This window comes from Ursus arctos, unplaced genomic scaffold (genome assembly GCF_023065955.2).
Source record: "Ursus arctos isolate Adak ecotype North America unplaced genomic scaffold, UrsArc2.0 scaffold_18, whole genome shotgun sequence".
NCBI classification, from domain to species: Eukaryota; Metazoa; Chordata; class Mammalia; order Carnivora; family Ursidae; genus Ursus; species Ursus arctos.
Window position 1 is genome coordinate 48,899,531 of NW_026622852.1, and position 65,741 is coordinate 48,965,271.

Sequence of the window (65,741 nt, forward strand, 5' to 3'; positions counted from 1 at the left end):
CTATATATAGTGTCACTAGCATAGACTTTGGAGCCCAATAAGCATGACTTTAAGTTCAGATTTTGCCCTCCATGGGCCAAAAAAAAAAAAAGGTTAAACTTTCCATGCCTTAGTTTTCTAATTTGTAAAACTGGTGAATCTGAACAATTTTTAATAGTGATGATGCTGATGATAATGAAAAATCCATACCTCACTATTTTGGAAAATAATCAAGTACTTGATTCCTTTATCAACACTGTGAAGTTTATATTGGAGTACAAAAGTGATAGTAACAAAACAGCCTGCTCAGATGTCCAAGCCTATGAAAATAATCATTTTTTGGAAAACAGTATGGAATTACCTCAAAAAAGTAAAACTACAACTACCATATAATCCAGCAATTCCACTTCTGGGTATTCATTCACAGACAGCAAAAACACTAATTCAGAAAGATATATGTACACTAATGTTCACTGCAGCATTATTTGCAATAGCCACAACATGGAAACAACCTAACAGTCCAACTATGAATGAATGGATAAAGAAGATGTAATATATATATATAATGAATACCATCCAGCCATTTTTAAAAAATGGAATCCTGCCATCTACAACAACATGAATGGACCTTGAGGGCATTATGCTAAGTAAAATGAATCAGAGAAAAACAAATACCATATGATCTCACTTATACGAGGAATTTAAAGGGGAAAAAAAGCTCTGGGGTGCCTGGGGGGCTCAGTCAGTTAAGCATCCGACTCTTGATTTTAGCTCAGGTTATGATTTCAGGGTCGTGGGATCAAGCCCCACGTGCCAGGTGTGAAGCCTGCTTAAGATTCTTTCTCTCTCTCCTTCTCCCTTTGCCCCTTCCCCGCTGCTCATGCTCTGTCTCTCTTTTAAAACAAAAACAAAAACAAACAAACTCATAGATGCAGAAAACAGATTGGTGGTTGCCAGAGGCAGAGGGCAAGGAGCGGTGAAATGGGTTAAGGGGTTTCAAAGGTACAAATTCCAGTTATAAAATAAGTCATGAGAATGTAATGTACAGCATGGTGAATATAGTTAATAATACTGCATCACATATTTAAAAGTTGCTAAGAGAGTATATCTTAAAAGTCCTTGTCACAAGAAAAAAATTGTAATTATGTATGGGGATGGATGTTAACTAGAGTTATTGTGGTAATCATTTTGCAATATATACAAGCATCGAATCATTATGGTGTACACCTGTAACTAATATAATGTTCTACAGCAATTATATACCTCAATAAAAAGTAATAATCCTGTTTGTTCTTACAGATGATCAATACCAGCTGGACCAGCGTATCCCATTTTGTTCTCTTGGGCATTTCTACCCACCCGGAAGAGCAGATTCCACTCTTCCTTCTTTTTCTACTGATGTATTTAATCAACATTTCTGGGAACTTTGCCATCATCACACTGATTATCTCTACTCCACGCCTCCATACCCCCATGTACATCTTTCTCAGTAACTTGGCTTTGGCAGACATCTGCTTCACCTCTACCACAGTTCCCAAGATGCTACAGAACATTTTCTCTCCTACGAAGGCTATTTCCTACATGGGATGCTTAGCCCAGACTTATTTCTTCATTTGCTTTGCAGCCATGGAAAACTTCCTTCAGGCTATGATGGCCTATGACAGATACATCGCCATCTGCTACCCTTTCTGCTACCCTATGATCCTGACCAGAACTCTGTGTTCACAGATGGTGGCTCTGTGCCATGCCCTCTCCCATCTTCATGCCCTGCTGCACACCTTTCTCATGGGCCGATTGATCTTCTGTTCAGATAACAAGATCCCCCATTTCTTCTGTGACCTCTACCCTCTGATGAAGATTTCCTGCTCCAGTCCCTACCTCAACACCCTGATGATTCACACAGAGGGGGTTATTGTCATCAATGGAGCTCTGGCCTTCATCATTGCCTCCTATGCCCACATCATCTCAGTGGTCCTCCGGAGCCCCTCAGCCAAGAGCAAGTGGAGAGCCTTTTCTACCTGTGGCTCCCACCTCACTGTGGTAGCTATCTTCTATGGTACACTCACATGGGCCTACTTCCGGCCCCTTACCAGCTATTCAGTGACTGAGGGTCGCATCCTCACAGTTATGTACACAGTGGTGACCCCCATGCTGAACCCCTTCATTTATAGCCTGAGAAATGGGGATGTCAAGGGAGCCTTCAGAAAATGGGTGAGCAGAATACTGACTTCTTTCTTTAGCTAAAACCCCAAAACGCAGTTCCTAGTCTTATCTATGATTCTGGGAAAATAGTTCTGTCCCTCACATATCTGTTTCCTTTAGAACGTCCCAGAAATATCTAAATTAAGTACATATTATGGATTTTCCCATTGAATATTGTCCTGAGCTATCCCTTAAATCAAAGCACATGAAGCTATGTATTTAGTGTAAGCCACTAGCATGAGTTTAATTATAATTGAGAGTGTTCTCTGGGGCTGCCATTGAACAACAGGGTTGTAACATACTTACATGTAAGTAACAGAAAATAATTCTGGTTGATTCACAGAGGAAGTAAGTTTATTGAAAGTGTATGTGGAACTCATGAATTTCCACGAAGGCTAAGGAACCAGGTTCAATAAAATGGACAAGACCAGGAAAGGTCATATAGTCAGAACCACAGTCAAAATCATATGCCCGAATTGTCTGATGAGGTCACTGCTGTAGACACTAAACTCTTTTCACTGCCATCTATTCTGTCACCAATACTACCAGTATTGGGCATAGCCCCCAGAGGCCTGAAAACCAGATGTGATCACCTCTAGGAAAAAAATGCCCACTTCTTGTTCTTTACATCAATACATTCAGATTCAAAATAAGGTGATCGATGCGGCTGGTCAAGACTTGGTGATATGCCCATGCTCTCGTTCCCAGGAAAACTGGGCAAACAATAATGCTGCTTTTATTTTCTGTAAGTGGGAGAGAGGTTCTGCCTCCCACCAAGACAAATGAAATGGCAGAACAACTCCAGTATAGGAAGAGGGACATAATGACAAGTGTCTACTGTATCGGGTCAGAAGTTACAGATGTTCCAGAATTAAGCACTGTCATTCTTGTGCATCTATTGTGCTTGTATGAGTTAATTTAGTAGTCAAGCTCAGTGAAATAATGTAAAGGGCTCTCCAACTTGCATTTTCTTAACCTTCATTAGCTGCACCATTCAGGGATAACTGAAACTCCTCTTGTCTCAGCATGCTTCTGATCTTCTCTGTAGCTGACATGTGGAACCTGCCTATTTTACTGGGTATTTGTCTGCTGACCAGTCAGTGCTGGAAATGAGAAATAGGTCCAAGAGCCAAATGTCTACTAAAATGTCAATTCTTTAGTTTCATGGGTGTTTCCAGTTTCCTTTTCAAAAGGAAAAGGTGAGAAGAACCTCCCAGGACATGGGGCAGAAGCTGCAAGTGCAGGTAGATTTATAGGCCATTTGACAGTAGAAAGTTTCTATTGTAGGATATGAGCAGTGATGGCACTGAATTGAGAAGAAGCTAAAATTTTGGTATATTTGTGTAATGAGCTAGAAGGGTTTCTTGGGACTTATATACAAGTCTTGGTCACCATCAAAACTGGTTTGAGGAGGTACACTCCTTAAGTCTTTGGCTTCATCAGGATAATAAATTCTTCCAAGATAAAGGGGGCCTGACTTTAATGAAATGATAATTACAAGGAAATGAAACCAACTTTTGGTTACTTAACTTTGGTTCTTCACATTTTCCAGAAAGCACCTTATATACCCAATATTTTTCTTCTGGATTCCACTGTTTCCTCATATTTTCTTTCTTGCCTCCTTGGCCCACCTTTCTCCTTTCTGTCTCTTTAGGTGGCAGTTCCATGGCTGAACCTACTTTACCAAATTATTTGCCTCAGCTGTTAACACTGCAGCCTCTTCTAAGTAGCCCCAAATGCCCCCATTGAAAGAACTTTCTTAAGGTAAAGGAATTGACAGGAGAATAAATAATATATAAATAATTGAAGAGCAATTAGGAAATCCTATCAATTTTGTATTTAGATGATATACTTCCTCTTCTAGAAGTTTAAATCTCACAGAATGAATATATATAATGAATGAAAATATTATATATATGTGAATACACTCATATATTTTATGTTCAATACACTTTTGTTTATGATAGTGATAAATTAGAAATCAACTTCATGTATGCTAATGGAATTCCGGTTCATTTTGTCTGGTAGTTAGACAGATAGTGTTATCTGTTCACAGTTCTTCCTTCCTTTCCTGTCTTTGCCATGGCTTTGCTGGGGCAGAATACACATCTCCATCCCATTGACTTTGGGCTGGCCTTAGCTAGCGGTTTTTGAACAGGCATAATAAATGCTGTTTCTAATAAAAAGTTTTGAATGGGTTCAGATCATTTGGTTTGCCCTCTTGAGCTCTTGCCTTCACCATGAGAAGAAAAGTTCATCTTATGTAGCTAAAGCCCCTTAGCTTGAATCTCAGAATGAAAAACACACAGACCAGACCTGAACTTGACCTAGGGTCTGAAGCACAGTTCCCTCTTTCAGCCTGCACACTTTTTTTAAAAATATTTTTTTATTATGTTATGTCAGTCACCATCCAGTACATCCCTAGTTTTTGATGTAAAGTTCCATGATTCATTACTTGCGTATAACACCCAGTGCACCATGCAATACGTGCCCTCCTTAATACCCATCACCAGCCTGCACACTTTTGACTGAGAAATAAATGTCTGTTTTCATAAGCCACTGAGGTTTGGGACTGTCTCTTTTTTTTTTTAAAGATTTTATTTATTTATTTATTTGACACAGAGAGAGAGACAACACAAGCAGGGGGAGTGGGAGAGGAAGAAGCAGGCTCCTAGCAGAGGAGCCTGATGTGGGGCTCGATTCCAGAACGCCAGGATCACGCCCTGAGCCGAAGGCAGACGCTTAATGACTGCGCCACCCAGGCACCCCTGGGATTGTCTCTTATTCAGTACTCTGAAGGAAATCTCAACCAATACAATACACATATATTATGAACTGTTGTGGAGTCAATAAAAAAATGAGACAGATTAATTACTGGACTTACTCTCATTTCATCGATAGCCTTTAGGTACATACAGATATCCAAACCTTTAACTACCAACTCTTTGCTCTTTTCTCCCATTATTTCTTCATCTGTATGCTATTGATAGCAATAATAATAATAATAATAATAATAATAATAATAATAATAGGACACACACATATGGTACTCATAAGCTGGTCACTATTATGAGTGCTTTACATATATTTTACTCATAAAATGCTTTTGACAATCCTAAATTATAGATACTGTTTCTCTCTTCTTTACAGATGGATAACTGAGGCAGAGTTGTTGAATCATTGTCAAAGATCACTATAGTGTAAACCCTACAGTTGGTTTTACTTTTTGTAGACCAAGTGCTTGACTTAGCTTTCATTTTAGAGGGTTCCACTTCAAAAAGGTTATCTCAATAAATACATTGCCAGCCACACTGACTGGTAAAGAGCCAGAACCCTCCAACCTCCTATACCACCGCTCCCCTGCTCATCTGTTTCAGAAATCTTGGTTGATTTAGATTAACTGACCATTTGGGCCACTTGTTTTTTTCTCTTTCCACACTTTAAATTCCTGCTCTTATGTTTTAAATCCACCCATAGAATCAATCTGTGAAACCCAAGGCCCCTTCCCTCAACCCCAATAAAAGCAGAAAAGCCCATGCTCTCCCATGCTTTCTCTCTACCTGTGACCTCACTGTGTGGCCCCAGGTGTGCAATATGCTTTCCAGGACCTGAAAATAACAAACCTTTTTTTCAAAGTTTCCTGATTATTACTGAGGGCATCTTGCAATCACAATAACTACAAAGGAAGGTCCAGCTACAACACTGGTTATCAACAGCCTGAGAAAAAAATCACATGGCAAGTAATGATAACAGTGGGATTCTAATTTGTGGTATGTGGCTCCAGAGTCCATCCTGTGAACATGACCCTACACCACCTTCGACAAAGCCCTTTAGCATTTTCCCTTGGGTTTCTGCCCTCTGTTTCATTCTGACCTCTTCAAGGAGAATAATTTTTGGAAAATCATGTTTGCACAAAAGAGCTACTTACTTCTATTGTTTCAGTGTAATTATAAATACTGCCCCCTTTATCTCTCAAAGGTATATGCTCTTTACACCAACAATACAGAAACTGTTGCATATAAATAAATGGCACAATGATTCCACCCATTTCCATAGTCCATCCTTGATTCTTCTTTTCTCCTTTCATATTACATCAAGTCTATCAGTGTGTTTAAACAGCTCTACTTGCCATATGTCCCAAATGGGACCACTGACTTCTAGTGTTAGAGCCACTGTGAAGACTCTCTCTCCCAGCCTCTATTACCAGTGGCCTATACTGTCTTTTATGGAGTGACGTGAAAGTTCAGATGGAATAATTCAGTCACTGTAAGCACTGAACTGCTTATTATTACTGTGAGTTGAAAAAAATGGGAGACTGTAAAATTATTACAATTTTAAAAGAGGTTTAGGCTATTCTATGGTCTACTCAAAAATCACTCCCCTGGGTGAAACACCTATACTCTGAAAACTATAAAACGCTGATGAAAGAAACTGGAGATCACACAAATAAATGCAAAGATATTCCATACTTATGGAATGGGAGAACCAATATTGTTAAAATGTTCATACTACCAAAAGCAATCTACAGATTTAATGCAATCTGTCTCAAAATAACAACAGTATTTTTCACACGGGAACAAATAATCCTAAAATTTGTATGAAAGCACTAAAGACCCTGAATAGCCAAAGAAATCCTGGAAAATAAGAACAAAAGTGGAGGCATCACAATCCCAGATTTCAAGATATACTACAAGGCTGTAATGATCAAAACAGTACAGTACTGGCACAAAAATAGACACATAGATCAATGGAACAGAATAAAGAGCCCAGAAATAAACTGACAATTATATGGTCAATTAATCTTTGACAAAGGAGGCAAGAATATGCAATGGGAAAAAGACAGTCTCTTCAACAAATGGTGTTGGGAAAAGCTGGGCAGCTTCATGCAAAACAATGAAACTGGACCATTTTCTTGTACCATACACAGAAATAAACTCAAAATGGATTAAAGACATAAATGTGAGCCAGGAAACTATAAAAATCCTAGAAGAGACCACTGGCAGTAATTTCTCTGACATTGGCCATAGCAACATTTTTCTAGATATGTCCTCTGAGACAAGGGAAAGAAAAGCAAAAATAAACTATTGAAACTACATCATGGTGCACTGGGTGTTATATGCAAGTAATGAATCATGGAACTTTACATCAAAAACTAGGGATGTACTGTATGGTACATACAGTATAAACATAATATAATAAATATAATGTATAATTATATAATATAATATATATAACATAATATATATAATATTTTAACATATAACATAATATAATAAATATATAATATAATATTATAATATATATGCCAATATATATGGGACATATGGCAATATATATAATATTATGTAATATAATATATAATATACATAATATTATATATAATACATATATAACATAATATAATATAATTATATTATATAACATAATATAACATAATATATATAAATATATAATAAAATACAGTAATATAATGTAATAAAAATATATACATAACATAATATAATAAAAAATATTATTAAAAAAAAGAAATGGGATCTCAAACCACAGAATCATAAAGAAAAAAAAAAGAAATTACATCAAAATAAAAAGCGTCTGCGCAGCAAAGGAAACAAGCAACAAAACAAAAAGACCAACTTACTGAATGGGAGAAGATACTTGCCAATGATATATCTGATAAGGGGTTAGTATCCCAAATATATAAATAACTTGCAACTCAATGCCAAAAAAACCACAAATAATCCGATCAAAAATGGCCGAAGACATGAATAGACATTTTTCCAAAGAAGACCTACAGATGGCCAACAGACACATGAAAAGATACTCATCAGCACTTATCACCAGAGAAATGCAAATCAAAACTACAATGAGGTATCACCTTACACCTATCAGAATGGCTAGCACATGCCACAATATCACTAAAATGATCAAAGTTCTGCAGGCCTTATTGATGTATAATAATTTAGCTATGCCCCATATTAGTTTTGAAAGATGAGAGGTTCAGGTTTGGTGATCTAAAAACATCTGTTCAGGGGGTGCCTAGGTGGCTCAGGTGGTTAAGCATCTGACTTTCAATTTCAGCTCAGGTCATGATCTCAGGGTCATGAGATGGAGCCCCATGTCAGGCTCTGTGCTCAGCATGGAGTCTGCTTGAGATTCTCTCTCTCCCCCTCCTTCTGTCCCTATTCTCATTCTCTCTCTCAAATAAATAAATAAATAAATAAATAAATAAATAAATAAAAGCTTTTTAAAAAATAAACTAAATCAATAAAAACATCTGTTCAGTTCCAAAACATCTGAGATTCTAGATCAGTCAATGGGGACCAGAACTATTTATTCATGAACTCACTTCTTCCCAAATCCAAACAGGAGGAAGCCAACAAGGAAAATTATTCCACAGGAATGTGAACCATACCAGTTATTAGGAATGTAACCAACTATTTGAGGCATTTTCAAGATAGATCTTAACTCCTTAGGCTCAGGAGATGTGGTGCCATCCCCACTTTCCCTGGGAACCAGGCTGGAAGTTTCCTGAGTTGCAAAGTTTCCTGAAAAGCCTTCGCAGAGCTCCCTTAACCTCCTGGTTCCGCAGGCTGTAGATCAGTGGGTTTAGCGTAGGGGTAACTACTGCGTAAAAGATGGCAACTTGGCGATCCCGGTCCAAGTCATAGCTGGAAGATGGCCGGAGGTACATGCGGATCACAGAGCCATACAGGAGCAGCACAACGAGAATGTGGGAGCTACATGTGGACAGGGCTTTGCGCAGGGCAGCAACTGAGTGCATGCGGGCTATGGCAATGCCAATGCGGGCATAGGAACCTAAAATGAAGAAGAAGGGGCTGACCACCACAACTACACCCTCAGTAAATATTAGCATTTCACTGACCACTGGTTGGGTGCAGGAGAGCTTCAGCAAGGGTGTGATGTCACAGAAGAAGTGGGTGACCTGGTTGTTGCAAAAGGTTAAGCGGGTGACCAACACACTATAAAGGAGGCTGTTGAGGCTGACGACCACCCATGAGGTCAAGGTTATGCGTAGACAGAGGTGACGGCTGATGATGGCAGAGTACCTTAAGGGGTCACAGATGGCAACATAGCGGTCATAGGCCATGGCAGCCAGCAAGTGGCCTTCCATGCTGCCCACAGCCATAAAGAAGAACAGCTGGATTATGCAACAATTAAAGGAGATGGTTCTATTCACAGACAGTGTGTGCACCAGCATCTGGGGAACAGTGATGGTTGTCAGAAACATGTCAATAAAGGAAAGCTGACTGAGCAGGAAATACATTGGGGTCTGAAGCTTGGGGTCTGAGAGGGCAACAATCAGTAATAGGGCATTGCCCATAAGTGCAACCAGGTACATGGCAAAGACAATCCCAAAAATAACTGGCTGCATCTCTGGCCAGCTGGACAGACCCAATAAGACAAATTCAGTTACTTCTGTCCTGTTTCTAGTGGCCATAATACATGATCAATATCACCCGCAAACGGCAAGTGTTAGGATCAAATGCTGAAGTTTACTCTGGGATAGCTTTTAGGAAACATCTTTTCTTGCATGGATGCCCTTAGTTTCCAAAACAGCTTTGTCTTTCATCTCTTTCCCTTGTCATTATCTTTCTGTCCATCCACTCAAGTACTCACCCACACTCTTTAGTTTATTCCAGGCTCATTTATCGACCACTTACAATCTCTCGATGTGATATATATTAAGTAGGATAAATCACACATGGTCCCTGTATAATAAAGAAGGCGTCACTAAACATAGAATTTCTTTGGTGTTTGCTTTGCACTGAGGAGCATACTAAATATCATACATTTAATTGTCACAACAATCCCATATGGTACAAACTACTGTTATATTACAGATGAGAGAGCTAAAGCAAAGAGACTACTTTGTTGAAGGTCTTATAGGCTCTGAGAGATAAAACCTGGACTCAACCCTGTATAGTTTTATTAGACATTAAGCACCACACTTTGCTGACTGTCAGAGTTGGAAAGAAAAGGGAACTATGTCAAGGCTCCAGACAGATGTCCAATTCTCTACATCTTTGATGGAGCACTAGAGTGAAGATCTGGTCCTAACTTCGTATGTCCAGAAGCTATTGTTCCTTTGGTAGGGGAATTCTTGTTCCATTAAGTCAACTGAACTTACCTGGGATGAGAGTAGAAATTAACATCATCATTGATTTTATTAATGATTAACTTTCAATTAATAATGTAATTTGCCAGTGGATGGGAGTCTCATTTCCTCTCAGCTCAGGTTTTCCCTATAGGCAGATGTACATGGTAAACTAAAGAGGTAACATTTTGAGGCTACTATATGGATAAGGGTATTTTGGTGAAATACTATATTTTTTCATGAATGAGAGAAAAATTGTTAAAAAAGTAAAGTAAAAAGAACACAATAGTTGCAAATGACACTACAAATAAAAGACTGGTATCCAAGATCTACAAAGAACTTCTCAAACTCAATACACGAGAAACAAACAAATCATAAAATGGGCAGAAGATACGAACAGACACTTTTCCAATGAAGACGTACAAATGGCTAACAGACACATGAAAAAATGTTCAAAATCATTAGCCATCAGGGAAATTCAAATCAAAACCACATTGAGATACCACCTTACGCCAGTTAGAATGGCAAAAATTGACAAGGCAAGAGACAACAATTGCTGGACAGGATGTGGAGAAAGAGGATCCCTCCTACATTGTTGGTGGGAATGCAAGTTGGTACAGCCACTTTGGAAAACAGTGTGGAGGTCCCTTAAAAAGTTAAAAATTGAGCTACCCTATGATCCAGCCATTGCACTACTGGGTGTTTACCCCAAAGATACAGACGTAGTGAAGAGAAGGGCCATATGCACCCCAATGTTCAAGGCAGCATTGTCCACAACAGCTAAATCGTGGAAGGAACTGAGATGCCCTTCAACAGATGACTGGATTAAGAAGTTGTGGTCCATATATACAATGAAATATTACTCAGCTATCAAAAAGAAAGATTTTCAACATTTGCTGCAACATGGACAGCACTGGAGAAGATAATGCTAAGTGAAATAAGTCAAGCAGAGAAAGACAATTGTCATATGGTTTCACTCATTTATGGAACATAAGAAGTAGGAAGATCGGTAGGAGAAGAAAGGGATAAAGAAAGGAGGGGGTAATCAGAAGGGGGAATGAAGAAAAGAAAAAAGAACATACCATAAAAAGCAGAGTCTCTGACCCTGACTTTGCTTCATGTTTAGTTTTATCTCTTCCAGTGGTTCACATATGTATGCCTCTAAATCATATACCACTTGCTTATGCATCTATGTACCAGTTTTATCAATTTATCTTCTGGCTCTCTATTATGAAAGATGAAGTTTTATCTTGTTTACATTATCCCCATTCTTCCCTCCTCCTTTCTCTAATTTTTGATGATTATTTTAGTTCTTAAATTAGTTGCTTTTCTGCTTTTAAATGGTATACTTAAATCTATATTTCTTATTCCATCAACTTCAACTCTTCCTCATCCCTGCACCCTCCTAACCTTTGGAAAGCTGTATCTTGATTTGTACATTGTCAAAACCGAAGACATATAAATTGAGTTGTAACTATAGTTATCTTTCAAAGTAAAAGCTAAAAATTAGTAGACCACATTTACTTTAGTTTAACTACACAAATATTTTTCACACAGAGCCAAATGATGTGCTACAGTTGCATTTAATCTTTGATGAGTCCAAAGTTCCACCCCACTAAAGGAGAGTATTCCTAATATTCAGATAAAAAATCAAAACTATTTTAAGGACATTTCTCTTGATGATTTTCTTTAAAGATCATGGAACAGGAGCTTACAAGATAACAAAAACATATTGTCCAGTGTCTGTTAGTCTTTATTTCTTCCTGCCCTCTTGCAATCCTATTACTCATTCAAGGCAGTGGCCATACAAAGACTTCCACATGGAGATACAGATGAATGTGAACTTGAGAAAGGATGGGAAGGAAGAGAGATGGGATAAGTCACTTCACGGGGAAAGGGTGAAATAAAAAGATCTCCAAGAAGGAAAAAGTGGCAAAGGGTATAGATTTATCCATTATGGGAAGAATGTAATAACACAGAGTCCATTTTCTTCCAAGAAAAGCAAGACTGCATTATATGAAAAAAGAGTAATAAGCAGTGGTAGTGCTCTTGTTGGCTGATGTCTTCAAGACTCATTTCAATAATTAACAAATAAATTAATAAATAATTAATACAGACAGACAGACAGACAGACATATCTTTGTAAAAAACGGGGAAAAAGACTCATTTCTGTATACTTTCTATTTCCCAATATTTCTACATTAGTCTCATCAGAGTCTAAGCTCTGGAGGTCCTGTTTAGACAACTTTGAGGGATCAAGGATACTAAATGCTAGAGGGAGATAGAGAAAGGAGTAGTCCATTTAGGAAAGGTATGAAGATATACACATATACAGATTTGAACACCTTAAGACAGTAAACTAAATTGAAATTGGAGAGAAAAAAAAAAAAGGAAGAATCCCTGAAATGAAACAGAAAAGGATCTCAGGTTTCCCCATTTCCCCCTGGTGCTTCGGGGACATCTAAAATCATGGAGAAGGAACAGAGAGGGTGACAAGCCTTAATCCTGCTTATTCTCATCTTTCTTTTTGATGGAAGAACCAAAACACATGAGATCATTCACTGTTTCATCAATATCTAAATATTAGGAATATGCTCTCTTAAATGCCTTCTTGGTCTAAATTTCTATTTCTAGTCTGTTCCCCTGTGTTGATGAATCATAAAGTTTGAATCTGAGATGCATAAATCAGAACCTCCTTTTCTCTGTCTCAAAAATGTATCTTCCAAATTATCACAAAACAAACTCGGTCCTCTGTCACACATTTCTTTCACCTGGGAACTGTGAAATGTCTTTCTATTCCATTTCTGATTGCATGACTATATTCTCCATCTAAACCTTCATATTTTCACTCAAAATCCTATTTTTTTCAGTGTTATAACTGACAATTCTTCCATTCCATTGCTTCTCTTGACTATAATATTTGTACCTCATTCTATTCTTTGATCCTCTTGGCACCCATATCACACCATTTTCTAAAAGAGGATTATGATTATTTTCTGTGCCCTTTCTGTTTACTATTAGGGCAGAGTATAACTTTATTCTCACCTTTTGTCTGTATCTAACACCATACACTCAAGACAGAAAGTATGGATAGAGCTGTGCTCCCTCTTCACCACATTCTCACAAAATTAAGGATTCCCTTTTCATCATTTTCCATAAATGCCTTTCTGTATGGTCGCTCATCCCAATGAAGCAGAGTCACTTACACGGACTCATTCTACCAACCCCAGAGCCTCCAACAGTGTTCAGATGAAATAGTAATTACCATGGGCTGAGACCATCTACCTTCTTCATCAGCTGGGACTGTAGCTCCAGAGTCTGCTCCTTCTCCCTCCTTATACCTAGACCTCACCATAGAGCTTCTTTTTTTTTATTAATAATATTTTTTATTATATTGTTAGTCACCATACAGTACACCATAGAGCTTCTGAAAACAACTGTGTCTATAGGGAAGCTCTACCCTTTGGGGGACACCACAGCCTTCCTTGCATAATGTCAACAGTTGAGCAAGAAAAAAACCCCAAGAGGAAACTGATTCCCATTTCATCATTTCAAGAAGCCAGCTTTCCTAACCTATCCTTCCTGTTACTGAGTGTTTGTTACTAATCCAAACATTTTAACCCAGCTGAAATTAGCTGCAAGGCATGGAGGCTTTATGAGATACCAGTGGGACAACTCTGACCACTGCTATGTTTCTACTCTGCCCTCCAATGACCTCCACATTTCCTGCCCTCACCCAACTGCATCCTTTGCTGAATTTCATCTACTCATTTTGCTTAGCTATTTTAGAACTATCATCCACAGAATACCCGATTTGAACAAGGGTTTGAGTATAAAAGTAGCAGCAGGAAGTAGAGCACCACCCTGAAAAATCTGAGATTATATGCAAATTGTATATTCTTTGTCTACTATAAAGTAATAATCACATGTGGCTTATTGATATAGATTATATATTGTGGAAGCGACTATAAATTGGATACATACCAGTACTGTCCACCATTAACCTGAATAGAAGAAGCTTAGTCACAAACCAGAAAACCAAATTATTAACTGATGAATATGATCAGAATTCAGTGGAAACAAAGAGATTTTAATCAATCAAAATAATATCAATTTCTTCAAAAAATGTAATACATTTATTTTTGTTTGCAAAGGATCTATTTGACTTTCTAACAGCCCTCCTTACTTTGGGCAAGTGACTTATTTCTCCAACAGATACAGGCTGATGGCATTGTCAAATGGATCTGATTCATTTCTATTAGTCTTGCGCTGGATTTTTTGTGTATGTTCAGTTAGCCACAGCATAGTACATGTACACGTACATGTAGCCATTTGTGACCACATGGATGGATCTTGAGGTTGTTATGTTAAGTGAGATAAGTCAAAGACAATGACAATCTCACTTATATGTGAAACTTAAAACAGATGAACTCATAAAAACAGAGTATAATGGTAGTCCAGAGACTGAGGAATAAGGGAGTTGGGGAGAAGTTATTTACGGGAACAAACCTGAAACTAGTAGATAAAGAAGTCCTGGAATTCTAATGCACAGTGTAATGATAATAGGCAACAATACTGTATTATAAACTTCAAAATTGCTGAGAGACTAGATCTTCATTTTTCCCACCACAAAAAAAAAAAAAGATGAAAATTACATGCTAGCTCACACTTTGGGGGTTTCCTTTTCTGTGGTTTCAGCTACCTGCAGTCCAGAAGCAGATGATCCTCCTCCTGATGTTATCATCAGAAGGTCAGTAGCAGCCCAATCCTGTATCACAATGCCTACGTCACTGACCTCACTTCATCTCATCACATAAGCATTTCCTCATCTCACATCATCACAGGAACGGTGAGTACCATAAAATAAGATATTTTCAGAGAGACAGACTACATTCACATAATTTTATTACAGCATATTGTTATAATTGTTCTCTGTTTTGTTATTGTTTACTGTTGTTAATCTCTTACTCTGCCTAATTTATAAATTAAACTTTATCATAGTTATGTATGCATGGGAAAAAACATAATATATATAGGGTTTAGTACTATCTGTTATGTACTATGCAGCCACTGGGGGTTTTGGAATATAACCTCCATGGTGTACAGCCACTGGGGGTTTTGGAACATAACCTCCAAGTAAGGGGGACTACTATAATATTGCAACACATAAATGTATCAAATCAACATACTGTACATCTTAAACCCGCAATGTTATATTTCAGTTATATCTTAGTAAAAAGTTAAGTTAATGGTATTGTAATAGTGTTGTATGGTGACAGGTGGTAGCTACACTTGCGTGAACACAACATAACATACAGAGTTATCAAACCACTATGTTGTACACCCGAAACTAATGTAACATTGTGTGTCAACTATACTTCGATAAAAAAAAGCTCAAAAAATATTTTTAATTATCATTGTAAATCTCATAAGAGCTAGCAAAATGGAAGCCAATGTCCAGCTCCCAAGAAGCTAAGCACAGCCAATTTGTTTTCTTTCTTGTTGAAATAGTTCACTGTTCCTTGTTTTATGCAGCAGAGTATTTTCTTTGTGTATCTTACTTGAAAATATAAATAAAATTAATTTAAAATATATGAAATAGAATTTTACACACATCAGAATAAGATGTTCACACAAGCCCATGGAAACTGAGGCAAAGATATGGAATAGCAGAATCATGGCTGCTTTCACACTCACTTTTGGGCCAATATTCGCTCACTGAATGAACAGGTGTAAAACTGCCATCCCTATCTACCCAAACTGTTCCCTTCCCCTAACTTTCTGATATATACCAGCACACTTCCCACAGGCAAGCACACCAAGTTAGACGTGACCATAATTAACTTCACTGTCTCTGCTTCAGTTCAGATTTCACAGTAATATTCTCATATTTCTTCAGAATTGTGTGATTAAACATCCCAGGCCTAGTGACTCATTTATATCCACTTTGATAAGTGAAGATAAACGGTTAGGGGAAGGGGTTCCTGAAGCAGACTGATGAGGAGCCCTGAGCACGCGTGGTACGTGTTTGCAGCTCTGTCAGAGCACCACATCAACAAGAGCCGAATCTGGAGTTTCCTAAGTTCACCAGATCATCTTCCCTCATCTCTCCAAAACCAGCCATGCTCAAAACTTCCCACTTCTTTCCTTAACTAACCAAAGAGCTCTTTGGCAGGCTACTCAGGAGTCCGCCCTCCCCCGTCCAAGCAGCCTGTGAAGTGCACTCTTGACATCCTTGTTGCGGAGGCTGTACACGAAAGGGTTGGCCAAAGGTGTAATGGCAGTGTACATCACAGCGGCCACCATGTCCTGTTCCTGAGAGTTCTGGGAAGGAGGCTGGAAGTAGACCCAAATGATAGTGCCATAGAGGAAGCCAACCATGGTGAGGTGGGATCCACAGGTGGAGACTGCACGGTGGCGACCAGCAGCTGAAGGCAAACGCAGGATGGTGGCCCCAATACGAGCATAGGAGAGTACAATGAGGGCACAGGGACCTAGCATGAGGAAGCCACCCTCCAAGAATATGGCCAGCTCATTGGAATGTATGTCAGAGCAAGAGGCTCGCAGAAGTGGTCGGTGGTCACAAAAGAAGTGGGGAAGTTTAACATTGCCCTCAGCATCCCCAGCCCAGTAAAGAGGCAAGAGAAGTCCCACATGCAGCATGGTGTGCACTACGGACACCACCCAGCTCAAGGTCAGTAAGCAGGCACAGAGTTGGCGATTCATCACTGAATGGTAGTGCAGGGGATTACAGATGGCCACATAACGATCCAGAGCCATGACAGAAATAACAAGTGTATCCGTAACTCCAAATGCATAGAAGAAAAAGAACTGGGCCAAACAGCGGGCAGCAGAAATGGCTGGGTAATTAGAGACCAGATGGGCCAACAACTGGGGCAGGGTGACTGTGGACAGCCCCATGTCTATCACGGAGAGACCACGGAGCAGATAATACATAGGTGAGTGGAGCCTGGAGTCCCGGGAGATAAGCAGCACTAGAGTCACGTTCCCTATTATGGTGACCAGGTAAATAGCCAGGAACAGGAAGAAAAGGAGACCTGGGGAGACTCTAGCTCTTGAGAACCCAAGGAGCAAGAAAACTGGAGAATGTGAAGCATTAGGGGCACAGCCCATGATGAGTGACAATAAGCCTGCCTGAAAGATTTTCAATCAAAAAGCAAGTCACAGGTAGTAGTGGGGATCATAATAGTTCTAGTTGATTTATTTATGTTATTCAAGCTCCTTAAAGACTTAAATTCAGCTGACCACCTAGGCCCTTCTGCTAGGTCTATGACTTCATTCCTGTAATTTACTAGAGCATTTTCTTCCCACTTCTTCCTTTTCATCCACTCTAGTGGCTCATTTTCTATAATCTATAAACCTTGACAAAGTCCCTCATCCGGTTATAAACCCTTCATTCAATAGTGTCTTTTCATCCTACTGCTGCTTATCTCCTTCCAATGGCAAATTTCATGAAAAAATTCTTATACTCACTGGCTCTAACTCCTCATCTTCAATTCACACTTCATCCCACTGCAGTCCTCATGATTTCTTCTCTCCCAACCTGTAAGGAACATAGGGTATCATTTAATATGTAACATATAAAGAAATGGTTCATTATAAATAGGTGGGTTTTATAATGAAATTGCTTCAGGTTGTCATAAAATAACTTGTTTTTACTCTTTATTCCATTTTGCTGGCTAATGATATCACCATTATCATTCACCTGGTTGCCCAAAGCAAAAGCTGGGGGAACCTCTCCCTCATCTCCTCATATTCAATCACTCTTTCACTTCCACATTTACCCTTACATTCATCCTTTGCCCTTAATCCACTCATACTGTTTAGGCTTCAGCATCTCCGACCAGTGTTAACTTCGTAGCCTCATGACTAGTAGATCTTCCATACTGATACCAAGAAAACTTCCAACATGTGATTCCCTATTTAAAGAGTCAGAGCTTTCATAATAGAATCCAAATAGCTTCATCTGACTTGTAAAAACCTTGTGTTGTCAATAACTAACCTATCTTACCAAGCTCATGCTGAGACACCTACCCAGTATGTTTAAAACTAGACAGTTCTTTTTTTTTAGTTTTCTGAACATGGTAACCTCTCACATTCCTGTAGATCTTCATGTTATTTTGAAAGCTTCGGTTTGCTGAAATATGAGGTACTAATCACCTTCCCACTCAACAGAGGTAGAAATTTTGAGAAAATATAATAATCACCCTTTTAAATTCATAACTGAGTATTTAAGAATGTAAATGAAATATAAAGGTTGATAATCAAGGAGGAATATGAAAAACTAATACCTAAACTGTCCACAAGGAGGGCATGTGTTGCGATGAGCACTGGTGTTATATGCAACTAATGAATCATTGAACACTACATCAAAAACTAATGATGCTGGCTAACTGAACATAATAAAAAAAATAAAATAAACTGTCCACAATGGTGTATGTGGTAGTGGTAACAGGTAGATGGGAGAGGTATACCATCAGTCTTCATTGTCCAGAGGCTTGAGTAATAACCCCCATGTGGAACAGGAGGTGAGAGTGTAGGCCTGTGTGAGGCAAAAGGTAGACACCACCACATTAATTCAGGACATTCAAAAGGGTAAGCTTTCAGTGAGAGAATAATGTATATACACTAGTGTCTACAGGGCACCCAAAGAAAACCCGTATGTTTCATCCTATACTTCAGGGAGGGGAAATGTCTCCCATGGGAATGCAATTATGGGTCTGTACAGCACATGGAATGGATAAGCTTATTTACAAGACACATATGATCCTAGACCCCTCAAACTGACAAACTAACATAAAAATCATTCCCAGACTGGTAAACATCTTGGGGTACCTTTTAGAAGCAAACATAAAGTTGCAGACTCCAGACTGTACAGGAATCCCACAAGTAAAAACCAACCAAAAAGATGAGCTCACAGTTCAAAATTACTAAACAGACAAAAATCCTATTTATTATGAAGATAATCAGTAATCAACAAGTGACAGAATTATCTTCCCCAAACATCATAAAATTAACTAATCTGTTAGGAATTATAAACTATGTTTAAAATACTTTGTATCTAAAAGAAAGAATAAAGACTGTAAGAAATAAGATATTATAAAAGTAAAATACAACAGATTTGGAAAAGATCCAAAATGAATTACTAGAAAACACAAATATTCACACTCAAAGTAAAAACTCAGTGGATGGCTTGGACAATGACTGAAGAGAGAGGCTAGTTCTGAAAAAAACACCCAGAAGACAGTACAAAGTGACCAAGATGTGGGGAGAGGAGTCAAGACTTTTGGGGAAAAAAATAAGGAGATCCACTATACACCAAATAAGTCCAAGAAAAAAAATTAATGAAAAACAGAAGAATGGAAATATTGAAGAAACAGACTGCGAATTTTCCAGACTTAATTAAAGAAATGAGGCCTGAGATTGAAGAATCACAATGACTCCCAAACAAGATAAATTTTAAAAATCCTTGCATAGAAACTGCTATACAGCAAATACAAAGATAAAAATTTTTTTAACTTACTGCATATTTTATTTTCTTTTTTCCAAGTTTTATTTAAATTCCAGTTAGTTAACCTACGGTGTAATATCAAAGTGCAGGATTTAGTGATTCATCATTTACATACAAAGATAAAATATTAAAACCAATCAGAGAGAAAGGAAAGATTACCTACAAAGGAAAGAGCATTAGACTTTCTGACAGAAGACTTCTCAGCAACAACAGACTCTAGAAAGCCTCATACATCCTTATCCCAACAGGTCTGTAGAGGCAGCCTTCTTCAACTGTCCTCACGTACATGCTCCCTTGCTCAAATTTTCTTGAAGGCCTTCGGCAATACTTAAAGTTGCGCTTTTGTTTCCAAACATGTTTTCTTAAACTATCTTTTCATTATTGAGTTCCGATTTAATAATGCCGTGATCTGACAATGAAATCTGTATGAGATTAGTTCTCAAGCTGTTTAAGGCTCACTTTGTGGCTAATATGCGGCTAAGTGAGCCTGTGGAATACAGAAAATGGCAGCCCCAAAGCAAACTCACAATGTCTATAAACTGCGATATATAATAGAAATGACATTCTCAGTGTTTGAAGGAGAGGTTATTCAGTTAAATGTAGAACCACAACTGTATACACCTACTGTAACTTGTGATTTACTCATAGTATACATCAGGAGAAAGCAGAGCCACATGCATCAATAAATGCAAGTCTCCAAAACATAATATTAACTTTAAAAATGCCAGTTCAGAATGACAGGAAAATATGATATATATGAAGATTTAAAACATGTAAAAATATTGTGTAGTATATATACATATATATGTATAGTATATGTATAGTGTGTGTGTATATATATAGAGTATATGTATAGTATATACATATAACCCCATATGTAGTATATGTATAGTATAGTGTATGTATAGTGTGCGTGTGTGTGTGTATACTAAAACCATGCATAGGATAATGAATACTTTATTTGGGATAGTGGTTACCTTTGGGAAAGGAGGAAAGGATAGAGGATAGGATAGAAAAGTAATTTGGTGGGTTTTTTAAAAGATTTTATTTATTTATTTGAGAGAGAGAGTGGAGCGAGAAAGAGGGAGAGCATGAGTGGGGGAGGGAGTAGCAGATTCCCCGCTGAGCAGGGAGCCCTATGTGGGCTTGATCCCAGGACCTAAGCTGAAGGCAGATGCTTAACCAACTGAACCAACCAGGCACCCAGTAGTTTGGGTTTTAACTGTATCTGTACCATCTATTTTTTTCAAAATAAGAATTGAAAAAAAAAGAACTGAAACAAAAAAAGGTGAATCTTAAGTATTTTTTTAAGTTGGATGTTGAATATATGTATTGTCTTGGTTTCCACACATTTTTCTATATTATGAAACTTCTCTTACTAATATATATAAACAGTAAAGGCAAGAATAGAAACTGAAACATAAAACCTTTAATTTTCTTATATTTTCATTATTTACTCCTTCATACGATTAAGCTCAAAATAACATCCACCTCAGTTAATTCAAACCCACACACACAACAACTCAAGCCAGTATATCATGGAGAATCCAGAATTAGGTTTTATCTATCTTAGAACTGGGAAACCAGAGGTTTATTTCCAAAACAATTTTCCAAAATTTTGTGGAAGAAAGGAAGATGTCAAAATACATGTGAAATGTTAACTATCAGAACCATAATGAGCCAATGAGCCTAGAGGTTTCTCTAAATTGTCTTTCCCTAACCCCAGGCATGTTTCATGTTTCCAATTACCATTCCTATTTCTCTGTCTTGCTGTAGTAAATTCTACAGTAAGTTTCTGATGGAAGCTCTTTCATTTGGGGCTGACTCTAGAAATCTATAGCCAGGGACCAAGTTTAGACAGGACTCTGGAATAGAAGGGAGTAATCATCAGCAAGACTATAATAGACAGAGGTGGAAGGCTCATAACTGCCTATATTTCTCCAGCCCCAGAAGCCCAGGACTGGATTAATCATAATCCCTGATTCATGCTGCACCCTCTTCATTGTCCAAGCATCATCTGCTTGCTTGCGCCCTTAGTTTTGGATATTATTATAAACACCCATTAACTTGATTTTAACACAGAAACTAGAACATTGATTATAATTCATATCTATGTATACATCAGCTCACCCTGTCATTTCCTGCGTAAGGTAACCAGCCTCCTGAATCTTGGGTTAATCATTCCCTTTCTTTCATCAATACATGTTTATATTTGATATATATCTACTATAGGTTTTCCAAGAAGAATATTGTTAAGTTTGAAATGATCTGAAATTTATAAAAGGGTAACAAAATTTAAGTAATAAGGGGTTATTTGATTTTATGTCTGAATATTATACTACTTAGATTCACTGATATTATTAGATATAGCTGTGGCTTATTTAGTTTTCATTGCTACATAATAGTCCCTTGTATGAATATACCACAATGTATTTATCCATTCTCTCTGATTCCTGCTACAGAGTATGGGTCAAAGCAGACATAGTTCATATTTCTGTGCTCCAAGTTACTAATGCTCTTACATGGGCAAGTTTCCTAACTTGCCTGAGTCACGGATTTCTAAAGTGGACATAGAAGCTGTTTTCATGAAGTTGTTAGAAGAATTAAAGTGCCTATTAGGGTTTATAAAATTTTTTAAAATGTGATTACCTCAAAAGATGCAGAAAGTACATTTGATAGAATTTGATACCCATTCATAACCAAAATCTCTAAGAGTACTGGAAATAAAAAGAATAACCCAATAAAGTTCATCTAGTGTTAATCTACAGTGAAAGTCATACTTGGTGCATCTCTAAAATAATTTCACTGAAATTCAGGAACAAGGCAAGAATGACTACTATCAAAAGCCCTTATTCAACGTTGCTTTGTAAGTCTTAGCCGGTGAAGTAATGATAGGAAAAAGAAATAAAATGAATATTCAAAATTAAAAATATATATAATTCATATTCCATAATCTATCAACCATTTGCTCCATCTGGTATATTTAGTATACTTAAATATAGTTATAAAGTAATTTATTCAAATGTTTGCTTCCAAGGTTATCAATAGACAGTCCTCACCATATACAATGACGTATAACAATGATAGTGATAGTAGTAGTAGTAATAAAATAGATAACATTTTGCAGAACTCTTGCTACATGACAAACAGTACAAAGCACTCTACATGCATGATTTTATTAAACCTGTACTCTATGAGGTAAATACTATTTTATTCTCATTCTACACATGGGGAAACTGAGGCATAGAGAAATTAACCAACTTACTTAATATTGTACAGCAAGTCAGTGGTAGAACTGGAATTTTAACACAGACAGTGGTCAATATCTCAGCCAGTGCTTCTCTCAACCCTTCATTTTCCTCCTCTATCAATGGCATTATTAACCACTATCCCCCACATTCCTGACATTTGGTTTTTTCCAATCTCCTGAATATTATAAAATTGTGAATTTCATCCTCCTTCTTTCAGTGGTTAGCTCTTTTCTATACTTTTTTCTCCCTTCTTCCCCCATTCCCTTAACTGTGGAGGCTCTCCAAGAGCAAACCTGAAGAACACATCCAGTCCTAGAGCCTCACTGACCAACTTAACGCTGATTATTCATAAATCAACATCTTCAAACCTGGCCGTTGTTACAGTAAAGGGCTGAAGGATTCATCCTACAGTTCTGGTAAAAAAAAATGAAGCACATAATGAACCCGAGTATATCAGGGAGGGTTAATAATATAGGTGAAGGATATAGAGAAAATATGAGGACTGAAAGAGAAAATGAGATGGAAGGACACTCAAAAGAAAAGCAGGAAAGGAGGTGGAGGAGTATGGAGTGGGGAACAAAACACAGATATAATCACTATGAATCATTCACACTGGGGATTTTTAATAATTTTTAAGAATAACTGCCAAAGAATATTTTTCTCTCAAAGTACATTTGTTACTCTAGGCAGGGATTAACAACTGGAATCTGTGCCTCTGGAAATATCTGACAGGAGAGAGAACAGAAGGGATGAAGTTTCTAAAAATTAATCTAAATACCTGAGTTTGCCCCAAAATAATCTTGGCTAGATCAAGTACAGAAGGTAATCACACAATCCAGGAGATCATTCATTTATTTATCCATCCATTTGTTGATTAATTCATCTGTTCTACAAAATATTGATTTCTTACCTGTGATGGCACATTAAGACAAACCACACAATGGTTCTGCCATGAGAAAGCCACAGTGTGGAAAGAAGGGAAGATAAACACTGGATGAAAAACAGTGTGATAAGTGATATGATAATATATGCAAAGGAGTTTGTGCAGCTTACTTGGAGAATGTCCCATCTCAGCCTTAGATAAGATCAGGGATGGGCTGAGGTCATGAAAAGTTTTCTAGGAAACAGCAAAATCACAGGAGGGTTAACACATAAAAATTCTACTGGCTGACACCAAAAATGCCCTCCATTTTACTCAGAGAACAGTTGGCATTCTGAATGAATAATGTGAATGTGATATAACTGTGTATGTGTATGTGCATGTGTGTGTGTGTGTGTGTGTGTGTGTGTATGCATGTGTTGTGTATAAGCTGTAAGTGTCTGACAAAAATTCAGAAAATAATTCTTGAAAAGCAGAATTTTCTCTCAGTTGAGAGTTTCTCCTAAACTTTACTTCCTAGAGTTTCAGGCTTCTAAAAATAATTATGTGCTGTCACAGAGAGATGACTGGGAAGAATAGTGACGGTCAGAAACGTGAAAATGGAGATAGTGGAGGAAAGGACAAATGGGAGAGAAAATGAAGAAAGAATGCAAAGTGGTGGGGAGAGAGAGAAGAGAAATGCACGATGGGAAAAGGAAAAGAGTGAATAGATGAATGAAAGAAACATAAGGAAAAAATAGGAAGAATTTTGATGTGAGAAGAGCAGGATTAAGGGTGGGAATGATTGGAGCATAGATAATGAGCAGAAATAAGATTTTTTCTTTTTAGAAGAAAGAGAAAGGCATGTGGATGATGAGTGAGAGGAGGGTGATAATGTGGACAGGGTAAAAGGAGAGAAGAATAGAGAGTGTCATGAAACGGTGGATATAAAAGAAAAGTGAAGGCAAGTATGAGAAATGGAATGTCAGGAATAGAAACAGAAAGGCGAGCTGGTAAAAGAGATTTTCAGGATGGAGAGAGAGGGAATGGCTGTGAAGACATAAAGCACAAAGGATGATGTTAAACAAAATGGGTTCAGAGTAAGAGACATCTAAAGACAGAGAAATACAGGAATGAGTCAAGGTGAGAGAAGATGGAGAATGAAGGCTAGTTCTACCTGCATGCTCGCCTGTCAAGAAAGAGCTGCTCTGATTCTGGACTTCGTGGCTCCAGCCTACTGTCAGACTCAGGGATCTGGCCATGGTGCTGAAAGACAGATCAGTGCATGGGACCTGAAATCTGGGCTGGTGAGGTTGGGTGAGATTTAGAGGCTGTGGGGCCCCAGAGACCTTTCCCCTAGAGTCTCCTGGAAGGAGGTCAAGTACAACATCTGCCTCTCATGAAGGAAGAAAGTGTGGACATGATATGAAGGGAAAGTTAAAAGCACTGTAAGTTCCTCCCAACGACTCCACTCCACTCTTCCAAATGGAATAGGTCATTCTGTCTTTGCCCAGGCAACCCCAAATGGCAGACACTGTGTATCATTATCCCAGTCATTTACACCATCATCATATTATTATTTCTCTATAATAATTAAATTATTATGCAATACCAGAACATTGGAGCCAAAGAACAACTGAATATAATCCTGGGACATACCACTTGCAAGTTCTGTGGATTTGGCAAATTATTTAGCCTCTCTGAGGTTTTACCTCCTTATCTATAAAATTATAATAATATCTAATTCTTTTTTCAAATGATTGATTTAAGATTTAGAATATTATATATAAAGTGCTGAGTATGTGTCTGGCATGTAGTAAAAGATTCAAATGATATTTGCTATTGTAGCTGCTTCTACTGCTATGATCATTGTAGGTATTACAACCAAAGTAAGTTCTGGTTTTTCAGATGTTGTTAAGATTCACTGTTTATAGTTCATTTCTCCCATTTGATTATGTGCTCCTGAGGGAAGGGGTTGTGATGAATTCACTTTTGTATCCAGTACCTTAGCACAATTCCTGGCAGAAAGCAAGCACTCAATAAAGACTGGCTGGATGAATGACCAGTGAGTAACTATCCTCTCATTTACCCTAATTTCCTGACCCCATTGATATACCCTACCTTATCTATCATTCTCCAACACAGAACTCTTATACCGAGACTAAATATTGAGAGGAAAAATGCATTATTTTCTCCTTATTTCCTTTGCTTTTGCAATCAATTAGCTAATCCACTCTTCCATCTCTTTATTAGGCTGATTAAACATCCTAATCTGGGGATCCATTTATTATTAATGTTTTTTATAATAATAAAATGTACTCTTCCAAATTTAAATGGTGCTTTATCCTAGTAATACACATGAGGCAGAATAGACACAGTGTTCAATCAGTGAATTTAGGGGGTGGCAAGGACTCAGCCCCATGCTGTGATCTCTAACAACAAGGATTGCATCACATTACAGAGACTGATTTACTTTTACAAACTTAATCAATGAAATTCCATACCCTGGCTTAAATGTTAAGTTTTCATAATTAGCAAGGGGAATCTCAGAAAAAGATGATGTAAATGGCCCTTAACCTGATGACCAGTGGGAGAAATATCATTCTTTATTATAAAACTCATTCAAAGAATCTGATTTCGTAAAGTGTTAGATTGAAAACTTTCACAAGAACATCAAAGTTAAAGACTTGCCTGAGTGTTTATCACTGTTACCAACCTGTTCTATTTTGTTGTAATTAATTTATCTTGTTATAATTCATTTATCCTTGGAAGTAGAATTTGAACAAAATGATTTTTTAAATTCCAAAGACTTCAGAAATTGTTTCATATTCTGAGAAAGTAAGATTTTTTTAAAAGGTTTTATTTATTTATTTGACAGAGACAGAGGCAGTGAGAGAGGGAACACAAGCAGGGAGAGTGGGAGAGGGAGGCTTCCCGCTGAGCAGGGAGCCCAACACAGGGCTCGATCCCAGAACTCTGGGATCACGACCTGAGCCAAAGGCAGACGCTCAATGACTGAGCCACCCAGGCACCCCTCTGAGAAAGTACGCTTTAAAGAGAAAGCCATAACTCTGTTTGGTTTCCCAATAATTTCTTGCCTTAGTAATAATATTAAAATTGAAAGATTGCTGTTTCTAAACAATATAAACACATTAAAAATTGCTCTGTTAAGACAGAGGAGGACCATCAGCACTTTCTTCTTTTTCCTCACGTATATTGCAAAAATAAAATCCTTCAATACTGCTTGATTTCTCATTCTTTAATACTTTTTTAAATGCTATTTACTACCTGTCTTCTTTTTTATTGAAGTATAATTAACATACAGTGTCTTATTGATTTCAGGTCTACAATGTAATGATTCAACAATTCTATACATTATTCAGTGCTCATCATCACAACTGTACTCTTAATTCTCTTCATTTCACCCAACTCCCCACTCACCTCCCTTCTGGCAACCACCAGTTTGTTCTCTGCATTTAGGAGTCTATTTTTTTGACTGTTCATTTGTTTTGTTTCTTAAATTCCATATATGAGTGAAATCATATGGTATTTGTCTTTCTCTGTCTAAGTTATTTCACTTAGCATTTTATCCTCTAGGTCTATCCACGTTGCTGCAAATAGCCAACAGAAAAGACACATGAAAAGGTACTCAACAACACTCATCATCAGGGAAATGCAAGTAAAAACCACAAAACAAGAGACTCTTAACTACAGGAAGAAAACTGAGGGTTGCTGGAGAGGAGGTGGGTGGGGGGAACTGGGTGATGGGCATGGAAGAGGGCACATGATATAATGAGCACTGGGTGTTGTATGCAACTGATGAATTACTGAACTCTACATCTGAAATGAATGATATGTTAACTAATAGAATTTAAATAAAATAAGTTTAAAAAAAACCACAATGATGTATCACCTTACTGCCTATCAGAATTGCTGAAATCCAAAAGACAAGAAGTTGTCAACAAGTGTTGGCAAGGATGTGGAGAAAAAGGAACCCGCATACACTGTTAGTGGGAATGCAAATTGGTGCAGCCACTATGGAAAACAGAATGGAGGTTCCTCAAAAAATTAAAAATAAAATTAACATACGACTCAGGAATTTCACTATTGGATATTTACCACAGGAAAACAAAAACACTAATTCGAGAAGTTATATGCACCCTTATTATTGCAGCATTATTTACAATAGCTAAGATATGAAGCAACCCAACTATCCACTGATAGATGAATGGATAAAGAAGATGTGGCATATATATACATAATGGAATATTACTCACTTATTTTGACAGACTTTGAGAGTTTTCTCACTTAGTTAACATGTGTTTGTGGTGTTATTTGGTTGGACTTAATGCACTTACTATTTCTTGGTTTGATTAGGTTTGCTAATAATAATAAGAAGAAGACTATGAGTCTACATTCCTTAATCATGTTAGTTAATAGCATTGCTTAGAAAAAAAGAAAGTTGAATAGCTATGTTGTATACCTGAAACTAACGCAACATTGTGTGTCAACTATACTTCAAAAACAGAGGAGGAGGAGGAGAAAGGGAGGAGGGAGGGGATGAGAGAGAGAGAGAAAGAGAAGGAAGGAAGGAAGGAAGGAAGGAAGGAAGGAAGGAAGGAAGGAAGGAAGGAAGGAAGGAAGGAAGGAAACCAAAGTTTTAAAAAGGGAAACTAGTTTGAAAACTTCGCTATTAAGAAGTATTTTACAAACTGAGATACATACATCTCTGGGGAACTGTGAACCCTCAGGGGTTCAGAATCATCTCTACTAGAATTTAAAAATGCAATTTCATTCCAGTAATAATCTAAAATGATTCGTGTAAAGTATATTTAGAATTACCTAAGTGAGCACATTATATTCGAGAACTGCCCCTCAAATTCAATCCTGGCATTTGTGTGTTTTATTTACCATGTTAATTATAACAAAAAAACAACATAAAAATGATAGCATCTGATTTTTAATGTGTAGTTAAGGAAACCTAATTACTCTTAAAATGTCTTGTTTTAAAGTAAACATGAAAACAACTCAACATCCTTCATTGTACGTCTGTTGAATTACTTAAGTTTAAAAATAAAACTCTAAGAATTGAAGCATATTTTAAAAAGTAGTCTTTAGTTTCTTGAATTCCTTAAGACACTGAAACAACACTAAGCCAATAATTGGTGTAACAGAGACATTAACTCACTACTATCACTTTTCTGAACTGATTAGCTTATTCTCAAAGAAAGGTGTTTCCTAAGTCATATTCTCCAATTTGAAGGAAAATGAAAATAACTGCAAGAAATTTGATTTATTAATGAATCATTGAACATTATATCAAAAACTAATGATGTGGGGTGCCTGGGTGGCACAGCGGTTAAGCGTCTGCCTTCGGCTCAGGGCGTGATCCCGGTGTTCTGGGATCAAGCCCCACATCAGGCTCCTCCGCTATGAGCCTGCTTCTTCCTCTCCCACTCCTCCTGCTTGTGTTCCCTCTCTCACTGGCTGTCTCTATCTCTGTCGAATAAATAAATAAAATCTTAAAAAAAAAACTAATGATGTAATACACGTTGGCTAATTGAATTTAAATTTTAAAAAAAGAAATTTGATTTGTTATGAATTCATTTTTGAAATTATTACTTCCGTTATCTACTTATTCAAGAGTCACTAAAGGGGAGGAGTTAAGATGGCGGAGGAGTAGGAGACACCGTTTTCAGCCGGTCCTCCGAGTCGAGCTGGATAGGTACCAGACCAGCCTAAACAACCACAGAACCAGCCTGAGACGCAGGAAGACGCATCTGGATCTCTACAAATGAATATCTCCAGCGCTGAGTATTGAGGTACGAAGCGGGGAGCCATGAAACTGTGCACAGATATCGGAAGATAAACGGAAGGGGGAGGGAGCCGCCGCGTTCGGGTGTCGGGAAGCGGTAGCCACTTGCATGGGAGAGCGGGCGGGGCTCGCGGACGGCACCCGCAAAACAGCAGACTGAGACCGTGAGCCGGGTGCGCGCGCCACCAGGCATCTCACGGAACACCGGAATCCCGGTGCGCTCACTGGATCCAGACTGAGACCGGGAGATCCGGGAGCGCGCGCGGGGCGGCTGGCAGCGTTAGAAACACAAAGGACAGAGACGCGCCGGCCCTGGAAGTGAGGGCTGGGACGCAGGGTGTGGGGCGCACATCCCGGGACGCTGCAGGGTTGAGCAGCACCAACAGAAACAGAGTTAAAGTGGCCAGAACATTAGTAGAGAACGGGCCGCAATCCTTCTCTTCCGTGACAGAGGCTGAAATTTGGCCGCTGCTGCTCTGACTCTCAGAAGAGGCACAGCAAACCGCCAGGGAAAGCCGCCAGAGAACAAAAGCCTGGAAATACCGGCTCAGGGAGTGCCCATCCCCATCCCCCCTCGCAGGGGACACGGAGACTCTATCCAAACAGGGCTGCCTGAGTATCGGCGCGGCAGGCCCCTCCCCCAGAAGGCAGGCTGAAAAATCAAGAAGCCCACAACCCGGGCGCCTGGGTGGCGCAGTCATTGAGCGCCTGCCTTCGGCTTAGGGCGTGATCCCGGCGTTCCGGAAAGGAGTCCCTCATCGGGCTCCTCCGCTGGGAGCCTGCTTCTTCCTCTCCCACTCCCCTGCTTCTGTTCCCTCTCTCGCTGGTTGGCTGCCACATAAATAAATAAATAAAATCTTTAAAGAAGAAGCCCACATCCCTAAGATCCCTATAAAACAAGGGGCACGGCCTGGGACCCAGTCAATAATTTGGGCTCTGGAAACACCGCAACCTCTCTTCATCAGAATGACAAGAAGGAGAAGCCCCCCCCAGCAAAGAAAAGACAGTGAGTCTGTGGCCTCTGCCACAGAAATAATGGATATGGATGTAACCAAATTATCAGAAATGGAATTCAGAGTAACGATGGTCAAAATGATGAGTAGACTTGAAAAAACTATTAACGAAAAGGTTACTGAGAATATAGAATCCCTAAGGACAGAAATGAGAGCGAATCTGACAGAAATTAAAAATTCTATGAGCCAAATGCAGGCAAAACTAGAGGCTCTGACGGCCAGGGTCGCAGAAGCAGAGGAACGGGTTAGTGAATTGGAGGATGGGTTAATAGAGGAAAAAATGAAAATAGAAGATGGTCTTAAAAAAATCCACGCCCACGAATGTAGGTTACGGGAGATTACTGACTCAATGAAACGATCCAATGTTAGAATCATCGGCATCCCCGAGGGGGTGGAGAAAAACAGAGGTCTAGAAGAGATATTTGAACAAATTGTAGCTGAAAACTTCCCTAATCTAGCAAGGGAAACAAACATTCGTGTCCAAGAGGCAGAGAGGACCCCTCCCAAGCTCAACCATGACAAACCTACGCCACGTCACGTCATAGTGCATTTCGCAAATATTAGATGCAAGGAAACAGTATTGAAAGCGGCCAGGGCAAAGAAATTTCTCACGTACCAAGGCAAAAGCATCAGAATTACGTCAGACCTGTCTACACAGACCTGGAATGAGAGAAAGGGTTGGGGGAGCATATTTAAAGCTCTGTCAGAGAAAAACATGCAGCCAAGGATCCTTTATCCAGCAAGGCTGTCATTCAGAATTGATGGAGAAATAAAGACATTTCAGAATCGCCAGTCACTAACCAATTTTGTAACCACGAAACCAGCCCTACAGGAGATATTACGGGGGGTTCTATAAAAGTAAAAAGGCCCCAAGAGTGATACAGAACAGAAAGTCACAGCTAATACAAACAAAGACTTTACTGGCAACATGGCAACATTAAAATCATATCTCTCAGTAATCAGTCTTAATGTAAATGGTTTAAACCATCCCATAAAACGCCACAGGGTTGCAGATTGGATAAAAAGAAATGACCCATCCATTTGCTGTCTACAAGAGACTCATTTCAAACCCAAAGATGCATTCAGACTGAGAGTAAGGGGATGGAGTACCATCTTTCACGCAAATGGACCTCAAAAGAAAGCTGGGGTAGCAATTCTCATATCAGATAAACTGGATTTTAAACTACAGACTATAGTTAGAGACGCAGAAGGGCACTATATTATTCTTAAGGGAAGTATTCAACAAGTGGATATGACAATTATAAATATATATGCCCCCAACAGGGGAGCAGCAAGATACACAAGCCAACTCTTAACCAGAATAAAGAGACATATAAATAAAAATACATTAATAGTAGGGGACCTCAACACTCCACTATCAGAAATAGAACACCCTGGCAAAGACTAAGCAAAGAATCAAAGGCTTTGAATGCCATACTCGACGAGTTGGACCTCATAGATATATATAGAACACTACACCCCAGAACCAAAGAATACTCATTCTATTCTAATGCCCATGGAACATTCTCAAGAATAGACCATGTTCTGGGACACAAAACAGGTCTCAGCCGATACCAAAAGATTGAAATTATCCCCTGCATATTCTCAGACCACAACGCTCTGAAATTGGAACTCAACCACAAGGAAAAATTTGGAAGAAACTCAAACACTTGGAGACTAAGAACCATACTGCTCAGGAATGACTCGATAAACCAGGAAATCAAAAATCAAATTAAACAATTTATGGAGACCAATGAGAATGAAAATACAACAGTCCAAAACCTATGGGATACTGCAAAGGCAGTCCTAAGGGGGAAATACATAGCCATCCAAGCCTCACTCAAAAGAATAGAAAAATCTAAAATGCAGTTTTTATATTCTCACCTCAAGCAGCTGGAACAGCAACAGAGGGACAGGCCTGATCCACACACGAGGAAGCAGTTGACCAAAATTAGAGCTGAAATCAATCAAGCAGAAACCAGAAGTACAGTAGAGCAAATCAACAGGACTAGAAGCTGGTTCTTTGAGAGAATCAATAAAATTGACAGACCCCTGGCAAGACTTATCCAAAAGAAAAGAGAAAGGACCCAGATTATTAAAATTATGAATGAAAAAGGAGAGGTCACGACGAGCACCATTGAAATTGGAAAGATTATTAGAAATTTTTATCAACAGCTATATGCCAATAAACTAAGCAATCTGGAAGAGATGGAATCCTTCCTGGAAACCTATAAACTACCAAGATTGAAACCGGAAGAAATTGATTCCTTAAACAGGCCAATTAATTATGAAGAAATTGAGTCAGTGATAAACAACCTTCCAAATAACAAAACTCCAGGCCCGGACGGTTTTCCTGGGGAATTCTACCAAACATTCAAAGAAGAAATAATACCTATTCTCCTAAAGCTATTTCAAAAAATAGAAACAGAAGGAAAGTTACCAAACTCATTTTATGAGGCCAATATTACCTTGATCCCCAAACCAGGCAAAGACCCCCTTAAAAAGGAGAATTACAGACCGATTTCCCTAATGAATATGGACGCCAAAATCCTCAACAAGATACTTGCTAATAGAATCCAACAGTACATTAAAAGGATTATCCACCACGATCAAGTGGGATTCATACCTGGGATGCAAGTGTGGTTCAATATTCGCAAATCAATCAGCGTGATACATCATATCAACAAGAAAAGACTCAGGAACCATATGATCCTCTCAATCGATGCCGAAAAAGCATTTGACAAAATACAGCATCCTTTCCTGATTAAAACCCTTCAGAGTGTAGGAATAGAAGGTACATTTCTCAATCTCATAAAAGCCATCTATGAAAAGCCTACTGCAAATATTATTCTCAATGGGGAAAAGCTGGAAGCCTTTCCCTTAAGATCAGGAACACGACAAGGATGCCCACTCTCGCCACTATTATTCAACATAGTACTAGAAGTTCTTGCAACAGCAATCAGACGACAAAAAGGGATCAAAGGTATTCAAATTGGCAAAGAAGAAGTCAAAATGTCTCTCTTTGCAGATGACATGATACTCTATATGGAAAACCCAAAAGAAGCCACTCCCAAACTATTAGAAGTTATAGAGCAATTCAGTAACGTGGCAGGATACAAAATAAATGCTCAGAAATCAGTTGCATTTCTATACACGAATAACGAGACCGAAGAAAGAGAAATTAGGGAATCCATCCCATTTACAATAGCACCAAAAACCATACGTTACCTTGGAATTAACTTAACCAGAGACGTAAAGGACCTATATTCTAGAAACTATAAATCACTCTTGAAAGACATTGAGGAAGACATAAAAAGATGGAAAGATATTCCATGCTCATGGATCGGAAGAATTAACATAGTTAAAATGTCCATGCTACCCAGAGCAATCTACACTTTCAATGCTATCCCGATCAAAATACCAAGGACATTTTTCAAAGAACTGGAACAAACAGTCCTTAAATTTGTATGGAAACAGAAAAGGCCCCGAATCTCCAAGGAACTGTTGAAAAGGAAAAACAAAGCTGGGGGCATCACAATGCCGGATTTCGAGCTGTACTACAAAGCTGTGATCACAAAGACAGCATGGTACTGGCACAAAAACAGACACATAGACCAATGGAACAGAATAGAGAGCCCAGAAATGGACCCTCGGCTCTTTGGGCAACTAATATTTGATAAAGCAGAAAAAAACATCCGGTGGGAAAAAGACAGTCTCTTCAATAAATGGTGCTGGGAAAATTGGACAGCTACATGCAAAAGAATGAAACTTGACCACTATCTCACACCATACACAAAAATAAACTCCAAATGGATGAAAGACCTCGATGTGAGACAGGAATCCATCAAAATTCTAGAGGAGAATATAGGCAACAACCTCTACGACATCGGCCAAAGCAACCTTTTTCATGACACATCCCCAAAGGCAAGAGAAACAAAAGATAAAATGAACTTATGGGACTTCATCAAGATTAAAAGTTTCTGCACATCCAAGGAAACAGTCAGAAAAACTAAGAGGCAGCCCACGGAATGGGAGAATATATTTGCAAATGACACTACAGATAAAGGACTGGTATCCAAGATCTATAAAGAACTTCTCAAACTCAATACACGAGAAACAAATAAACAAATCAAAAAATGGGCAGAAGATATGAACAGACACTTTTCCAATGAAGACATACAAATGGCTAACAGACACATGAAAAAATGTTCAAAATCATTAGCCATCAAGGAAATTCAAATCAAAACCACACTGAGATACCACCTTACGCCAGTTAGAATGGCAAAAATAGACAAGGCAAGAAACAGCAATTGTTGGAGAGGATGTGGAGAAAGGGGATCCCTCCTACATTGTTGGTGGGAATGCAAGTTGGTACAGCCACTCTGGAAAACAGTGTGGAGGTCCCTTAAAAAGTTAAAAATTGAGCTACCCTATGATCTAGCCATTGCACTACTGGGTATTTACCCGAAAGATACAGACGTAGTGAAGAGAAGGGCCATATGCACCCCAATGTTCATAGCAGCAATGTCCACAATAGCTAAATTGTGGAAGGAGCCGAGATGCCCTTCAACAGATGACTGGATTAAGAAGTTGTGGTCCATATATACAATGGAATATTACTCAGCTATCAGAAAGAACGAGTTCTCAACATTTGCTACAACATGGACAGCACTGGAGGAGATAATGCTAAGTGAAATAAGTCAAGCAGAGAAAGACAACTATCATATGATTTCTCTCATCTATGGAACATAAGAACTAGGATGATCGGTAGGGGAAGAAAGGGATAAAGAAAGGGGGGGTAATCAGAAGGGGGAATGAAACATGAGAGACTATGGACTATGAGAAACAAACTGAGGGCTACAGAGGGGAGGGGGGTGGGGGAATGGGATAGACCGGTGATGGGTGGTAAGGAGGGCACGTATTGCATGGTGCACTGGGTGTTATACACAACTAATGAATCATCGAGCCTTGCATCGGAAACCGGGGATGTACTGTATGGTGACTAACATAATATAATAAAAAATCATTAAAAAAAAAAAATACTCAAAAAAAAAAAAAAGTCACTAAAGAGTCAGCCAGCAAACCATGCTGAATTAAAAAGAGTTTTCCAAAAAAATTATGATTTTATATATATTTATATTCCTATAAATTCATATGTTCATATAAACACATATAATCTGCACTGGTGAAGTTAAGAACAGTCCGAGATTAAGTCATACCTGGAATTTAATTTTAAATTTGCATTGTTAAAGCCACCACTATATATTTGTTTCAAATATGTAGTGTACAGAATATTCATGGAGTGATGGGGTCTGGCCCTTACTGAGGGAAGTTAAGCCTATTGTTACAAAGGTTAGGCTGAAGAAGAACAGTTCACTGAGGACATGCTGAAAATTGATCAAAAGGAAAGAAGACACTTTCCTCAGGGACAGAAAAGTCTCTGAGGATTATGGGAGTGTAATGATGATAAAGTACTAATTTGTACTAAGTGATGACTATATCACATGTACCATGCTATTACATGCTTTTGTTCATTCATACTCAAAATAGCACTTTTTAATTAGTACAAAGAAAGGCAGTATAGCTTAGTGTTTGGGCTAACAGACTGTAGAGTTGCAATCTTAGCTCTACCACTTACCAGCCATGAGATCTTGGGCAAATATCTTAACCTATATACACCTCAGTTTTCAAATCAGTAATGAGAATTAATAATAGTCCATACCTCATAAAGTTGTTAATTGGTAATAAATGTGATTATGTAAAATATTAAAACAACGCTCATACATAGGAAACATTACATAAAAATTACTATTCCTGTTGAAATATTTCAAAAGCAAATAATTGAGGTTCTCTACAGTCTTAAAGTATTTCAACAAGATTCAGTTCCTAGTCTGTATGAAACCAAACTTATGTTCTTAACCTCCTCCTGTAGCATTTTCCTATGGCAAGGCTAACTGAAGTTGTAAAAACACATTTCTCAACCTTTACAATCTTTCTCTTATTTGTGAAGGAATATATTCTTAAGGACAGAGAGTTTGTCATGAGGATATTATTCAACCCATTCAGGCTCAAGATACTCTTAGAAATTAGGGGATAGGAAGCTCTCATTTACCTGAGGGCTTACTTAATTCAAGACTCTGGACTAAATAATTCATTCATCCATGTATTTTTTAATTGATCATCAACTATATAAAAAGAACTCTGATGGGCATTAAGGATACAAAAATGAAAAATATCTGATTATGTCCCTCACTCTAGTGAGGATAAAAGATAAGACATAATTTCAAGTGTCATGTAAACAAAAGGGAAGTACAGTTGAAGATGGGAGAAGTTTTATTCACAGTACTTTACATGCGGATGACTGAAACTAGAAGAAAGAATAGGTTCTTCCCTGCATCCCCACAATTTGGGGAAAAAATGTGTTGAGACTGACTCACAATGTGTATCTGATTTCAATTTCTCCACCAGACCACACAGTCTTCCACATGAAAATTCAGTGTTCTGCTGCTTCAAGAATATTCCCCTTCTTTCTGCTCTAACCATAGAGGATAAATTTCTTGGATTTCTGACAATGTTTTTATTTTGAAATTCCAATTATTCCTTAGTATATCAAATTCTCCATCATATCTTCTAACTATATCCTTCTTTTTTGTGGTTGTTTTTTTGTTTTTTAGTTTTTATTTAAATTCTAGTTAATTAGCATGTAATATTAGTTTCAGGTGTATCATTTAGTGAGTCAACACTTATGTACAACACCCAATGCTCATCACAAGTGCACTCTTTAATCCCCATCACCTATTTAACCCATCCCCCCACCCACCCCCCCTTTGGTAGCCATCAGTTTGTTCTCTACAATTAAGAGTCTGTTTCTTCAGAAAGGGGAATGAATCACAAGAGACTATGGACTCTGGGAAACAAACTGAGGGCTTCGGTGAGGGGAGGAATGGGATAGGCTGGTGATGGGTATTAAGGAAGGCAGGTATTGCATGGTGCAGTGGGTGTTATACGCAAGTAATGAATCATGGAACTTTACATCAAAAACTAGGGATGTAATGTATGGTGACTAACATAATATAATAAAAAAAAGAGTCTGTTTCTTGATTTGCTTCTTTCTCTTTTTTCCCTTTGCTCATTTGTTTTGTTTCTTAAATCCCACATATGAGTGAAATCATCTGGTATTTGTCTTTCTCTGACTGACTTATTTCACTCAGCATAATACTTTCTAGCTCTTTCCATATCATTGCAAGTGACAAGATTACTTTCTTTTTATGGCTGAGTAATATTCTATTATATACCACCTCTTCTTTATTCAGTCATCAGTTGATGGATACTTGGGCTGTTTTTATAATTTGGCTATTTATAGCAGCATTATCTAAAACAGAAAATATTTATTGAGTGAAGGAATGAACATAAGAGTGGAAACATTCCTCAGTCTGGACAGAGCTGGAATTTGATCAATCCTTCATGTTGGGCTCCTCATGGATATTCACAATATAATAAAAAATATTATTATTAAAAAAATAATAAAATAAAATAAAATTGAGCATTAAAAAAAAAGAAATGAGATTTTACCCAATCTTATGCCATATACAAAACTCATCTCAAAATGGATTAAAGACTTAACTGTAAGACCTGAAACTGTAAAACTTCTGGAAGAGAATGTAGAGAAAACTCCTTGACATTGATCTTGATGATGACTTTTTAGTATGACACCAAAAGCAAGGATAACAAAAGCAAAAATAAACAAGTGAATTATATCAAACTAAAAAGCTTCTGCACAGCAAAAGAAACGTCAATAAAATGAAATTGCAACCTATGTAATGGGAGATATAATTTACAAATCATATATCTGATGAGGGGTCAATATCAAAAACATATAAGGAACTCATACAACTCAATAGCAAAAAAACAAAACAAAACAAAAAACCCCACAAATAACTCAATTAAAAATGGGCAAATTGGCTAATTGAATTTAAATATTTTTTAAAATGGGCAAATAGTATGGGAGTTTTTGAATCACTATATTATACATCTGAAACTAACATCACACTGTATGTTAACTAACTGGAATTTAAATAAAAACAAACACACAACACAAACAAACTCATAAATACAGAGAACAAACTGGTGTTTGCCGGAAGAGAGTGAGGTGGGGAGATAGGTGAAATAGGTAAAGGGGATTAAGAGGTACAATCTTCCAGTTATAAAATAAATAAGTCACGGTGATATAAGTACAGCATAGGGAAGATAGTAAAAAATATTGTAATAACTTTGTATGGTGGCAGATACTAACTATACTTATTGTACTGACCATTTTTTTAATGTATATAAATGTCAAACCACTATGGTGTACACCTAAAACTAATACAGTATTATATGTCAACTATATTTCCACTTAACAAATAAGATAAATGGGCAAAAAAACCTGAACAGATATTTTTCCAAAAAAGACACACAAATGGCCAACAGCCATAAAAAAAAGTGCTCAACATCACTAATCATCAAGGAAATGTTATCACCACAAACAGTTATCACCTATTAGGATGGCTATTATTAAATTTTAAACAAGAGAGAACAATTGCTGGCAAGGATGTGGATTAAAGGAAACCTGAGGCACTCTTGGTAGACATGTCAACTGGTATAGTCATTATGAAAAACAGTATAGAAGTTCCTATAAAAAATAATAAAAATAGGACTACCATATCCAGGGATGCCTGGGTGGCTCAGCCGTTGGGTGTCAGCCCTCAGCTCAGGTCATGATCCCAGGGTCCTGGGATTGAGCCCTGCATCGGGCTCCCTGCTCAGCAGGAAGCCTGCTTTTCCCTATCACATTCCCCTTGATTGTCTTCCCTCTCTCGCTGTCTCTCTCCGTCAAATAAATAAAATCTTTAAAAAAAAAAAAAAAAGAACTACCATATCCAGCAATCCCATTCTTGGTTTACTCAAAGGAACTGAAATCAGGATCTCAAAGAGATACCTGCACTCCCATGTCCACTGCAGCATTACTCACAATATCCAAGCTAAGGAAACAACCTAAATGTCCACTGACAGATGGATAAAGAAAATGTGGTGATATACATACAGTGGAATATTATTCAGCCTTAAAATAGAAAGAAATCCTATCACTTGTGACATGCTTGAGGAGGACATGCTAGGTGAAATTAGCCAGACACAGAAAAAAAATTCTGCATGATCTCCTTTATATGTGGACTCTAAAATAGTCAAACTCAGAGAAGCAGAGAGTAGAATGGTAGCTCCCAGGGGTTGAAGGGAGGGATATGGGGGGTGGTAATCATCAAAGAATACAAAGTTTCAGTTATACAAGATAAAAGTAAGTTCTAGAGATCCACTCTACAGCATAATGCCTATAACAACAAGACGACAACGTATACTTAAAATTACTAAGAGGGTAGCTGTTAAGTGCCCTTACCACAAATAATAATAATAATAATAAAGTATATATATATATATATAATATAATAATAATAATAATAATAATAATAATAGATGCGGTCAGAGGAAACTTTGGGAGGTAATAGATATGTTTATGGCTTTGATGGTGGTGATGGTTTCAGAGGTGTATATTTATCATTGAACTGTATATGTTAAATATGTAAAGCTTTTATATGTCAATCATACCTCAATAAAATGCTCAATAGAAAATATAAAAGTGATATCTACTTAATAGGGTTATTAGGAAGATAAAAAATGAGTCAATACTTAAAGAGTACATAAGGAACTGGGGCACCTGGGTGGCTCAGTTGGTTGAACATCTAACTTTGGCTCAGGTCATGATCTCAGGGTGGTGGGATCAAGCATCACATTGTGCTCCATGATCAGCGGGGAGTCTGTTTCTTCCTCTACCTCTGCTCCTCCCCCCACTGGTGTGCGTGTCCTCTCTCTCTCTCTCAAATAAATCTTTAAAAAAAAAAAGTTTATAGTGGTGCCTGGGTGGTTCAGTTGGTTTAAGTGTCTGCCTTGGGCTCAGGTCATGAACTCGAGGTCCTGGGATCAAGTCCCACATCAGGTTTCCTGCTCAGTGGGGAGTCTGCTTGAGATTCTCTCTCCCTCTGCACCCCCCACTCTTGCTCTCTCTTTCTCAAATAAATAAATAAAATCTTTTTTTTTATTTTATTAAGGTTTGTGAATAAATGAAACAAATAAAAGACTAAGGAAAACAGGGCAAAATGTTATTGTAGTCAAGCATTCTGAGTGATGGAAACATGGATTATTACTACTTTTTCTCTTTAGGCTTTTTTATTTTTAATCACCATAAACAAAAAAAAATGAAGAAATACTATGATTGCTTGTTGAAAACTACTATCTTGGACAAAGTATTGGGGGAGCCATATGTGGTAGAAACTGCCTATTTTATATTCCACTGTATCTTCAGCACCTAGCTCAATTCCTGACATATAGTAGGCCTTCAAGAACTATTTATGAACTAACTGACTTACTGGAGCAAGCAGATATTAATAGGCATGAGTGCTGATCTCAAGGATTCTATAGTCCAAAGGGAGGAAGCTTAACCTAATAATGTGCTTTTTAAACTTTGATATAATAAGAAATAGTTCATATTTTTGGCAATATGATTTATTCAAGAATGGTGACTAACATATCATAATAATAATAAAAAAAGACTTGTGATTCAGCAAATGATTTCCAAATCTTTTTTGTTAGCATCATGAAAAAGCAGGAGAGTGTCAGGTTAAGAGTATGGAGTCAAGTGGAAATTAAATAACCTCATGAGATGTTTTAAAAACTGATTCTGTCACTAACTAGCTGTGTTACCTTGGGCAGCCCACTTCACCTCTCTGACCTCAGACTCCTCATCTCTGAAGTAAATAAAATAAGACCACCTATTTCATAAAGTTGATCCAATAATTAAATGAGACACTACATTTGCTTCATTTAGCCAAGTGCCAAGTATGGAGGAAGCACTCACTAAATTATTAATTTATGGCTCTTTAAATTAATGTATAAGCTCTAAGACAAAGAGATTGAGATATTGACTACAGTGAAAGTCCAAAGCATTAAAAGAGGATATTAAAAGACAAACCCATTCCAACTGGTAGTCATCAAGCAAAGTGTCCTGAAAGATGCTGAATTCAAGTGTTGCAGGTTAGGTATAGCAGATGAGGGAGAACATAAACAAAGGCTCGACAGTATAAATAGATAAAGGGGCAGCAAATCATGAAGAATGGGATATTCTTGGGTGATGGTTATACTGGGAGACAGGGGAGTTTGAGTCCTAACTTGGGAATTCTGCAGTACACACAAAGTAAGATGCCCCAAATGACCAGGAACTTGGGATTCCATACAACGTAAAATATATTCACCTGGTGGTTTCCCTGAGTGGAAAAACAAGGATCATACATCAATATTTTACAAGCAGACATAGGGATGCCTCGAGAGAAGAGTAAAGTGTGGGGTCTAAAATCTTAACTCTATTAATTTTTGTATCCTGAAGTTCTAAGAACATTGACAGACCAGGGGTTGCTTCTAAGCCTGAGAGATGGTAAAGTGGTAGCAATCTGGTGCTCTAGTCTTTTTAGTCCAAAGTTATGTGGACTCTGAAAAAAGGTTATCTGACTATGGACTGCCTTTCAGCATAAATAATACAGCTATGAGAGAAACGCTCAACGAAGTTTGGGAGAGCCAGCACTGTGCATCTCTGTCACCAGAGCCAACCTCATATAGGGTGTTCTTTTTGGCCTAAAGGAGCCAGGTCAAGATGGTGATTGCCAAGAGAAAAAGAAAGCACTGATACTCCCCAGAATCCTTGGGGAGGAAACTCCAAAACTTCAATAATTGTTAGCTTGTTTTCCAACGTCTCCTCTACCTAAATAAACTTCAGGGACTTCTTCACAGTCTCAAAGGATGCTGCCTTGACAGAGGGTGGAGTCTATGAGTGTCTACAGTTCCCTCAGCACATGGAAGGTCCAGGGGAGGCAGGGAAGAAAACCTTCAGATTCATGAAGGTTGAAATTTTGTCTTGGAGCACGTGCCTTCCCTCTGTGTTTTTTCTGGGCAGCCTATCTATAGCTAAAACAGGAATTTGGAAAGGAATTACAACAACACAAACAAGTACATACCACCACCAACAACAATTTTAGATCCAGGGATTGGGCACATGGATGGAACTGATAGTAGCATTAAAAGAAATGTTTTCTTTGTCTGCCTATCTTTTATTTCATGCTTATTCTTTTACTCCAATTAATTTTCCCTGAAAAGTGAGGGGCATGGATTATCTATCTGTTGAGTGATCTCATATTTCAATGTCTTTTCAGACAACTTTCAGCCTCCAGAATAACTGATGCAGAGAGAAACATGAGAGTTCACAGAAATCATCATTCCATCAGCCGGCAATTAAATGGGAAGCAAACTGCTGATCATCCTGCCATGAATTGATGACTAAAAAATCCTGTCAGAAGATAATTTCTCTAGGATTCTGCTCCTTCCCTTTCAGAGAATTCTCCTTCTCTCATTCTCTCTCCCTGTCTCTCTTCCTTTTTCTCTTTCCCATTTCTGTTTTCCCTGAATTAGTCTCCCTTTACAGCAGAAGAGTGAAAGGAGGTTAAAATATACATAAATTTCTGAATTCTGAACATTAATGGAAAGAAGTCATAACCCAGGTAATTATAATATTTTAGTTGTTTTCATTGCTGATAGGAAGAATAAATTTTAAAAATCTTGGATAGATAGTATCAAATGTTGGAAGAGTCTGTTATAATGATAGTTTATCTTTAGGTGAACCCAAGGCTATGGGAAGAAATAATCTAACAAGACCCTCTGAATTCATCCTCCTGGGACTTTCTTCTCGACCTGAAGATCAGAAGCCACTCTTTGTTGTATTTCTCCCCATCTACCTCATCACAGTGATAGGAAACCTGCTCATCATCCTAGCCATCCGCTCAGACACTCGCCTCCAGACACCCATGTACTTTTTCCTGAGCATCCTATCCTTTGTTGACATTTGCTATGTGACAGTCATTATCCCCAAGATGCTGGTGAACTTCTTATCAGAGACAAAGGCCATCTCTTATGGTGAGTGTCTGACCCAGATGTACTTCTTCATAGCTTTTGGAAACACAGACAGTTACCTCCTAGCAGCCATGGCCATTGACCGCTATGTAGCCATATGTAATCCCTTTCACTACATCACCATCATGAACCACAGATGCTGTGTCCTACTTCTGGTCCTCTCCTTTTGCATTCCACACCTCCACTCCCTCCTGCACATTCTCCTAACCAATCAACTCATCTTCTGTGCCTCTAATGTCATCCACCATTTTTTCTGTGATGACCAGCCAGTGCTAAAATTGTCCTGTTCCTCCCATTTTGTCAAAGAAATCACAGTAATGACAGAAGGGTTGGCTGTCATAATGACACCCTTTTCATGCATCATCGTCTCTTATTTGAGAATCTTTATCACTGTTCTGAAGATTCCTTCAGCTGCCGGGAAGCGCAAAGCATTTTCCACCTGTGGTTCTCATCTCACAGTGGTGACCCTGTTTTATGGAAGCATTAGCTATGTTTATTTCCAGCCCCTGTCCAACTATACTGTCAAGGATCGAATAGCAACAATCATCTACACCATACTGACTCCCATGCTAAACCCATTTATCTATAGTCTGAGGAACAAAGACATGAAGCAGGGCTTAACAAAGCTGATGCACGGGGTGAAATGCCAATAAGAGGATCTGAGGTCTTAAGAGAATCCCATTAATCTCTTGCCCCTGACTGTAGGTTTTTAGTGTGTCTGTCATTTGATTCTGAAGGATGGTAACTTCAGTGATGTTTTTCATCCCTGACAGAAGAACATTTATTGCCTGTAATGAAACTAACGTGTTGAAGCTACTTTTCAATATGATGCCTACTTCCCAGTGGGCTCTAATATTATCTGGCTGGCAGAAGGTCTACCTGAATCTTGTTCTCTGTGTCCCAGTCTAAATTTCGGTCACCCACATCTCTTTTCCAGAAAATCACATGCCTTTCACTTAATCTCAATCCTGCTGAATTCTCTCCCACCTTTGAATTTGATCACTAGAAACTCCTTATTCATGGTATCCTTATTCATAAGGCTGAGTGTTCTTATGTAGTCATTTAAAGCTGTTTGAATGACTTTGTGTGTGTGTGTGTGTGTGTGTGTGTGTGTGTGTAACTTATAACATTAGCCCAAGTGCTTTTCAATGGCAAGAGCACTCTCTTTTCCCCCTTATAATGGTCATGACTCCTTCTTCTGCATCACATCAAAGATTAAGGTCCTGACTTCAACAGTCATTACACAGTAAACAAATGAGATCAGCCCAGTAGACGACTTTTGGTGAATCAGTCCCAGGTCAGTTTCTCAAGAGCACAGCATCTCAGCATTCTTTTCTGTTTCCCACCTGGCACAGCTGATTGTGCATTATCTCTTCTTATTAATTTCATATGACCTGAATTCAAGTGCACCACTCTCTCAGGGAGCAAATATTAGGTCCCAATAACCCTAGCAATAGATGACACCAATTGCTAGGGATTCTTCTTCCCTAACAGATGTGCTCCAACCTACTTACCAGAAAAACAGAACTGGCCAGGAAAAAAATACTTTTGTTCATTTGTGAGTTCTGAAAAATATTAAAGTCACTGCTTGTCCATAAATTTCTTTGGCAACTCAGAGGTTTGTGAATTCACTTGTTCATTCAACAAATTTCTACTTCTTACACGCCATGTGCCAGTCTCTGGGACTTAAAGATTACGTGCTAGACGATAAGCCAACAATCTGATAGCCAAAAATCTGCAGGAGCCTAAGGAAGCAAAATAACATAGGCAATACAAGATTTTGGAGTGAAATTTTGTGTTATGTGGGTTGTTTTCAGTTATAAGGTACAGAGGAATACACATACTTTGAAGTAACAGGTGTCAAATAAAAAAAAACTTCTGGGCTTGATCAAAGAGAGACTTTATTTGAAAGGATTTTTGCAAGAGGAAGGAAAGGGTCTATAGCAATAAAGGGGAGGGGGCTGTTGTAACAGGAAGAATATCCCAACCATGAGATCTGCAAGGGTCTCAAAGGTCAGGCAGAAAAGTGCTTTTCTTTTTTCTTTTTAATCACAAGGGGGTTTATTTTTTTTACAATAATTTTTTATTATGCTATGTTAGTCACCATACAGTACATCCCAAGTTTTTGATGTAAAGTTCCATGATTCATTACTTGCGTATAATACCCAGTGCACCATGCAAGAAAAGTGCTTTTCTTTTATACGAGGAAGTGAATGAAGCTAGAAAGAACCACGTGTCATGAAGTGGGATGAGCTGGTGACCATGGTGAGACTGGATATTTGATCAGGGAAAGCTTTCCCCTGACATCAGTGGACGCTTCAGAGGAGCCATGAATGAAGGGTGGTACTCAGACTCTGGCTGAGGCTCAAAGTTCACCCATTTTTTAGGACACAAAAAGGTGAGAGGATTTCTTCTCTAACTACTACTGTTTTCCAGAAGCACAGGGCTCAGGGAGGATTCAACATTGTCACAGGGATTTATTATAAAGATTCACAAAGAAAAAGAACAAGACATAAATCTCAGCTGTACAAACAAATCTCATAAAAGAATAAGAACCAAAGCATGGTCATGCCCTACAGAGCTGGCACATGGTTCAGGCACTGGACAGTTACTCAGGGTAAAATACAAAATTCATGAATATGTTATTTTGCTGCCCCTCCACAGTCAGTTCACAGAAAAGGGCAGTGGTCATGGGAAGCACACAAAAGATAAGAGGCTAGTCTCCATTAGTCACATGTAAAGATGTACAAGAGAGAGGAGTCAACCAGCTGGGGTGAACTGAAGACTATGCAGGAATTAACTAGACATGAAAATTTTGCCGAGACAAACCAGTCAAAGGATATTTATAGCAGGGTGATGAAGTTAGAAACTATTCCTTTTCTGAAAGTATCTACTTCATCCAAAACACACACAAACACATATACTCCAAACATCTTTAGCAAATCCCACTCCACAAAGAACTACCTTATATGAGCCACTGGGAAAGGGCTTAGTTGTATATCTGGTCAGTGTGGACAGTAACAGAAGCAGAAGCTTATAGAAAGAGATCACAATAAAATCACAAGCCTCCTGGATTTGTAGATATATTGACATAGGGTTAAATTTCCACTGACTGTGGAATTGGATTCTATCTGATCATACCTAGATTTTCAGCCAAGAAACCCTGCTTATGCTTACACTATATAATAACAGTAACCTTGGAGCACTTAACTGTGAAAGGGATCAGACCAGGCACTTTACATATATGACGATACTAATTCTCTATTAACTCTTCCATAGAAACACAAATTCATTATTTCCATATCTCGGATGGGATACGTGAGGATCAAAAAGTGTAAATAACTTGTTGAAAATCAAACATTTCTTAACATCGTTCTGGAGATTGAAATCTATCCCTTCTGACGATTATGGTTTTTAACTCTTAACCCCTATCCTGCCTCCTGAAGGGTGCATAAGTGACTGTAAAGATAAATTTCTCTGACTTATTAATTCTGCCTTCTGCCATTTTTTTCTATAATAATTTTTTATTGTTATGTTAGTCACCATACAGTATATCCTTAGTTTCTGATGTAGTGTTCCATGATTCATTATTTGCGTATAACACCCAATGCACCATGCAATACATGCCCTCCTTAATACCCATCACCGGCCTATCCCAATCCCCCACCCCCACCCCTCTGAAGCCCTCAGTTTGTTTCAAAGAGTCCACAGTCTCTCATGGTTCATTTCCCTTCTGTTTGCCCCCCCCTTCATTCTTCCGTTCCTTCTCCTACCCATCTTCCTGTTTCTTATGTTCCATAAATGAGTGAAACCATATGATAACTGACTTTCTCTGCTTGACTTATTTCACTTTGCATAATCTCCTCCAGTCTCGTCCATGTTGCCACAAATGTTGCATAAACGTTCCTTCTGATGGCTGAGTAATATTCCATTGTATATTTGGACCACATCTTCTTAATCCATTCATCTGTTGAAGGGCATCTCAACTCCTTCCACAGTTTAGCTATTGTGGACAATGCTGCTATGAACATTGGGGTGCATAGGGCCCTTCTCTTCACTACATCTGTATCTTTGGGATAAATACCCAGTAGTGCAATTGCTGGATCATAGGGTAGCTCAATTTTTAACTTTTTAAGGAACCTCCACACTGTTTTCCAAAGTGGCTGTACCAACTTGCATTCCCACCAACAATGTAGGAGGGATCCCCTTTCTCCACATCCTCTCCAACAATTGTTGTTTCCTGCCTTGTCAATTTTTGCCATTCTAACTGGCGTAAGGTGGTATCTCAGTGTGGTTTTGATTTGTATTTTCCTGATGGCTAATGACTTTGAACATTTTTTCATGTGTCTGTTAGCCATTTGCATGTCTTCATTGGAAAAGTGTCTGATCATATCTTCTCCCCATTTTATGATTTGTTTATTTGTTTCTCACGTATTGAGTTTGAGAAGTTCTTTGTAGATCTTGGATACCAGTCCTTTATCTGTAGCATCATTTGCAAATATATTCTCCCATTCCGTGGGCTGCCTCTTAGTTTTTTTGACTGTTTCCTTGGCTGTGCAGAAGCTTTTTATCTTGATGAAGTCCCACAAGTTCATTTTATCTTTTGTTTCTCTTGCCTTTGGAGATGTGTCATGAAAAAAGTTGCTGTGGCTGATGTCAAAGAGGTTGCAGCCTATGTTCTCCTCTAGGATTTTAAAGGATTCCTGTCTCACATTGAGGTCTTTCATCCATTTGGAGTTTATCTTGTGTATGGTGTGAGACAGTGGTCTAGTTTCATACTTTTGCATATAGCTGTCCAATTTTCCCAGCACCATTTATTTTTTTAATGATAACATTTTATTTATTTGTAAACATTTTTTGAAGTTTTTTATTTATTTAACTAATTGCTACACCCAACGTGGGGCTTGAACTCTTTTTGTTGTTGTTGTTGTTGTTTGGGTTTTTTCTATTTTTTTTTTTATTATGTTAGTGACCATACAGTACATCCCTAGTTTTCGATGTAAAGTTCCATGATTCATTACTTTCGTATAACACCCAGTGCACCATGCAATACGTGCCCTCCCAGCACCATTTATTGAAGACACTGTCTTTTCTCCACCAGATGTTTTTTCCTGCTTTGTCAAAGATCAGTTGCCCAAAGAGCCAAGGGTCCATTTCTGGATTCTCTATTCTGTTCCACTGGTCCATGTGTCTGTTTTTGTGCCAGTACCATGCTGTCTTGGTGATCACAGCTTTGCAGTAGCTTGAAATCTGGCAACGTGATGCCCCCAGCTTTGTTTTTCCTTTTCAACAATTCCTTGGCAATTCAGGGCCTTTTCTGGTTCCACACAAATTTAAGGGCTGTCCAGCTCTTGAAAAATGTCATTGGTACTTTGATCGGGATGGCACTGAAAGCTGTTTCTTAACATAAAATATATACAATGGGATATTACTCAGCCATCAGAAAGAATGAAATCTTGCCATTTGCAACAATATAGATGAACTAGAGGGTACTATGCTAAGCAAAATAAGTCAGTGAGAGAAAGACAAATACCATATGATTTTACTCATATATGGAATTTAAGAAACAAAACAGATGGAGGGGAGGGGAAGGAAAAATAAAATAAGATGAAAATTGAGAGGGAAGCAAACCATAAGAGACGCTGAACTCTAGGAAACAAACTGAGGGTTGCTGGAGGGGAGATGGATGGGGGAAGGGATAATTGGGTGATGGGCATTAAGCAGGCTACTTTACATAATGAGCACTGGGTGTTATATGCAACTGATGAATCACTGAACTCTTCCTCTGAAACTGATTTTTAAAATGTTTTTAATTTTGTCAAAGCAAGACAGAGAGGACTTTTTGTGAAGTGGACTGACTGCACATTCCGGCTTCAAACAGCCCTTGGTTCAAGTTATACTTTACCAGTTACCTTATTTTTCTAAGTCACTATAAAATGAAGGTAATAAGTACACATGTTATGAGGTAGTTTTGTGGTTTACATGAGAAAGGCCTATAAATTACTAAGAACATAAATATCAGTTACCTTCCTTTAACTGGATAATTATATAAAAATTAACATGATTTGTGTTTAATGGAAATTCAGGTACTAAGGGAATAGAGAAGTCAGATACTTCATTCCAATCAGATAATCAAGAAATGCTCCCTGGAGGCAGACTGCATTTGGGCCTAGAGACTGAGATGCAGGAAGAAATATCAAAGATTGAGGTAGTTGAATTGTAAGATGTGATAATAAACCAATTAAGTGACAGGAAATGGGCAATATGTATCTGGCAGGCATGTTGGGACTCTGATGTATAGATTCTGTGTACTTTCATGAATTAATAAGAATAAAAGATCTAGGCTGGTGATGGGTAGTAAGGAGGGCACGTATTGCATGGTGCACTGGGTGTTATACGCAACTAAGGAATCATGGAACTTTACATCAAAAACCAGAGATGTACTGTACGGTGACTAACATAATATAATAAAAAAATATTATTATAAAAAAATAAATATTGAACCAGTTTTTAAAAATAAAAAAAAATTTTCAATTTTTCTGTATTAAAAGAATATCCACAAATAAAGTTAAATGGCACATGAAAAAAAAAAGAAGAATAAAAGATCTAAAACTGGTGGCTTTCCCAAGTGGTGATTACAAAGAATCATAATCAAATATCTGAGCAACAGACTTGGGAATTGGCTAATAAGAGAAGGGTAACCTAAAGTTGGGTTAAAAGTCTATGACATTCCCATTCTTTAGAGGACACAGCTGCTAAACTAGCAATTGTATTTAAACTTCAGAGAAGCAAAGAAGCCCCTGACCCAACTACACATAGTGGGCAGCCTCAGCAGGCAATAGAGCCCAGAGGACCAGGTTCACACACTTGAGTACCTACAACAGTCACAGCTAGACCTTGAAGCAAGCGGCACCAGAGGCCTGCCACCACAGCAATCATGGCCAGTCCTCTCAGCCACACAAAGCAGGAGCCAGCCCCACTCACCAGCATGGCTGTAAACATTGCAGCCAAGCCTTACAGACTGCTGTGCCAGGGGATATCCCCCCACGCCAGAAAAACACCAGCAAATCCACACCAATTATGACCTAACCACAACAGGAGGGTGCACACATCCCTCATTGGGGATACCCTGAAGGCACCTGGCTGAAGTGACCAGGAGTGTTTGTGCTACTGGGCCCCACAGGACACCTTCTACATAAAGTGACTCCTTTAAGACCAGGAGACATAACTGACATATCTAACACAGAGAAACAAACATAGAGAGTTAGGCACAATGATGATACAGAGGAATCTGCTCAAGCAGAAGAACAAAAGACCTGCAGAAAAAGAACTGAACAAAAAAGAGATAAGAAATCTACCAGATAAAGAGTTCAAAGTAATGGTAATAATGATGCTTATCGAACTAGAATGATCAGTAGGGGAAGAAAGGGATAAAGAAAGGGGGGGTAATCAGAAGGGGGAATGAAACATGAGAGACTATGGACTATGAGAAACAAACTGAGGGCTACAGAGGGGAGGGGGGTGGGGGAATGGGATAGACCGGTGATGGGTAGTAAGGAGGGCACATATTGCATGGTGCACTGGGTGTTATACACAACTAATGAATCATCAAGCCTTACATCGAAAACCGGGGATGTACTGTATGGTGACTAACATAATATAATAAAAAATCATTATTAAAAAAAAAATAATGATGCTTATCAAACTCAGGAGGAAAATAGATGAACACTGTGAGAACTTCAACAGAGAGACAGAAAACATACAAAATAACCAATCAGAGGAATACAGAGAAAGAATACAATAACGGAAATGAAAAATACACTAGAAAAAAATGATAGCAAATTAGATGATACAGAAGAATGGATCAGCAACCTGGAAGACAGAGTAGTGGAAATCACAGTTGGAACAACAAAAAGAAAAATAATATTAAAAATAATAGTTTAAGGAAACTCTGCGACAACATGAAGCATACTGACATTCACATTATACAGGTCCCAGAAGGAGAAGAAAGGGACAGAAAACCACTTGAAGAAATAGCAGCTAAAAACATCCCTAACCTAGTGAAGGAAACAGACATACAAGTCTAGGGAGTACAGAGAGTCACAAATAAGATGAACCCAAAGAGACCCACACCAAAACTGATTATAATCAAAGAGTCAATAGGTAAAGATGAAGAGAGAATTTTAAAAGCAGAGAGGAAAAAAAAACTAGATATGTACAAAATAATCCCCATAATAGTACACCTGTAACAATGGCTATTATCAAAAAGACAAGACATAACTAGTCCTGTAAGAATGCAGAAAAAAGAAAATGCTCATGCACTGTTGGGGGAAATGCAAAGGGGTAAAACCACTATGAAACACAGCATAGAGATTCACCAAAAAATTAAAAATAAAACTATCATAAGATCCAACAATTCTATGTCTGAGTATCTATCAGAAGACAATGAAAACACTAATTTGAAAAAGATACAAGCACCCTTGCGTTCACTGCAGTACTATTTACAATAGTCAAGATACGGAAGCAACCTAACTGTCCATCAATAGAGAAGTAAAGAAGACATATATAAAGATATTTATATATAGATATATATACATACACACACACACACACACACACACACACACACACACACAATGAAATATTATTCACCCAGTAAAAAGATTGAAATCTTGCCATTTGCAACAGCATGGATAAACCTAGACGACTGTGCTAAGTGAAATAAGTCAGACACAAAGAGACAAATACTATATCATTTCACTTATACATGGAATCTAAAAAACAAAACAAACAAAACAAAACACAAATAGGATCATAGCTACAGAGAACAAACAAGTAGTTCCCAGAGGGGATTAGGCTGGGCAGGGAGGGATGATGGTTGAAATGGGAGAAAAAGATTAAAAGGCTCAAACTTACAGTTATAAAATAAATAATCAAAGGGGATGAAAGTTACAGCATAGGGAATATAATTAGCAATATTGTAACAACTTTGTATGGTGACAGATGGTAACTAGATTTACCCTGGTGATCACTTTAGAATGTATATAAATGTTCAAGAACTATGTCCACTGTATTAGCAGTTCACTATATTAGCACTGAAGTTAATATATACTATTGTATGTCAATGATATCTGGATAACAAAATAAAATAAACTAGAGGAGGGGAGAGCAGAAGATATTCATGATGTTGGGGTGCTGTGAGATACTGTCCTTTAGACAAATGGAGGCACTAAGGGAAAGTCCAAATCAACGCTTCACAGGTTCAAGGAAGAAACCAGACCCAGATGTCCGCCTGGTACTCTATCCTCAGTGCTACATGGGACATACCAAGGTAAGCCCTCAGAAAGGTTGCAAGAGCCAGGGACAGAAAATTACTATCTATCATGGATGCCTCCACGAGGCTAAGCACATGTTACACTATGCCCAGACTGTTGAAGACAGGGATGTGGGGCCACTTGGGAAGGGAGAACATATGTAATTCCTCTGGATCCTTGGAGACAATCCTGCACAAAGTTAATGTGTGTTTTTCTTCTTATTCTCTCCCCCCCACCAAACACCAGAGGTTTAGTGACAAAGCATCAGAGGGTACTCCCATGAGGGAAGAAAGGGTTGTAAGTATCTATAGCTTGGGACAGCTGGTAAGAATACATGCAAGGGAGCATTCAAATTTAAGAAGCACTAGATTTTCTATAATCAGACACATTTTCTGTATGTTGCCTCTTGGCACAGTTTGTCTTCTTTTTCATAAATCATTCCAGGGAGCAGAATACATGAGACAAGACTTCAATGTCCTTCCCAGGTAAGAAGTGAACTTTGAGAATGCCTGATCAGAAGGTGTGAATATTTGATCTCAGACAGATAATTAGGCATCACTGGACACAACACTAAGAGAGCTAACTTACCTTTGAGCTAAATGTTGAGAGAGAGACAGACAGAGAGAGAGAGAGAGAGAGAGAGAATTTTCTACAGTGGAATCTTTCTTTACCCAGTCTGCTTGTGAGTCACATTCCCCTGACCTCAGGATATGAAATATCAGCCAAAGAACATGAAAATTCACTCCCTCTCTTTCACTTTACCTTCTCCATCTTTCTTTTCCCTAGAACTATTTACATTCAGTTCAATGGTTTTGTATGCCTTTCTTAGCAAATGACGTGGAAAGAAGCATCTTGATTGAAAAGAATGGTTCTTTTTTAAATTCTTCATTTAAATTCAATTTAGTTAACATACACTGTATATTAGTTTCAAGGGTAGAATTTAGTGATTCATCGGTTGCATACAATACCCAGGGCTCATTACATCATGTGCCCTCCTTAATACCCATCTCCTAATTATTCCTTCCCCCCACCCACCTCCCCTCAAGCAACCCTCAGTTTGTTTCCTAGAGTTCAGCCTCTCTTATGATTTGCCTCCCCATTTTCATCTTATTTTATTTTTAAAAGGATGATTCTTCATCAACAACAAACTAGGTGAAATAGCTATTTCATGATTATCTAGATGTGCATTAGCCAAGGATAATCTTTATGAGAAGCTAACCTGAACCTGATTTATAGACTGCATCTGTGGTTCCTGTGATTATCAGCCACAGAGCAGGGAGGAGGAAAAGGGAATCAAGCCTTCTCTCTGCCTCCTCCTCCTTCTCCCTCCCACCTTCAATCTGTTTTCTTTTCTTTTTTCAGATTTATTTATTTATTTATTTATTTAAGAGCAAGAGAGACCATGTGCACTGTGGGGAGAGGCAGAGGGAGAAGGAGAGAGTTTTTAGCAGACTCCAGGCTGAGTGTGGAGCCTAATGTGGGGCTGGATCTCATGACCCCAAGATCATGACCTGAGCCAAAACCAAGAGTCAGACTCAACCAACTGTGCCACGCAGGTGCACCCCCATTCAATCTGTTTTCTATAGATCTCTATCTCAAAGATTCTAAAAGAACAAGTGAAAATACACCTTTGGCTCTGATTTGTTCATATTCAGGAAGAAAAACATTAGAGTAAATGCTCTATTAGAACTGCTCATTCTCACTGTAAGAACCAGATGGAAAGATGCATGTCCTAGATGACATAAGAACCATTAACTGACAGGACCTTTCATCTGTAGGTGCATTCAAGTCCATGGGAATGTCCAACCTGACAAGACTCTCTGAATTCATCCTTGTAGGACTGTCCTCTCGTCCAGAGGACCAGAAGCCACTCTTTGTCCTCTTTCTTATCATGTACCTGGTCACCTTAGTGGGGAATCTGCTCATCGTCTTGGCTATCCGCTCTGATCCTAAACTCCAAAACCCCATGTATTTCTTCCTGAGCATCTTGTCCTTTGCTGATATCTGCTACACAACAGTCGTAGTCCCCAAGATGTTAGTGAACTTCTTATCAGAGACAAAGACCATCTCCTATGCTGAATGTCTGGCACAGATGTATTTCTTCCTGGTCTTTGGAAACATAGACAGTTATCTCCTGGCAGCTATGGCCATTGACCGCTATGTAGCCATTTGTAACCCTTTCCACTATGTCACTGTGATGAACCACAGACGCTGTATGCTGCTAGTGGCCTTCTCCACAACTTTCTCCTGCCTCCACTCCCTCCTACACATCCTCCTGGTGAATCGGCTCACCTTCTGTGCATCAAATGTTATTCAACATTTTTTCTGTGATGTCAACCCTGTTCTAAAACTGGCCTGTTCTTCTACCTTTGTCAATGAAGTTGTGGCCATGACAGAAGGGCTGGCCTCTGTGATGGCCCCATGTATCTGCATTGTCATCTCTTACCTAAGAATCCTCATTGCTGTCTTCAGCATTCCCTCAGTGGCTGGAAAATGCAAAGCCTTCTCCACCTGCAGCTCCCATCTCACTGTGGTGACTCTGTTTTATGGGAGTATTAGCTATGTCTATTTCCACCCTTTGTCCAGATATACTGTCAAAGACCGAGTAGCAACAATCATCTATACTGTACTGACATCGACGTTGAATCCATTCATCTACAGCTTGAGAAACAAAGACATGAAACGGGGCTTAGAGAAATTGATAAGAAGACTGAAGACTCAAATGGATATGCTTTCTACTACACAAGCTAACAAAATCTGTGGATGCTAACTGTAAGTTGTGGATGTAGATATGGGTGTGGGTGTGTGTTTTGGCACATACAAACACACACATCCATGCCTGAGGGAAGTCTTTTGAGGAGAAATACACTTAGATCAATTTTACCTGAACCAGGTACTTTCCTATCCTGTGGTGTCTGTCGTACCATGGCTGCACAGGACGACCCAGTCTTGGTACCCAAGCTGCAATATAGATCATCCCACAATATTCCCCCATTCCAGAAAAATCACATTCCTTTGACTCCTTCCATATTTATTAGGAAACTCCCATACTCCTTCTTTTTAATTTTTTATTATATTATGTTAGTCACCATACAGTACCTAATTAGTTTTTGATGTAGTGTTCCATGACTCACTGTTTGCATATAACACCCAGTGCTCCATGCAATACGTGCCCTCCTTAATACCAATCACCATCCTATCCCAATCCCCCACCCCCCTTCCCTCTGAAGCCCTGTTTGTTTCCCAGAGCCATAGTCTCTCATGGTTCATTCCCCCTTCTGTCTACCCTCCCTTCATTCTTCCTTCCTTCTCCTACTGATCTCCCTGCTATTCCTTATGTTCCATAAATGAGTGAAACCATATTCCTTCTGTTTATAAATTCCCAGCCAACTTTGCTCACTTGAATTGCCAGAGAATTTTTGTACACAACTACATAGAAATCTATATATCTGCAAATATGTTTTGCATATATAAACACTCTATTCTATTTGAAACTGTTAGAAATTTTTTTACAGGTGTGTATGCACAAGCATGCGTGTGTGTGTGTGTGTGTGTGTGTGTGTGTAACCTCCCTATCAGACTAGAAGCTTTCCAACTGCAGAGGCTGTGTCCCCTGATCATACCATGCTACAACTACGGTCCTGTTTTTGCTTCTCAAAACAGCGGATATCCTGGTTTCTGGGGTCTTTAGAGTCAAAACAACTGACATCAATCACCTACCTGACAATTAGTAAGCCAGCCCTATGCCTCAATACATGTTTGGTCTCTACTCTTCCTTCCCTTCATATGCTCCAATTAAATTCATCCACCTACAGTTTCTGGAGCTCCTTGCCTATATACTCTTCTCTCTACAGATGCCTGTATCTCCATGTCTCTTCTGTCGTTTCGGTTTTGTTTTGTTTTTAGAATGAAGGAAGATTTGTTTTTCATAATCAGAAATATTTCAGATGGTTAATAAAGATAGAGTAAATAAGAAATAGGAAGATCGGTAGGAGCAGGAAGGGAAGAATGAAGGGGGGTAAACAGAAGGGGGAATGAACCATGAGAGACTGTGGACTCTGGGAAACAAACTGAGGGCTTCAGAGGGGAGGGGAGTGGGGGATTGGGATAGGCCGGTGATGGGTATTAAGGAGCGCACATATTGCATGGTGCCCTGGGTGTTATACGCAAATAATGAATCATGGAACACTACATCAGAAACTAAGGATATACTGTATGGTGACTAACATAACATAATAAAAAATTATTATAAAAAAAATAAAACAGAAGTGCCGTATACATAAAAAAATTATCCCAGAAAACTAAAAGAAATATGGAAGAATCAGGGGCGCCTGGGTGGCGTAGTCGTTAAGCATCTGCCTTCGGCTCAGGGCATGATCCCAGCGTTCTGGGATCGAGCCCCACATCAGGCTCCTCTGCTAGGAGCCTGCTTCTTCCTCTCCCATTCCCCCTGCTTGTGTTCCCTCTCTCGCTGGCTATCTCTCTCTCTGTCAAATAAATAAATAAAATATTTTAAAAAAAGAAATATGGAAGAATCAAATGTATCTTTAGGGAAGCTTGGGAGGAGTTAATGAATGAATATATCTGAGGAACAAATGTCAAAGCATGAGGGAAGACTCCAAGAAGGGGTCCTATGTCCCACTGCATGCCAGTCTTGTCTATTGGAGTCTGGTGTAGATTAGCTAAGAGTCAGTTAGCTCGTTGATATCATATGCTCAGGATCACTGTTTTGTTTATAACACAGGCTGCGCAGAATTGAGAGAGATGGGGATTTAAGGAGTGCACTTGCTGTGATGAGCACGAGGTGTTGTATGGAAGTGTTGAATCACTATATTGTACACGTGAAACTAATATTATCCTATATGTAATAATGAAAGAGAGGGCAAGAGAGGCTTCTAGTCCTCAAACCAAAAGATGAGTCTCTGGGGGATGAATTCAAATTATACAGTTGAGTTTCTCTTTCTCATAGGCTTCAATTCACTTGTGGAAAAAATAAACAATTTTAATAAATGCTGCCAACTTAGATTCTTAGCAACTCACATTCTCCAGAAAAATATGTAAGACTATACGTTTCTCTATACCCCTGAACCCAATATGTTACTAGTCTTTTAATCTCAGTCATGGACAGTGGCATCCTAGTACATTTCTCCCTACTGATGCAATTTAAGCAACTTTTCCAAACATTATTGGGTTTTTATACCTCCTCTTCCTTAACTGCTTGATCAGGTACTTTCTCTCTTTTGGGGGAATTGTCATTTTCTTATCAAATTGTAAAATCTCTATAAATTGACAATATTAAACATTTGTTTGGTATATGTATTTGCATGTAATCTCTCAAAATAAACTATTGGTCCTTCAATTTCAATTACAAAATCAACATTTTTTTACTTACTGCATAGATTAATTTGCTCATCTTTTCCTTCATATTCTACATATGAGGCATCTGTTACTTAAAAATATCAAAATTCAACTCTAGTGTTTCATTATTTTAGTTTTAGGCCTATACATTTAGTGTATCTGGAAAATACTTAAATATAATACTTACTATCTATTTTAAATGCCGGAATTATTTACTTAATAAAAAACACCTTCCCCACTGAATTACTCTACTATCATCTAATAAGTTCCAATATATTCTTGAGTCTATTTCTGGACTCTTTACTCTGTTCTACCACTTTAATTGTGTCTGTTTTTGACAAACCATAATGATTGATGGCCATAGCTTTTTAAAATTTTTTTACTTAAATTCAATTTCATTAACATATACTGTATTATTAGTTTCAGAGATAGAATTTAGTGATGCATCAGTTGCATATAACAACCAACACTCCCTACATCAAGTGCCCTCCTTAATGCCTATAACCCAGTTACCCCATCCCCCCACCCACCTCCCCTCCAGCAACCTCAGTTTGTTTCCTAGAGTTAAGAGTCTCTTGCGGTTTGTCTCCCTCTCCATTTTCATCTTATTTTATTTTTCCTTCCCTTCCCTTATGTTCATCTGTTTTGTTTCTTAAATTCCACATATGAGTGAAATCATATGGTATTTGTCTTTCTCTGACTGACTTATTTCACCTGGCATAATACCCTCTAGTTCCATCCACAACATTGCAAATGGCAAGATTTCAGAGGGGAGGGGGGTGGGGGAATGGGATAGCCTGGTGATGGGTAGTAAGGAGGGCATGTATTGCATGGTGCAGTGGGTGTTATACGCAACTAATGAATCATCGAACTTTACATCAAAAACCAGGGATGTACTGTATGGTGACTAACATAATATAATAAAAAATCATTATAAAAAAAAATAAAAAAATAAATTTAAAAATTAGAAAAAAATTATTATTAAAAAAAAGATTTCATTTTTTTAATGGCTGAGTAATATTCCATTGTATATATATTCCATATCCAAAATCTATGAATTTATCAAATTCACACCCAAGAAACAAAAAAATCCAGTTAAGAAATGGGTAGAAGAGATGGTCATAGCTTTTAAAATACATACTAAGTTATTCTTCCTTCTTTGAGTACTATTTTTCAAAACTATTACTGACAATACTCACAATTTTATTCCTCATGTGAACTTTTCAAAAGTGATAAGCTCTTCTTAATTTTTTCCTTTTTACAATCCTTCTTAATGTGTACCATCACACCTCAATTACAGGATAACAGGACTGTGTCTTAAGTGTTTAGACCAGTACCTGGGTCATAATAAGCATTCAGTAAATGCCGTCCCTTTAATGTTATTGTTTCTTGTCTATTCCTTTCACACCTAATGTGATAACATGGAAGACTTAGATTTGATCATAAGAAGATGAGCTTGAGTTGCCTGATCCAGAGCTTGCTTTGTTTAAAGCTATTTAAACTTCACTAGTTTAGAAACAGAAAGAATCTTCAGTTAGTTCCCCAGCCTTCTCTGCCTTAGGATTTGTGCCCAACATCCAGATCATAATAAAGTGTTGCTTTGCTTTGACTTTGCCTATTTTCCTTGGGCAGCATTTCCCTTAAAACCTCATAGAAAGAGAGCACTTTATCTTAGAGGGGACCCAAATTTTCTTGAGTTGCCTGGACATAATGCCCTCACATAATTTCTATCATCTGGTGAGCTAGCATATACTTTGTGTGTGTGTGTGTGTGTGTGTGTGTGTGTGTGTGTGTGTGTATGGACTTTATTTTTATTTTTTTTATAATATTTTTTATTATATTATGTTAGTCACCATACAGTACATCCCTAGTTTTTGATGTAAAGCTCCATGATTCATTACTTGCATATAACACCCAGTGCGCCATGCAATATGTGCCCTCCTTAATACCCATCACCAGCCTATCCCACCCCCCCCCCCCGAAGCCCTCAGTTTGTTTCCCAGAGTCCATAGTCTCTCGTGGTTCATTCCCCCTTCTAGCATATACTTTTAATCATATATTTTTAACAAATGTCAAGATGCAGAGAGGAGAAGATGGTAGAGTAAGAGGAGCCTGAGCCAATCTTGTACCATGGACACACTGAGGCAACAACTCCATCTATGCTACTAACTCCGAAGAAGTCCTGAAGAATGGCAAAACAGAGATTTCACAGCTAGTTATAGAGAGAAGGCCACATCAAAAAGGATAGGAAAGGTGGAGACACAGCTGGGAACGAAACCCCCAGTAAGACTAACCACAAATGGAAGGACATCATAATCAGAGAGGGCAAAAAAATCAGATCCCACACCAAGCACTCCTGGGCCTGGGGACTCACACTTGGAAAATGAGTCCCCATACGGTCTAGTTTTGAAATTCAGCAGGGCTTACTTTCAGGAGCTTTAAAATCAGTGGGATTTAACTCTGGGAGAGCCAGAGGGGCATAGAAAACCAAGCCCTCCCCCACACACACCAAAAGGCCAACAGACTAAATAACTCAACCCAAGGCACAGCACAGACACAGCAGTTTGAAAAGAGCCTTGGGTATATGTGAAGAAAAATAACTGGCTAAGCTTAGAACATAAGCTGGTGGGGCACAGATCTGTTAGAGATTTCTCCAGAAACAAAAGTGCTGGCAGGGCACTATTTTTCTTACCCTCCTTCAGTCTAGATAGCCAGATGCTTATAGGAGCCAGTTCTAACACTCCTCATCCACCTTGCTAGCACCATGGATCCTGTCCTGCTATTCCCCTGCAGCCCTGTATCACCCAATTCAACTGCTTGGCAGGCACACCCACCCCAAAGTGGCTGCTGCCCCATCACACACCAGGCAGGCAGCCCTGGCTGGGACTAGAACCACTCAAAATTGACTCTTCCCTGGGGAGCGTGGTTGATAACTCCACACACCAGTGCACCCACAGTTCCTGCAGCCAGGCCTCTTAGATGGTTGAACAGAGATCAGCCCTGCCTTTCAGTGTGCCTGTACCTGTGATGGAGATTAACCGCAAACAAATAGACTGAGTGCTGACTCCACCCACCAGAAAGCCTCTCAACAGCATGGGGAGCAAACCCTGCCCAGTATGCCCACCGCAAGCAAATCAGGACATTGTAGATGGCTGGGCTGAAGGCAAGAGCCACTTACCAGTATACCCATGCAAACCATGGCTCAGGCACAACAGGAGAGCACACACAACCCATTCCCAGGACACTGCTGGAGTGTCTGGTTCCAGTGACCAGAGGGAGACTGTGTAAATGACACCACAGGACCTCTTTCATATAAGGTCACTACTTTCAAGAGCAGGAGACATGGCTGACCTACCTAATACATAGGAACAACCACAGAGAGTTAGACAAAATAAGGAGAAAGAATATGTCCCAAATGAAAGAAGAAGACAAAATCACAGAAAAAGATAAGCAATATGCCTGATAAAGAGTTAGAAGTAATGGTCATAAAGATAACCACTGGACTAGAGGAAGGAATGAATGAACTCAGTGAGTACTTCGACAAAGAGTTAGAAGATATTAAAAACAACCAGAGTTGAAAATGCAATAACTGAAATTAAAAAAAAATACATATCTGAAAGAATCAACAGAAAATTAGAGGATGCTGAAAAATGGATCAGTGATCTGGAAGACAGAGTAATGGAAAGCAGCCAAGCTGAATAGAGAAAAAGAATAATAAAAAATGAGAGTAGGTTAAGGGAAGTTTGCAACATCATTAAGCATAATTACCTTCACATTATAGGGATCCCAGAAGAGGAGACAGAGAAGGAAGCAGAAAGCTTATTTGAAAATAATACTGAAAAACTACCTAATCTGGGAAAGAAAACCGACATCCAGGTCCAAAAATCACAGAGAGCCCTAACGAGATGAACCTAAGAAGTCCACATCAAAACACATAATAATTAAAACAGCAGAAAGTAATTATAAAGAGAGAATCTTAAATGCAGCTACAGGAAAGAACACAGCTACATACGAGGAAAACTGCATAAGGCTATCACCTGATTTTTCAACAGAATTATTGCAGGCCAGAAGAAAGTGGCATGATATATTCAAAGTGCTCAAAGGAAAAAACCTGCAATCAAGAATATTTTACCCAACGAGGTTATCATTTTTAATTGAAAGTGAGATAAAGAGATTCCCCTACATAATGGGTATTAAAGAGGGCACTTGTTATGAGCAGCACTGGGTGTTGTATGTAAGTGACAAATCACTAAATTCTACTCCTAAAACCAATATTACACTATATGTTAATTAACTAGAATTTAAAATTTTGGAGGAGCACCTGGGTGGCTCAGTCAGTTAAGCATCCAACTCTTGACTTCAGCTCAGGTCATGATCTCAAGGTCATGAGATCAATCCCACATCAGGCTTTGTGCTGGGCAGGGAACCTGCTTAAGATTCTCTCTCTCCCTCTCCCTCTACCCCTTCTCCCTCTGCCCCAGTGCATGCACTCATTCTCTAAGTAAGTAAGTAAGTGAATCAATGAATGAATGAATAAATAAACAAAGTATTTGGAAAGGAAAAAAAAAGTTTCCCAAACAAGTTTAAAAAGTTCATCACCATTAAACCAGCCTTACAGAAAATGTTAAAGGGAATTCTTTAAGTGGAAAGAAAAGGCCATAAGCAGAAGTAAGAAATTATGAGAGGAAAAAACAAAAACAAGCAGAAAACAATAAACAAAATGGCAAGAAGTACATAACTATCAATAACCACTTTAAATGTAAATGGACTAAATACTCCAATCAAAAGACATAGGGTGACCAAAAGGATAAAAACAAAATAAGACCATTTACAGACTGCTTAAGAGACTCACTTCAGACCTAAAGGCACACACAGAGTAAAAGTGAAGGGATGGAAAAAGATATTTCATGCAAATGGAAGAAAAATTAAAACCCAGGTAGCAATACTTACATCAGACAAAATAGACATTAAAACAAAGACTGTAACAAGAGAGAAAGAAAAGCATTACATAATGATAAAGGAATCAATCCAACAAGAGGATATAACAATTCTTTTTTTTTTTTAAAGATTTTATTTATTTATTCATTCGACAGAGATAGAGACAGCCAGCGAGAGAGGGAACACAAGCAGGGGGAGTGGGTGAGGAAGAAGCAGGCTCATAGCGGAAGAGCCTGATGTGGGGCTCGATCCCATAACGCCGGGATCACGCCCTGAGCCGAAGGCAGACGCTTAACCACTGTGCCACCCAGGCGCCCCGGATATAACAATTCTAAACACCTAAGCACCCAAATTAGGAACCCATATATACAGAAAGCAAATATAAGAGACATAAGGGAGAAAGTGACAGTAATAAAATAATAGTAGAGGACTATACCATCCCATTTCTACCAAAGGATATATCATCCAAACAGAAAATCAATAAGGAAATAGTGGCTCTCAGCAACACATTAGACCAGATGAACCTATCAGATATAAACAGAATATTCCATCCCCAAACAGTAGGATATGCACATGGAACATTCTCCAGAGTAGATCACATGTTAGGCCACAGAACAGGTATCAAACTTAAGAAGATGGAAATTATATCAAGCAACTCTTCTGACCACATGGTGTAAAACTAGAAATCAAATATAAGTTAAAAAAAAAACTGGAAGAGATACTAAACAACCAATGTGTTAAAGAAGAAATCAAACAGGAAATCAGAAAATACACCCCAATGTTCATAGTAGCAATGTCCACAATAGCCAAACTATGGAAAGAGCCCAGATGTCCAATGACAGATGAATAGATAAAGAAGATATGGCATATATATACAATAGAATATTACTCAAGCATCAGAAAGGATGAATACTTACCATTTACATCAAGGTGGATGGAACTGGAAAGTATTATGCTGAGTAAAATAAGTCAATCAGAGAAGGACAATTATCATACGGTTTCACTCATGTGGAATACAAGAAACAGTGCAGAGTATCATAAGGGAAGGAAGCAAAAACTGAACAGGAAGTAATCAGATAGGGTGAAAAACCATGAGAGACTCTTAACTATAGGAAACAAACTGAGAGTTGCTGGAGGGGTGGGGGTGGGGGGATGGGGTCACTGGGTGATGGGCATTAAGGAGGACACATCATGTGATGAGCACTGGGTGTTATACACAACTGATAAATTATTGAACACTACATCTGAAACTAATGATGTACTATGTTAGCTAGTTGAATTTAAATTAAAAAAAAAAACTTTACCTGATGGCTGAAATCACTGTATCATCATCATGTAGAAATGCACATTCAGTAAATAAATATCCAAAGTAGATTAAACTAGCAAAATTTATTCTGTTATTGCTACTTTATAGAGTTGATATTAGGAATTATATTATTCCATAGCTACTGTATCTAAAATCTTCTTTATGTTAAAATGTGACTGTCAGTATAATGCAACAGCTGCAGAAGAGTAACCTTCTAATGTGGCTTCTGTCCAGCCCTTGCTTACTGACTTTCCAGAGCCCAGTGAATAAAAGGGAAGGTAGTTTAGGAAATAGTTTTTGTTGACTATTTCACTGTAAAAATATGTTACTGAATTTTCATTATGTCGAGAATATTCTAATAAAAAAGGAAATCAGAAAATACATGAAGATAAGTGAAAATGAAAATACAACGGTACAAAATCTGTGGGATGCAGAAAAAGCAGTTCTAAGAGGGAGCTTTACAGCAATATAGGCCTACCTCAAAAAAACAAAACAAAAAATCTCAAGCAAACCTTACACCTAAAAAAACCTAGAAAAATAAAAACAAACAAAGCCCAAAGCTAGTAGAGGGAAGGAAATAATAAAGATTACAGCAGAAATGAATGAAATAGAGACTAAAAAATAAAAATAAAAAATATCATTAAAACCGAAGTTGGTTCTGGCGTGCCTAGGTGGTGCAGTCAGTTGAACAACTGACTCTTGGTTCCACTCAGGTTGTGATCTTGGGGTTGTGGGATCAAGCCCCATGTCAGGCTCCACACTCAATGCAGAGCCTACTTGGGATTCTCTCCCCTCTTCCTAGGCCCCTCCCCCCCCAAGCTCTGTCCTCACTGCTACATGGGACATCCCCCCAATAAGCCCTCAGAGAGGTGGCAAGAGCCAAGGAGAAAATTATTGTCCATCTTGGACACCTAAACCAGGCTACACAGATGTTGCACTCTACCCACACGTTCAAGGAGAGGAATGGGGGACCACCCAGGGAGGAAGAACACACATAATTCTTCTCAATCCTTG

The 65,741-nt window shown here is 38.4% G+C and overlaps 5 protein-coding genes across 5 annotated transcripts; 3 read left to right on the forward strand and 2 right to left on the reverse strand.

The window, feature by feature from the left end:
- The first annotated feature begins 1,278 nt into the window (after window positions 1–1,278).
- Window positions 1,279–2,223, forward strand: LOC113266270 (olfactory receptor 1Q1). Its single transcript, XM_026513734.3, has one exon. The coding sequence runs from the start codon at window positions 1,279–1,281 to the stop codon at window positions 2,221–2,223; it is 945 nt and encodes a 314-aa protein (XP_026369519.3).
- A 6,433-nt stretch (window positions 2,224–8,656) lies between these two features.
- LOC113266616 (olfactory receptor 1361-like) lies at window positions 8,657–9,640 on the reverse strand. Its single transcript, XM_026514350.4, has one exon. The coding sequence runs from the start codon at window positions 9,638–9,640 to the stop codon at window positions 8,657–8,659; it is 984 nt and encodes a 327-aa protein (XP_026370135.3).
- A 6,837-nt stretch (window positions 9,641–16,477) lies between these two features.
- On the reverse strand, window positions 16,478–17,431 carry LOC113266617 (olfactory receptor 1B1). The gene has a single exon (XM_026514351.3). The coding sequence runs from the start codon at window positions 17,429–17,431 to the stop codon at window positions 16,478–16,480; it is 954 nt and encodes a 317-aa protein (XP_026370136.3).
- Window positions 17,432–43,380: 25,949 nt separating this feature from the next.
- LOC113266618 (olfactory receptor 1L1) lies at window positions 43,381–44,464 on the forward strand. The gene has a single exon (XM_026514352.2). It carries the CDS (start codon window positions 43,532–43,534, stop codon window positions 44,462–44,464), a length of 933 nt encoding a protein of 310 aa, XP_026370137.1. The 5' UTR covers window positions 43,381–43,531.
- Window positions 44,465–54,917: 10,453 nt separating this feature from the next.
- Window positions 54,918–55,895, forward strand: LOC113266271 (olfactory receptor 1L3-like). The gene has a single exon (XM_026513735.3). It carries the CDS (start codon window positions 54,918–54,920, stop codon window positions 55,893–55,895), a length of 978 nt encoding a protein of 325 aa, XP_026369520.3.
- The last annotated feature ends 9,846 nt before the right edge of the window (window positions 55,896–65,741 follow it).

Excerpts from the sequence above, each read along its gene's own strand:
- LOC113266270 (XM_026513734.3), top strand. The coding sequence starts at position 1,279 with ATGATCAATACCAGCTGGACCAGCGTATCCCATTTTGTTCTCTTGGGC.
- LOC113266616 (XM_026514350.4), bottom strand. The coding sequence starts at position 9,640 with ATGGCCACTAGAAACAGGACAGAAGTAACTGAATTTGTCTTATTGGGT.
- LOC113266617 (XM_026514351.3), bottom strand. The coding sequence starts at position 17,431 with ATGGGCTGTGCCCCTAATGCTTCACATTCTCCAGTTTTCTTGCTCCTT.
- LOC113266618 (XM_026514352.2), top strand. The coding sequence starts at position 43,532 with ATGGGAAGAAATAATCTAACAAGACCCTCTGAATTCATCCTCCTGGGA.
- LOC113266271 (XM_026513735.3), top strand. The coding sequence starts at position 54,918 with ATGGGAATGTCCAACCTGACAAGACTCTCTGAATTCATCCTTGTAGGA.